The 72089-nt window shown below is 39.8% G+C and overlaps 2 protein-coding genes across 3 annotated transcripts; one reads left to right on the top strand and one right to left on the bottom strand.

Annotated features, from left to right (window-relative positions):
* The first annotated feature begins 19778 nt into the window (after positions 1 to 19778).
* LOC143536547 (F-box protein At5g07610-like) lies at positions 19779 to 20438 on the top strand. Its single transcript, XM_077030515.1, has one exon. It carries the CDS (start codon positions 19779 to 19781, stop codon positions 20436 to 20438), a length of 660 nt encoding a protein of 219 aa, XP_076886630.1.
* Positions 20439 to 39451: 19013 nt separating this feature from the next.
* Positions 39452 to 44756, bottom strand: LOC143536539 (heterogeneous nuclear ribonucleoprotein Q-like). 2 transcript variants are annotated; one of them, XM_077030508.1, is made up of 8 exons: positions 44351 to 44756; positions 44138 to 44254; positions 43673 to 43813; positions 43390 to 43566; positions 42143 to 42347; positions 41796 to 41974; positions 41641 to 41729; positions 39452 to 39852 (listed from the first exon to the last, which is right to left on the bottom strand). In XM_077030508.1, exons 1-8 carry the CDS (start codon positions 44732 to 44734, stop codon positions 39714 to 39716), a joined length of 1431 nt encoding a protein of 476 aa, XP_076886623.1. In that variant the 5' UTR covers positions 44735 to 44756; the 3' UTR covers positions 39452 to 39713. The 2 variants fall into 2 exon arrangements, with proteins under 2 accessions (XP_076886623.1, XP_076886624.1); XM_077030509.1 differs by having other exon boundaries at positions 41641 to 41726; positions 44351 to 44755.
* Positions 44757 to 72089: the final 27333 nt, after the last annotated feature.

Here is a 72089-nt window from a genome sequence, read left to right on the forward strand (position 1 = left end):
GGAACTGGTTTGGCTGAAAGCGGTTTTAGATATGAACCCGTCCGGTTTGGTTTCCTGTTAACCGGTTCCAGACCGGTTTTTTTACATGTCTATCGTTTACTAGTTGTAATTAAGAATTAATTTTATAGACATTTTTAGTTAGTTTTGTTTAATTTTTTACATCACATAATATAAATATATATTTTAAACATAAATAAAGATTCTATAAAGGATAGACTTGTGTAGAGGTTCTCTAGCTAGATCAAATTTGATAAGTGACGCTCATGTTCGAGCTCGCATATTAAGTAAGGACGTCTATATTATCTTAATTTGAGACAACCTTTTTGAAAGCCTTAGTGTTGTTTCCAGATCAAACATTGTATTCTCTTTAGTTTTTTTTTTTTATCAAAAACACGTGTATCTACTTGATCCAAATCTTGACCTATATATTTATTCTCCTAATCTTTCTCAATAGTATTCGCCGTTCTCCTATCCTTTCTCAAAAATTAGGGATCGATCTTCAATGTACACATCGGATCTTACTTTTGTTCCTTTGTAGTTCTGCTTTCATTAATTTCATTTTGATTCAAGTTGAACTCATTTATTCTTTGGTAAGTGACGCTACAACTCTCGCAATTATCGTGTTTGATTTGCTATGACAAGGTATGCTGCATTTAGAATGAAATGACTTTTTTTTAACAGCCAACAAACAAGAATTCATAAAAAATAGAAGCTGTTACAAACGAGATACTAGCAACAACAAAATACACTCAACACATCAAGGCAACCCCTTTTATATAATAAAATTATAAAGCCCATCCAACTCTCTCAGTTAACCGTGTGTTCTTTGATCTATTTTTCACCCATAAGAAACTCAACATTTTTATTTCACCAACGACGTAATTAATATCAACGACTTCTACAAACGCCAAATCGTTGTAAGGCACATTGCGTGAAACGCCTTTACTTTCTGAGGCGGTAGCGATGAGAAATTATGTAAGCCCAACAAATCTCTAGTCGAAAAGCATAAATAGAGGGTACCTTACACCATGTAGTAATAATGCTCCATATCAATTGCGCAAATTGACATGAACAACAAAATGCTTCACCGACTCAATCTCTTCTTCACAAATTGGGCACACGACTGAGACAACCAGTATGCTCTGGCTCCGCTTAGCTAAGGAAAAGAACACCGGAATCTGCTTTGTTGTTCCAATCCATTACATAACCCACCTCCATTGCCATGTTTTCTTAAATTCATTATACGTCTATCTTTTTCAACATTCAAAAAATGGTGAACACCAAATCCAAAACCAGGAAAACGAAGCAGGCTTCCATCGATAATCAATCTGGAGCACGAATCGGTTCCAGCAAAGATCTTTTAACCGAAATCCTTATCTGGCTTCCTGTTATCTCCATCCTTCGTTTCAAATCCGTATGTAAACACTGGCGGTTGCTTTTGACTCACAGACACTTCACCCACCGCTATGATAATAATAACCTTTCCAAATCTGTTGGTCTTTTTGGTTTAAATATATATGTTCCCTTTGATGTTGAAAACCGCAGCCCTCCTCCTTTCCGTAGTCTTGATTTCCACTTTAGCCGTTCCTGTGTCAAAATCATGCATTCTTGTAATGGTTTATTACTTTGTTATACTTTTCACAATGGTGCTAGTGAATATTATGTTTTCAATCCCACCACCAAGCAATTGGCATTCATCCCGTCGGTCCCCAAACGCATCTGTTCTATGGCTCTGGCGTTTCATCAAACACATTGTGTGCACTACAAAGTTGTTTGTATCTGTGCTTTACAGCCCAACGGGAACTTGATTCAGGTTCACGTCTACTCGTCTGATACAAGGACATGGAAGATTTGTATCAAATATTTCTTTGTGTATAAGCCCAAGTTCCGCAACCCAGTTTACTGGAACGGACCGTTCATTGGACTCCGTGTTATCAAAGTAGCAATTACTTGTACTTCAAATTAGATGTTGAACAGTTGCAAACGTTGCCCCTGCCAGAGGGATATATGGAAAATGTATTTTGGGGAATCGAGAGATCATTTACATTTAATATGTCACAAGGAACACAGAAAGAATATATTGCACCTGAGTGTGTACGAGATGTTAAGGGATCATTCTGGGTGGTTTCTCAAGTATCGACTACAACTTGATGAGATTCCATGCTTTTACCCGAAGATGAGCTTTCAATGAGTATATGGGCCTATATGTAGAAGTCATTGATGTGGTTAGAGGTAAAGAAGAAGAAGAAGATACATTTTTTGTGCTATCAACTCCCTGGAATATAATAAGGTACAATGTTCATGACAAGAGTTATAAGGAGGTATCTAGTTATAACGCCTTCTGGGAAGAAGTACCTAGTTTTCATCGTTACATTGAAACCTTGTCTTCTTTCTAGAAGACAATTAAGTTTGTTTATTTTTGTCGTTATTAAGGTGTTTGAATGTGTGTAAAAATATTAGTAATGTTTTGTGTTTGTTGAAAACTTTACTTAAAATATTATTAGGTTTTGTCCGGTTTTTTGTTCTAGAATTTAGACATTAAGGATGCCCATATGACGAGCAAGAAGCTAAAAGGCTTTATGGTTCTCTTACGTGTTTGACTCTTGGAAATCAAATAACAGATATGTGTTCTGGCATTATTTTGTTTGATTTGATAATTGTCGTGATAGAATAGGTATTTAGTATCTTGATTCAATTAGGTGAAACTGTTAAACACACAAAATCAACTTGAATAGTGAGAATAATGATCTATAAAAAGAACTTAGTAATTAACACAGCTATCACTCTAAATTAAAGATTTTCACCAACAATAAACTTTGAACAACCTAAAGAGAGTCATAACATGTTTGGCTAGTTGATTATGCACGGGACAACATTCTGAGATTTCGCTTTATTACATGAATTAAACCACTAGACCATTAAATGACCTAGTCGTCACAGTGTCAAATAATAAGAGCAAAGTGAGACAAGGCAATAATGTTGGTAAAATAAAGGCCGGTAGTGCTCTCACATGTTTGATAAGTTTGCTAAAAAAAACAATTCAACAATCTCAAGAGAAGTGTTATTGTTTATTTCACATAGACAACCTAAATCAAGTTGTTTGATAATGGTAATGAGGCGTGTTATACAGATGTAAAACGTGATGAGGGTGGGTAGTTTAAGATGTCACACCCTATAGTTATAGATAGAGCGCAAGACATATCACCCACAAGGTACCAATTTAGCTTGCTCATATTAAAATTAGATTGGATGGGACCTATTGGGTTGCCAAAAGTTTTTGTGTTTGTTGTATTAATTAACTGTTTGTGAAAATTCTTTTAAGTTAGTCGGCTTTATTCGTTAGCAATAGTTTACGTATTCTCAAAAGTGTTATTAGGTAATCAAAAGTAAGATTATAAACGGTAGGTGCCTTGATAACAATGAGATAACGGCAAACTGGCATTCAACAAGAGGAAAATAGTGAGCCATGTAGGGGTACTTTGGTAAAATGGGTTGTGCTCACACTCTGTTAGTTTAGAAGAATAAGGTAATGGATGTTTGATTGGTCAATAAAATGGAATCAACAATTATATACGCCATCTCATTCAATCAAAACCATTCATTCCATTTCTTATTCACCTTACTCTATTAACAACATATCTGACAACCACCACCAGTGCCACCACGTGACCACCACCACTGTTTTCTAGCCACCACCGCCATCGTCGCTGCTGCCACCACAACTGCCTGACCACCACCGCCATTGCCGCCGCCACCACCACCTGTCCACCTCTACCACCTCTAGCTAACCACCAACTAAGCACCACCACTTGCCTCCACCGTACCGCCACCATCGTCTGCCCATCGTCACCACCACCACCGCCTTCCAACCACAATCACCATCAACTGACCACCACCTAATCATCACCGCTGTCGGGGTATGGTACTAAGAACCCTAATTTATTTTGTTTTGGGCTTATTTTATTATATGGGCTAATACATTTGTTTTTGGGCTGAGGGGGTTTTGTGGAGGTAACCCTAACTGGGCTAGGCCCATTAGGGTACCATGATGGTGGCCATGAGGCTCCCTATATAAGGAGGTCTCCACCTCCTTATCAATGGTTGGTCATTCTCAGTAAGAGCCACCACCATATTTTTGTGTCTGTGAACAAGAGATCTTCAAGATCATCTTAGCGGTCACCTCCACACCCCCAAAATGCTATTGCAGGTCACAGCAGCCGGAGGAGAAGACCCAGATGTGGTTCGTTCATCTCGAAATCCGTGGAAACATCGTCATGGATCAGGTCAGATTCATTTCATGCTTCGACATTGGCGCCATCCGTGGGACGGCAATGAACCACACTTCGCTTCTCGTTTCGGTCCTCCGATCTGTCCATCAGCATCTCAGATCTACGGATCTGTTCATCAGATCTACGGATCTGTTCATCAAGATCTACAGATCTGTTCATCAAGATCTCAGATATACGGATCAATATTCCAGATCTGTTCATCAATATTCCAGATCTGTTCATCAATATCTCAGATCTGTTCATCAATATTCCAGATCTGTTCATCGATATCTTAGATCTACGATTTCTTCTCTCAGATATGTTCTTCCGTAGATCTAAAAAATATTTCCAGACCTGGAAATACTATCAGATCTGTTGGAAGAAATACACAGGAAGAAATACTATCGGATCTGAACAATGATCTGGAAATACACAGGAAGAAATACCCGATATTTTGGGAAAAACCCTCATATCTTTGCTGAATCAGATCTGGGTTCGCTCAAACATCAAGCATGCTCAAACATTTGCATGCTCACGCATCGATGCTCAAGCATCAAGCATGCTCAAGCATCAAGCACGCTCAAACATCTAAGTATGCTCACGCATCGATGCTCAAACATCAAGCATGCTCACGCAGCACACATGCTCACACATCACAGATGCTCACGCATTCAAAATCTCTAGATCATGCGCGCCACCGCGGATCAACTTCGGATTCCGCATGCGCGCTCCCGGCGATCACTCTTCGCCACAGCGGGTCGCATGCGCGCTCCAGGCGATTACGCTCAAGCATCACGCATGCTCACGCGTCACATGTGCTCACGCATCACGTGTGCTCACGCATCACGTATGCTTATGCATCAGATGCTCACGCATCTTATACGCTCACGCATCACATATTCTATCGGGCTTCACGTATACTCATACATATCAGATGCTCACGCAACATGTATGCTCGCGCGTCACATCTGCGCGCGAGCATGATGGTACTCATCAGACGAGACTAGTCTAATCCAAATCAACGAATGAGTCAAACTTAAAGGTTGGGAATCCTCATAATATCCCATATGGCTTCGCGCCATACTTAAAGGTTGGGAATCCTCATAATATCCCACATGGCTTCGCGCCACGCTTAAAGGTTGGGAATCCTCATAATATCCCACATGGCTTCGCGCCACACTTAAAGGTTGGGAATCCTCATAATATCCCACATGGCTTCGCGCCACGCGCCAAGGTTGGAAATCCTCATAATATCCCATATGGCTACGCGCCAAGGTTGGGAATCCTCATAATATCCCATATGGCTACGCGCCAAGGTTGGGAATCCTCCTAATATCCCATATGGCTACGCGCCAAGGTTGGGAATCCTCATAATATCCCATATGGCTACGCGCCAAACTTCAAGGTTGGGAATCCTCCTAACATCCCATATGGCTACGCGCCAAACCTCAAGGTTGGGAATCCTCCTAATATCCCATATGGCTACGCGCCAAACTTCAAGGTTGGGAATCCTCCTAACATCCCATATGGCTACGCGCCAGACTTCAAGGTTGGGAATCCTCCTAATATCCCATATGGCTACGCGCCAAGGTTGGGAATCCTCCTAATATCCCATATGGCTACGCGCCAAACTTCAAGGTTGGGAATCCTTATAATATCCCATATGGCTACGTGCCAAACTTAAGGGTTGGGAATCCTCATACCATATGCTCACGCATCGCATATGCTCACGCATATTACACACGCTTATGCATCACACGCCCAACATATGTTATTATTATGACAGCTCATAAGACGCCTCGCGCGCAGGCTGTTATTATTATGACAGCTCATAAGACGCCTCGCGCGCAGGCTGTTATTATTATGACAGCTCATAAGACGCCTCGCGCGCAAGCTGTTACTATTCTTTTAGCCCGTAAGTCGCCTCACGCACAGGCTTTATTATTCACACAGCTCATAAGACGCCTCGCGCGCAGGCTGTTATTATTCTTATAGCTCGTAAGACGCCTCGCGCGCAAGCTTTTTATTATTATGACAGCTCATAAGACGCCTCGCGCGCAAGCTGTTACTATTCTTTTAGCCCGTAAGTCGCCTCACGCGCAGGCTTTATTATTCACACAGCTCATAAGACGCCTCGCGCGCAGGCTGTTATTATTCTTATAGCTCGTAAGACGCCTCGCGCGCAAGCTTTTTATTATTATGACAGCTCATAAGACGCCTCGCGCGCAAGCTGTTACTATTCTTTTAGCCCGTAAGTCGCCTCACGCGCAGGCTTTATTATTCACACAGCTCATAAGACGCCTCGCGCGCAGGCTGTTATTATTCTTATAGCTCGTAAGTCGCCTCACGCGCCAGCTTTATTATTTTACAGCTCGTAAGCCACCTCACGCGCCAGCTTCATTATTCTACAAGCTCGTAAGTCGCCTTGCGCGCCAGCTTCATTATTCTACAAGCTCGTAAGTCGCCTCGCGCGCCAGCTTCTTTATTATTACAGCTCGTAAGTCGCCTTGCGCGCCAGCTTCATTATTCTACAAGCTCGTAAGTCGCCTCGCGCGCCAGCTTCTTTATTATTACAGCTCGTAAGTCGCCTCGCGCGCCAGCTTCTTTATTATTACAGCTCGTAAGTCGCCATGCGCGCAGGCTCTCATTATTCTACAAGCTCGTAAGTCGCCTCACGCGCCAGCTTTATTATTTTACAGCTCGTAAGCCGCCTCACGCGCCAGCTTCATTATTCTACAAGCTCGTAAGTCGCCTTGCGCGCCAGCTTCATTATTCTACAAGCTCGTAAGTCGCCTCGCGCGCCAGCTTCTTTATTATTACAGCTCGTAAGTCGCCTCGCGCGCCAGCTTCTTTATTATTACAGCTCGTAAGTCGCCATGCGCGCAGGCTCTCATTATTCTACAAGCTCGTAAGTCGCCTCACGCGCCAGCTTTATTATTTTACAGCTCGTAAGCCGCCTTGCGCGCCAGCTTCATTATTCTACAAGCTCGTAAGTCGCCTCGCGCGCCAGCTTCTTTTTTATTATAGCTCGTAAGTCGCCATGCGCGCAGGCTCTCATTATTCTACAGGCTCGTAAGTCGCCGCACGCACCAGCTTTATTACTCTCAGCTCGTAAGTCGCCTCGCGCGCAGGCTTTTATTATTCTCAGCTCGTAAGTCGCTTCGCGCGCAGGCTTTTGTTATTACTATAGCTCATAAGTCGCCTCGCGCGCAAGCTTTATTATCAGGACCCGCGCCACTATTATTATGATGCGTGCTATATCTTATTCATACTAGTGCACCATCATCATCATAAGGATCACAACATGTCACCATCATGGAGAAAACCTCCCAAAACTCAAAGACAAGGCCGAAGAAAAGGGAAGAAACCGCCTCACGATCTAGCACACCTTATAAAGTCCAGTGCTCCACCTAAACGCTTGCACGCCTAGGAGCAACACTGGACTTGGGGGGCTTGTCGGGGTATGGTACTAAGAACCCTAATTTATTGTGTTTTGGGCTTATTTTATTATATGGGCTAATACATTTGTTTTTGGGCTGAGGGGGTTTTGTGGAGGTAACCCTAACTGGGCTAGGCCCATTAGGGTACCATGATGGTGGCCATGAGGCTCCCTATATAAGGAGGTCTCCACCTCCTTATCAATGGTTGGTCATTCTCAGTAAGAGCCACCACCATATTTTTGTGTCTGTGAACAAGAGATCTTCAAGATCATCTTAGCGGTCACCTCCACACCCCCAAAATGCTATTGCAGGTCACAGCAGCCGGAGGAGAAGACCCAGATGTGGTTCGTTCATCTCGAAATCCGTGGAAACATCGTCATGGATCAGGTCAGATTCATTTCATGCTTCGACAACCGCCTCCACCACCACCACCTGACTGCCCCTACCACCACCTTCCAACCACAATCACCATCAACTGACCACCACCTAATCATCGCCACCTCCGCCACCACCACCTGACTGCCACCAACATTGCCAACTAACAACCACAGCCACCATCGCCATTGTCATATTTAATTTTAGTAAATTTTCTTTATTTTAAGGTAGGTATTTTTGTTATTTGAATCTCATTCTTGCATTTTATCATTGTTTTAATTTTATTATAGAGGATTTTGAGTTAAAGTTGATTCGTCTATGCTAGCTTAACCATGGCGTGGTGGGTTGTGTTCTTAGACACAGTTTTTTAGTCGGAGTGGTGAATTTGTATCTTCGGTTAAAGACCGACTTTTTGTTTCAGTGATGATATGTATATGAAACGAGCCATTGATCTATCCGTTTTATATTCGAATCAAAATTCTATCCGGTGGTGTTTGAATATCATTAGGCAATAGGCAAAAACTGTAGACTCGTTGATTTTTTTTGTAACTTAAAATTCTCGTAGCATATTTTGAACAAGAACGTTTTTTTAAGCTGGTATTTAAGTCCTTGTTATATAAATTAACAATTTAATCAAATAAATTTCAGTTGCGTAACAAGCTATTTTTGATACATTGAAACAACCGGTAACAACTGTTGATCATACATCCCTGACCCCTGAGATAGTGTGTGACATACTTCATAGAAACAAGGCCGTGTGTGACAGGACTCATAGAAACAGACTATTGAAAGGCCATGAAAATCTTTTATTAGATGTGACAACGCAACTTTTCCATAATTTTCATAATTATAAGAATAAATAAAATTGAAAAATACGGGGGTCTCACCGGAAGCAGCCTCTCTATTCTTACGGGGTAGAGATAATTCAGTGGTGGCCCAATCAATTTGGTGGCCTAAAGCAAAAGAAAATTTTTAGGCCCTTACCAAGAGTTAAAGAAACTAAATTGTAGAATTTATAATTTTTATTTTAAAATTTACCAAGGGGTTATCGTGTTTCATACATGAAACTATAATACTTTGGATTTTCAATTAGAAAATAGTGTGATGTCGTGATGCTTATAATACTATTTCAAGGTAGATAGCTAGGGAAAAATGAAAACAAAATAAATAAAAATGATATGGAGTATCACCAAAAATAAAAAATACAACTTAAATGAGTGGGAGTCGAACTTGGGTGGGAGTTGGAAAAGCATTAATTTTAGAAGTTTAAAAACACGCAGGAAACCACTAGGGCAGCGTGTAATATTGTCCCATCTATCAATTACACATTATTAGTAGACATTTCTCTATAAATAAAAATAGTTAATTTTAAATGGGGGCCTTATTTTCTCGGGGGCCTCAAGCCCTAGCTTGGCCCAACAATATTGTTGGGCCGGCCCTGAGGTAAGGCTGTTTGCATCTTACCCACCTCTGACCCTACCATAACTTTGCTATTTGTAGGATATACTGAGTACGATGATGATGATAAGAATAAATAAAATTTAAAAATACTGTTAAAAGTATTAGGCTTGTTTAAATAAAGGGTTTTATAACAAGATGTAAACTAGTTTATAGACTTTTATATATAACACCATAATAACATATACGATTGACTATTGAGACTCAACAACGACTAACTCTAACGATGACTTTTAACCGAAAACTTATTTGCCTTCCTGTTACCTCTATCTTTCGTTTCAAATCCATATGTAAGCACTGGCGATTGCTTTTAACTCTCAAACACTTTACCCACCAGTATGATAACCTTTTAAAATCCCCTAGTCTTTTTGGTCCTACTCATCTAACCCTCCCGTACCAAACCCCCTTAAAACCTATATATGTCCGGTTTGACGTTGAAAGCCGAAGCCGTCCTCCTTTCGCTAGTCTAGATATCTACTTTAATCATTCCAACATTAGAATAATCCTGCAATCTTGTAACGGTTTATTACTTTGTTGCACCGAACACAATGGTGCTCTGGACAATTATGTATAATGTATTCAATCCCACCACCAAGCAGTTGGCAATCATCCCATCACCATTGGTCCCCGAAGGGCAGAGTGCTGGTGAAACCATCTGTCTATGGCTCTTGCATTTCATCAAAATCATTGTGTGCACTACAAAGTTGTTTGTATTCTTTCTTTAGAGAATGATAGGAGATTGATTCAGGTTCAAGTCTACTCATCTGATACAAGGACATGGAAGATTTGTATAGAATCTTTCTCCGTGCGTCAAACCGATTTTCGTGACCCGGTGTACTGGAATGGAGCCGTTCGTTGGGTTCCCTATTATCATGATAGCAATAGTAGTTTCTTGTACTACAAATTAGATGTTGAACAGTTACAAATGTTTCCTGTTCCAGAGGGGTTGGTGTATGATGAATATTTAATGTATTTTGGGGAATCAAGAGGTCATTTACTTTAATATCAAAAACCAATCGCAAAGAATATATTTTGTGCGTGAATGTGTACGAGATGTGTAGGGATCATTCCAGGTGGCTTGTCAAGTATCGATTACAACTTGATGCACTTGTGGGTGATTTCCCAGAAATGATATTTCAGTATCAGACTCCGGATGAATTCGGGAACTATGTCTATCCTTGCCAATGTGCTTTTCTTGTTGTTGATGTAGTTTTGAGGTAAAGAAGAAGAAGAAACATTCTTGGTGTTGGTAATTCCTTTGAAGATTATAAGGTACAATGTTCACAACAAGAGTTTTAAGGAGTTATACAAGTACAAAGAGTACTCTTATGAATCCACAAGTGTTCATCGTTACATCCAAACCTTGTCTTCTTTCTAGAAGACAGTCCAGTTTGTTTATGTTTTTCTGTTATAAAATATTAGTTTATATCTGGTACTAAGTTGATCAACTGGAAGGTTTAGTAAAGTTTTGTGTTTGTTGAAAACTTTATTTATGGAGAAATGGATGTTTATTAACTTGCAAGTTTATATTTTGGCTTAATTGGAATGTGGCTCCTGTTAGTTTGTTTGTATGCCTCTGCGCCTCTGTTTATTAGAACCTGTTCATCTTATTATTTTTTGTTCTGGAATTCCATGGCCATTAAGGATGCCCATATGACGACTGATGAGCAAGAGGCGGAAAGGCTTCATGGTTCTCTTTAGAGGTGCGCAAACCGGGTATTTCTTAGGAACTGGTTCCGGGTATGGTCAACAAAAGTCATAACAGGGTCGGGTATAGTCGGGCATTTGACTGGGTTTTCGGGGTTTTTTTTGGGTTTTGGGTAGGGTTGGATCGGGTTTTGAAATGGTAAAGGTAGAATTGGTTCCAGCGGGTCCGGTCAGGTCCAGTTCCGGGTACAGGTAGGAACTGGTTCCGGACGGTTCATAACTGGGTATTTTGTGCACCTCTAGTGCTCTTACATGTTTGACCCTTGAAAGTCAAAAGGTCAAACAAAATATAAAAGTCAAACAACAGATCTGTGTGTTCAGGCATTATTTAGCTTGATTTGACAATGGTTGTGGTAGAATAGGTATTTACTATCTTATATCTTGATGATGGTGCCACAAATAACTTGATTCAATTAGGTTAACGCTGTGTTAACAAACAAAATTAACTTGAATTGGATAGTGAGAATAATATTATAGAAAAAAGGACTTGGTAATTGATATAGCAAAGAGTAGAAATTATAGATTTTCACAGTGAGAATCTTTATTATCTAAAATTATAGATTTTAACAAATGAGAATGCATATTATCTAAATCTGGCTCATTCAAAAAACTTTAAACAAGTTAAAGAAAGTCTTATAACATGTTTAGCTAGTTGATAATATATCATGGGACATCATTGTATTACATGAGTAATTAAACCACTAGACTAATGAACGTAGAATATTGTGGCACGGCGACATTTGAATGACCTAATCTTTAAGGGAAAATACTCAAATAATAAAGAGCAAAATGAGAAAAAAACGAGGCAATGGTGTTGGTAAATAAAGGTCACTAGTGCTAAACCACATGTTTGATAAGTTTTTGATAATAGTAGAGGGGACGTTGTAAATATGTAAAACGTGATATGAAGGGTTTGGTGGTTTAAGACGCCCACCTTGAAGAAACATTCTTGGTGTTGGTAACTCCTTTGAAGATTATAAGGTACAATGTTTAGAAGAAGAGTTAGAACGAGTTATACAGGTACTGAGGGTACTCTTATGAATCCACAAGTGTTCATCGTTACATCCAAACCCGAAACCTTTTCTTCTTTCTAGAAGACAATCTGGTCTGTTTATGTTTTTCTATTAAGGTGTTTGAATGTGTTCTAAGATATCTTACTATTCTAATAAATAACTATCCCTATGTGTCACTTGTCAACCTCTTGTCAACTCATACAATTTTTATCTCATTTTAAAAAAATGGTATATCTTTCGGGTCAACCCGCCCCTATAATACTAACCGGATACTTTTTTATTATTCTTTCTTTCTTTTCATTCAACACCAAAAGATATAACAAACCCTAATTCCCGTTCATCCCAACCGTCGTTCCTCTTCCATTGCCACCTCCGTCATCGCCACCTACGATACCGCCATCGCCACCTCCGTCTCCTACTTTCAGTTGTTGAATCCATGAATTTTCTCCAACTACGAGACCATCGTTGCCACCGCCATCTACTACTGTCATCGCCATCGTCACCGCCATCAATTTGCAAGTTTGATTAGAGTAGTAACATTATTTTGATGGTTGAACAATTTTACATTGTTCCTTATTTATTATTATTATTTTGAATTTACTCTAAAATGTTCAAGTTTTGAATTTAATCTACTATTTTTTTATTATAATACATTAATACATGATTTCAGGTTGTTGCATCTATGAAAAAGGATGTGGATGCTCAAGTTCCAAGCTATCCAAATCTTCAGCCAAAATTGTTGTGCATCCTTCATAATGTCACGTTGCATGTACGCCGCGTCACTTATTAATCGTTTTTTGTTGTTTTAAATAGTGTTGTAGAACTCGCTTATTATTCGGATTGGAATTCTTATATGTAACTTTTCAAAATTATATATATAATTTTGATAACTTAACATAAAGGTTCACATAAATACTTCAGTGTTCACATAAAAAGTTAAACGTAAATATAACAAATCAGTGAGAAAACTGATAATTGGGCTTAACGTGTTAAAACCAAGGTCCAATTGTCTTTAAAAAATCATATTTGGGCCAACTAGCGATTACTCTATTAGGTGCACCGATTAGATAAAAATTAATCAATAACCCACCGATTAGCGATTAATCACAGATCAATCCTGATTTTTACAACACTGGTTTTAAATACAAGTTACTTTTAGAACTTTGTTACAAAAAATGTTGTTTTTTCAGGCTAATACAAAAACAAGTGAAGTGTATGCTCAGATGACACTCCAACCCGTTCCTTCGGTATGGACTTTTGTAATTCATCGGGCTTAAATTTAGGTTACTAACTATAATTCATAATTGTTTATCACTAGCAATTTGATAGAGAAACACTATTGAGGTCAGATTTGTCAATGAAAGCACACAAGCCACACATCGTTGTTTTTTTTTTTTTTTTTTTTTTGCAAAACTTTGATAGTAAGTGATACTAGCACTCATGGAGGCTTTTCTGGTCCTCGTCGAGCAGCCAAAAAAATCTTTCCGCCTCTTGTGAGTTCAACTTCTTTTTAGTAGGCGTTGGTTGACTTTTGACTCGGTCAACTCATTTGGCCCATTTCCTTCTAATTTTGTTAATTCAATCAGTTTGACCCGTTAGAGAAAAACCTCAACCTGAATCAACCCAATCATAAAGTTGGAAAATTTGTGTTTTATGTGATAACAAACATTTTTTTAATAGGATTTTTCCATACAACCATCTGCACAAGAGCTTGTGGCCCGAGATTTACATGACAATGCATGGACATTTCGTCATATTTATCGCGGAAAGTAATAAAAACATTAAAAAAATATTTTTCCTATTGAAACAAACAAATCATTTTTCAACTTTCAGGTCAATCAAAGTGTCACCTGCTCACAACCGGTTGGAGTCTGTTTGTTAGCATTAACGGGAAGAGGCTTTTTGCAGGAAACTCAGCTGCTATTGGGAATTAGGCACGCTAACAGACAACCAGCAAATATACCATCATCATTTTTGTCAAGTGATAGTATGCATATTGGTTTGTTTTGTAATTCATGTAATTTTAATGAAAGTCGTAATTGTATTAATAATATATAATAATTGTGTTATTGATTGCATTTTGTTTAACGTTTAAAAATTGTAATTTTTATTAATTTCCAGTGTAATACACGGGTCTCAAACTAGTTAGTTTATATATATGGTACAAAGTTGATCAAACCGGAAGGTTTAGTAAAGTTTTGTGTTTTTTGAAAACTTTGTTTACGGAGAAATGGATGTTTACTTACTTGCAAGTTTATATTTTGGCTTAATTGGAATGTGGCTCCTGTAGTTTGTATGCATGTGCGCCTCTGTTTATTAGAACATGTTCATCTTATTATTTTTTGTTCTAGAATTCTTAGACCATTAAGGATGCCCAGATGATAATGTTTCGTTTTATTTATTTATTTATATTTATGTTGTTTTATTATTATTATTATTATTAAGTTAGGGATTGGGGTGGCTATTTTGGTTAGTTTGGGGGTGTCTATTATAATTTAGATTTCTATTTAATTATGTACGTGACTAATAAAAGATCAACCAGTTTGAGATAATATTATTTCCCCTTGTTCAAGTTTCTTCTTCTTAATTGGTTCTAACCTTATCAAGGGTATCAGATCCGTTCCGATCTCCGGTTAGAATTACTCCCTTTATCATGACGAAAACACGCAACCAAGATGTTGACAACACTATCAAGAATCACGAGAAAGCAATCACAGAGATCCACGCCGCGCTATCGGCACTAATGAAACAACAAGAACAATCAGCCAAATAACAAAAGGAGATCTTGAAGGCGGTGCGGGATAAATCGATCCAGGTTAGTGGGGGTGGGTTTGGCCCGAGTTCATCATTTTCTCTCAGCGATGCAGACTCGAAGGGTATCCGACCCATGCGAATTGGGAAGGTTGAATTTCTCAAGTTCTCGGGTGAAGATGTAGAAGGTTGGCTTTACCGTTGCGAACACTTTTTCGTGATTGATGCGACCCCCGTGGAGATGTAACTCAAGGCGTTGTTGTTCATTTAGAGAGAGATGCAATCCAATGGCACAGGGCTTTCATGCGCATACGCGGGGCTACCGTTTGATGTCTCATGGGAAGAATATGTGCGACCTATATCAGCCCGTTTTTCTAATTCGGTGTTTGAGGATCCCTCAGAGGGGATGGATTCCCTCAACCAGACAGGTTCACTTCATGATCTCAATACGGCTTTTGATTCACTATTGAATAAGGTAACACTTAGTGAAACCCAAGCTGTTAGCCTCTATCTTATGGCCCTTAAACCGGACATTAGGGGTCTGTCAAGATGTTTAAACCTCAAACACTACATGAGGCGTATGGGTTAGCAAGAATGCAAAATATCAATAACACTAGCTTGATGAATTAACTCAATAATGTCAATAATGTGGAGGATGGGGTGCAAGATGAAGATGCCAAAATAACACCTCTGGTTAATGCTTCAAATCTTCCCTTATTGTCAAGTCCAACAACCATGTCATCGACTTCTAAACCTCGTACTCTTAGCTCGAGGCGTTTGAAGAGTGATGAACTTGAGTTAAAAATGGCTAAAGGGGAATGCTTTTGGTGCCGGGGCACAAGTGTATGAAAAAACAACTTTATATACTCGAGATGGAGGATGAAAAACAAGCAACAGAAGAGGATGAAGACAATATTACTTAAATCCCTTTTTGAGGGCAAAAAGGGGATACCGAGGGGGGGTATTGTTACGTTTTATTTATTTATATTTTATTATTATTAAGTTAGGGATTGAGGGTGGCTATTTTGGGTTAGTTTAGGGGTGTCTATTGTAATTTTGATTTCTATTTAATTATGTACGTGATTAATGAAAGACCAACCAGTTTGAGATAATATTCTTTCCCATTGTTCAAGTTTTTTCTTCTTAATTGGTTCTAACCCTATCAAAGAAGGAAGCTGAAAGGCTTCATGGTTCGTTTTATAGGTGCACAAACGGGGTATTTTATAGAGTTGGTTCCGGGTATGGTCAACAAAAGTCATAACCGGGTTGGGTAGGAACCGGTTTCGGATATAGTCGGGTATTTGACCGGGTTTTCCATGTTTCTTTTTTGTGTTTTGGGTAGGATTAGTTGGGGTTTTGAACGGGTAAAAGTAGAACCACTTCCAGCGGGTCCGGTTCCAGGAACAGATAGGAACTGGTTTCTGGTTGGGTCCAGAACCATTTATTTTATGCACCTCTAGTGCTCTTACATGTTTGACCCTTGAAAGTCAAAAGGTCAAACAAAATATAAAAGTCAAACAACATATCTATGTGTTCAGGCATTATTTAGCCGTGTTCAACGGGTCATGCATAGTAATGTTATGATTCCAAGATCCGCAAATGTAGTTTTTAAAAGATTAGATTTTGCAATCCAAAAAGGGGTAACGGCGTAGTTTGTTGTCCGCTTGCCTTATGTTTCGATGTAATAAAAACTTTTAAGATTTAAAAATAAAATATTTAGCTTGATTTGACAATGGTTGTGGTAGAATAGGTATTTACTATCTTATATCTCGATGAAGGTGCAACAAATAACTTGATTCAATTAGGTTAACTGTAGTGTTAGTACACAAAATTAACTTGGATCGTGATCGAGAATAATATTCTAGAAAAAAGGACTTAGTAATTGACAGCAAAGAGTAGAAATTATAGATTTTCACATGAGAATCTTTATTATCTAAAATTATAGATTTTCACAAATAATAATGCATATTATCTAAATTTTACACATTCAAAATAAAGAAAGTCTTTTAACATGTTTAGCTAGTTGAGAATATATCATGGTACAACATTGTATTACATGAGTAATTAAACCACTAGACTAATGAACGTAGAATGTGGCATGTGGCGAAGCCAGGAATCTTTTTCTATGGGTTCGGGATTTTTAGGTGCTCGATATTTTTTCGGCGTCAACAGTTTTCGGCCCCAACTGGGTCGGGTCGGGTCGGGTCGCTCATTCAGTAAGATAAATAAAATGCAATACCATTATATATAGTAAGATAAATAAAATGTAATACCATTATTATAATAAAAGTACATCGTCAACATTCAATAAATTACAAAGTCCTATTAAATAAAAAAGAAAGAGTCAGCCGACTGTCGTCCGATTGAAGTCTGATAGGTGAGGGTTGAGGCCGTGAGGCGTTTTTTGAAGCCTTTAGGTGAACTGGCAAAGGCGATGAGATGAGGCGAGGGTCGTACTCATCTGTTCGATAGAAACATAAACTGATCCATCATTTTTGTATTTTTTTTTTGTTTAAATTTTAGTCATGTATTATCTTTATTATTTAAGAATCTTAATTGGGTCGGGCTTATTGACTCGTTCTATGAATAAGTTTGGGCTTTTTTTATATAATCTATATATGTGTTATTGGCCCGTTTATAATGATAGTAATTTTAATAGTTTTTTTAAAACTTTTTATATGTTATAAAATAAATATTCATTACTATAATATTTTTTAACTAAATTTATAACAATCAATGGGTTAGAATATATATTTTTGAAAAGATATTGGGTTCATTCGCATAAAAAGAATAAGTTCGCTTGTTAATTCAATACTATAAGTGATATATAAAATCGAAAAAAGACCGGGTTCGGCCGAACCCGGTTGACTATATGTGGCTCTGCCACTGGGACGGCAGCATTGGAATGACCTAAGCATTGGAATGACCTAATCTTTACCGGAAAATTATCAAATAATAAAGAGCAAAATGAGACAAGACGAGGCAGTGGTGTTGGTAGATAAAGGTCGCTAGTGCTACCACATGTTTGATAAGTTTTTAATAATGGTAGAGGGGACGTTGTAAATATGTAAAACGTGATATGAAGGGTTTGGCGGTTTAAGACTCCCACCATGAAGACCTACCACCCACAAGGCCACAAGGTACCAATGTAACATTACATGGACCAGGCTCCGGTCATGAATTGATAATCCCGGTTTGATACTCCATTAAAGTCGCATCTCATTCCCAGTCTAATACCCATTGGGCATTTGTCGACTAAATTATAAGTCAGGTACCGGGCATACCTACGGGTATTGGATATATACATTAGTAAATTGAAGAAGTGTTTGCATGATCCATAAGGTAAATTAGAAAAGATGAAGTAGAAATATTTCTAAGGATAAATACAAATTCAAAAGAATATTAAATGTTTTCAGAAGAAACATCTAAGTCAAACTTTAAAACCATAGTCTAGTTACGGTGAACTAAAAAACAACAACAAAAAGAAAATAAAAGGGAAAGTCGTTATTCTAAAAATAAGTACAATAGAAACTCTATAAAATAATACACTTGGGACCACCAAAATTTATTAATTAAAAGAGTTATTAATTAATCGATAAATTAATAATTATTAATTTATATATTAATTAATATTTTATTAATTTATAGTAGAATGTTCTGACTCACCCAGAAGAAAATATAGTTGCACAGTTGTTGACTGATGAATAAATTATTGAAAGCGTTATTGGAATTAATAAAGATGATATCAATGAAGAAGATGATGAAAGTTCTACAATGGAGCCCCCTTCGCGAAACGAAGCTATTAAAGCGGCAATCACATTGAACAATTTCTTGTTGAGCTATGAGAAAACAACGCCAGAAGTTCTTACCATGCTAAGGAAAATTAGAGACGAGATTCAAAGGGAAATTGATTTCAACAAAAAACAAAAGACAATTAAGTCATTTTTCAAGAAACCTTCATAAATCATTCATGTAATGTGCTATATATAAGGAATTATTAATTTATATTTTATATGGGGTCTAAAGAAATTATTAAAAATGTATTATCTTATAATTTTAGCGAATTATTAATTTAGCACCCTATCCCCGAGTCAGGACCAGCAAAAAATATTATCCTAAAGAGTTTATTAAATAATCGAGTATTAATTTATCGAGTTTCTACTGTATTACTTATTTAAATAAAGGTTGAAAAAGTAATAGACTTTTATATTTAGCACCATGTATACAGCTGAAAGTTCGTGATCTGGGTGAACTTTTATATTTTATATAATAACAAACTAGGACGATTTGGAAACCCTAAAAATCAAACAAACCCAAATCCACTTCTCACAGGCTTCCATGGAGGAAGATACCGATCATCAATCTGTAGCATTCCCATCGATGACCTTTTAACCGAAATCCTTATCCGGCTCCCTGTCACCTCCATCCTTCGTTTCAAATCCGTATGTAAACACTGGCAATTGCTTTTGTCTCACACACACTTCACCCACCGCTATGATAATAATAATAATAATAACCTTTCTAAATCTGTTGGCCTATTTAGTCGTGATGGTATATATTTTCCATTTGATGTTGAAAACCGAAGCCCTCCTCCTTTCCATAGTCTCAATTTCTACTTTAATCGTTCCCATGTTAAAATTGCGCAATCTTGTAACGGCTTATTACTTTGTTATGCCGTTCACAATGGTGCTTATGAATATTATGTTTTCAATCCCACCACCAAACAACTGACAATCGTCCCACCGCTCCCAAAACAAGTCTGGAATATGGCTCTGGCATTTCATCCAACACTTTGTGTGCACTACAAAGTTGTTGGTATCCGTCTTTTAAAGCCTGAAGACTTGTTTCAGATTCATATCTACTCGTCTGATACCGGGCAATGGAAGATTTGTGGTGAATCTTTCTCAATTCAGAACCCGCCCTTCTGCCAACCAGTTTACTGGAATGGGGCTGTTCATTGGACTCCCGATTCTCGCGATCTCTTGTACTTCAAATTAGATGTTGAACAGTTGCAAACGTTGTCTGTGCAGGAGGGGTTGATGTCTAATGAAAGATCGACAATGTATTTTGGGGAATCGAGAGGTCATCTGCATTTAATATCAGAAACCAAGCCTGAAGAAACTAGTTTAATTGTTTACGAGATGCTGATGGATCATTCGGGGTGGTTTGTCAAGTACCGAGTACAGCTTGATGAGCTTTTGAGTGGTTTTCCGGAGATGGTCGATCACTACGGCTATAGGTTTCAAGTGGTTGATGTGGTTAGAGGTAAAGAAGAAGAAGATACATTCTTGGTGCTGGAAACTCCTTTGAAGATGATAAGGTACAATGTTCACGACATGAGTTTTAAGGAGTTATATAATTATGAAGAGTACTCCTTTGGTTTCGAAGGTGCTCATCGTTACATCGAAACCTTGTCTGCTTTATAGAAGACAATCAGGTTTGTTTGTTTGTGTTTTTCTAGTAAGGTGTTTGAATTTGTTTCAAAATATCAGTTTATATCTGGTACTAAGTTGATGATTGAAGAAACACTAATCGACCCCGGGCAGATTACGGATAATCTGGGGGTTAAATAGATGTTTCCCACGAGGGGTTAGATCAGGCGAATATGGTTCTTCTGATGACCTGCAAAACAGACACCGTGAGCTCGTCACTGAGAAGGGGGTACCTCCTTGTGACCACCCTCCGGCGTGAGAATCAGACTAGATTGCTCTTGAATATAAGTGTATATTAAGAGAATGACTAGAGCAGATATCAGGTAATATATCAAGATATAAGATATGAGATAAGATGATAATAAGATATGATACCGTTCCAAGGTGTTGGAGTATTTATAGCCGAAGGTAGGTTTCCAAGCAGGTACAGCCGGCTGAATAGTGTTCATGTTCTGCCAACTGTGGGCTACGCACATGCCATGCTGGTGGTTGGTGGGTAGGCAGCGGCTGATAGTAACCAGGCCGGCTGTGTACTATTCCTGTTCCACCAACTGCAGGCTATGCACGTCCTCCGACAGGTTGGTGAGTAGGCAGCGGCTAACAGTGACATACAGTACAAGAGCGTGCTGCTCGTCATACTGTTGTCAGTGAGCTGTCGTATCTTTGGTCAGATCTTTTGTCCATACCTCGTCAGGTACAGTACAAAAGATCCTCCAGTATCGTACGGACTGGCTCATTTGGGCGGGAGTATTCCCGGCTTTGTGCGGGAGTGTTCCCGGCTTGCTCATTCCTTCTTCAGGTGACATTACTTAATTATTATGAAAGTTAAGTGCCTTGTGCGTGTAGCCTTGCTGCGCGGGTAGCCTTCCCTGATGGCTAGTATCCGCTACTGCGGGAACAGGCGGAGTACGTCGTCCATTGGGAGGCGTTTCCTGCGGGAACAGCTTGCGTAATGCGCGTAAGGACGTCACGTCTCTGAGCATGGTGGGTCCTGCGGATCCAGTTGGTCTCTGCGCAGACGTCCCTTTAAGTTAAGTCTTGCGGGTGCAACCGCGCAGACGTCCGTTAAGGAGTCTTGCGGGTCCAACTGCGCAGACGTCCCTTTTCAATGTGAGTCTTGCGGGTCCAACTGGGCTCTGCTGGGACCTACCTCTTCAAGTCCCCCCAGTCCAATGTTCTTCTCATGAATTGTTAATAAGTGAGGTGAACTTTTGGACTTAAGCAAGGGGTTTTGAAAAGGGTTTAGTTTTAAGGTTTTCCATGGGGATTCATCCCGAGGAAGTCCTAATGTCACGTGCAGAATTTCCCACTGTTCTGCTTGATCTTTGGGTATGATGCGGGTAGGTCTGTAACCTCCTCGCAAGTCAGGAGCGTTGAGTTCCACTTGTGTTGATTCTCCATGAGGTTTTGGTAGTTTTGAACATAGTGATCAATTATGTTAAACAACCAATTCCATCTTGGAGCTTCAAACAATCTAGTTCTCGACGTTCCCGCTATGCGGGGATGTTATTCCCGTTTCCGCAAGCATGGCCCAGAAGATCCTTCTTGGTTTCAATTCCCTGCGGAGTGCTAGGTATGTGAAGGGTTTTGCCTTGACAATGTACCCGCACTCGTCTTATAGTTACTTTACTTCCAAGGTATTCCTGGCTTCAATTCCCTGCGGGTGCTAAGTATGTGAAGGGTTTTGCCTTGACACTGTACCCGCACCCGTCTTATAGTTACCTGGTTGCCGAGGTATTCTTGGCTTCAATTCCTTGCAGGTGCTAGGTATGTGAAGGGTTTTGCCTTGACACTGTACCCGCACCTGTCTTATAGTTACTTGGTTGCCAAGGTAAGGGGTATAATCCCGCTTACTTTTGAATCTTTGTGACTTGCGTTATAAACGTTACATGACTTGCGCATGCATATTTTAGTTTATTTTAGCAATTTTCCCAGTGTTTTGAATAAGTTAACCGTTCGACGCGCGGCTGTCAATAGGTTAGTGTTCGGTTTCCTCTATCATGATAGTGCGGGTAGGACCGTCACTTTCATTTAGTGGGATGACCAATCTTCACCTATAACTAACCTGCGTGAAGGTTTGCCGTTTTTTGTGTTTATGCGGGTTTTGCCGCCGTCCACACGCAACGACTTCTTTCCATATTTATGCGGTGAATACCGGCATACCGTCCGGAAAGTTTATAAGTATAAATGTAAAGCGATCAACACAATGTGATAAAGGAGAATCATTTTCATTAGAAGTGGCTCCAGGCCGTTTCTTTATAAATTTGGAATTGATCTACATGTAACACTTGCGTAATTGAGCTCCATTCCATGTTCTTGGGATGGGGGTGCCATCGAGCCTTTCGAGCCGGTATGCGCCCTTTCCCAAAACTTCTTTGATAATATATGGCCCTTCCCAGACAGGGTCCAGCTTTCCTGGGCGTTCTTGGTTCGAAGCCTCGTTGTTACGCAGTATGTAGTCTCCGACATTGAAGTTGCAGAGTTTTACCCGCGTGTTGTAGTACTTTTGCATCTGTCGCTTGTAGTTCTCTTCACGTGCTGCGGCTAAGTCTCTGCGTTCCTCGGTTAGCATAAGGTCTAACCGTCTTTCCGCATCATTGTCCTCTGGTTGAATCAAGACCCTTGGTGAGGGTAGACCAATTTCGACTGGGACCATGGCTTCAGTGCCATAAGTGAGGCTGAACGGGGTTTCTTCCGTACTTGCCTTTTTCATCGTTCTGTGTGCCCAAAGGACGTGTGGAACTTCGTCCACCCAGCCGGATCTGTGTTCCAGTAGTCTTCTCTTTATGCCGTCGACGATGCTCCTATTTGCTCTTTCCACCTCACCATTACCCTGCGGGTGCGCCACTGAGGTAAAGGTGTGGGTGATTTGTAGTTCTTTCAGCCACTGTTGTAGCTTCTTGTCAGCAAAGTTGGTGCCGTTATCGCTCACCAAATTTTGTGGAAGCCCGAAACGACAAATAATAAATTTCCAAATGAACTTTTTGATATGTTTTGCGGTCGTTTGGGCTAAGGGTTTTGCTTCTATCCACTTGGTGAAGTAATCGATGGCGACCACTAGAAACTGGACGTTCCCTGCTGCTGTGGGAAATGGGCCTGTCACGTCGATGGCCCACTTCTGAAATGGCCATGAAGAGGTGACTGGAACAAGTTCGTTCTTCGGGCGATGCGTGTTAGGTGCGTAGAGTTGGCAAGACCTACATTTTCTGATGTATGCCAGTGCATCCGTATGCATCCCCGGCCAAAAGTATCCCGCGTTGTTTAGCTTAGCTACAACTGCGCGTGGACCTGCGTGTATCCCACAGATGCCCTCGTGTACTTCCCTTAGGAGGTAGTTGGCATCTTGGTCGTCAACGCATCTGAGGAGTGGGCCAAGAAAGTTACGTCTGTAAAGGATGTCATCGATGAGTTGATAGTTCAGTGCTTTACAGCGTAGTTTTCTTGCCTGTGTTTTCGACTCTGGTAGTATACCCGCCGCAAGGTAATTTATTATTGGTGTCATCCACGTTCCCGTGCCGGTTTGGATGACACAGACTTCCTTGTGTGGGACTGATGGTGCTCCAAGGAGTTCAATGCGGATGTCCTTTCCCAGGCGGGTGAAAGCCAATGACGAAAGCTTGCTTAACGCATCCGCAGATTTGTTTTCGCTACGCTTGACGTGTATGACTTTACAATCGTTAAAATCGCGCATGAGGGTTTTTGCTTGAGCGAGGTACAGGGCCATTGTGTCGTTCACGGCCGTGTATGTCCCGTTTATCTGATTAGCTACTAACATGGAATCCACATGGGCTTCCAAGTTTTTTACTCCCATCTTTCGCGCAATCCTCAACCCGGCCAAGAATGCTTCATACTCAGCTTCGTTATTCGTACTTGGAAAATCTAGTCGAATAGCGTAAGTGTATTCTTGGCCTGCTGGGCTGGTTAGTTTTAACCCTGCTCCTGAGCCCTCGTTGCTGGCTGCTCCATCAGTGTAAAGTCGCCAGACCTCATCGATGTCCTGTGCTGGAGAGGGTTGAGCCTCGTCCTGGCACTCTTTCTCCCGCGAGGCGGGGGCTTCGACAATAAAGTCGGCCAAGACCTGGCCTTTTATGGCTGGGCTTGGCTTGTACTTTATCGCGTATTCTCCCAATTCTATTGCCCATTTGGCTAGGCGTCCCGACAGTTCGGGTTTGCCTAAAACGTTTGCAAGTTTGAAGTTGGTGAGAATGGTGATTGGGTGACCTTGGAAATATCGTCTTAGCCTTCGTGAAGCCTGTACAAGTGCTAAGACTAATTTTTCCAGGGTAGAGTACCGGGTTTCGACGTCTGTTAGGAGACGGCTAACATAGTAGATTGGCATCTGGATGCCTTTTCGCTCGACTAACAGGACGGCCCCGGTTGCTCTATCTGTGGCGGAGAGGTATAGGATTAATTCCTCTCCCGCTTCTGGTGCTGTGAGCGTTGGGAGTTCGATCAAGCGTGACCGAATTTCCTGAAAAGCTGCTTCCGCTTCTGGTGTCCAGCGGAAGTGTGTTTTCTTTAAACAGTTTCTCAGCGTCGACACGAATGGGAACGACCTATCTGCATGATTTGCCAAGAAGCGGTTAAGTGCAACTAGGCGTCCATTCAGTGTCTGAGCTTGCTTGATGGTAGTAGGTGATTCCATTTTGATAATGGCTTCGACCTTTTCAGGATTCGCTCTGAAGCCATCTTTTGTAACAATGACTCCTAAGAACTTCCCTTCTTCCATCCCAAAGGAACACTTGCTCGGGTGGAGCTTCATGTTTATCCTTCTGAGTGTGTTGAATGTTTCTTCGATGTCTTTCAACATCGCTTCTGGGTCAAGGCTTTTGATGACCAGGTCATCCATGTATACTTCCAAGTTCCTCCCAATTTGGGCGTGAAACTCTTTGTCCATCAGGCGTTAGTATGTGGACCTGGCATTCTTAAGTCCGAATGGCATCATTTGATAACAGAATGTGCCATCGGGCGTCCGAAATGCGGTTTTGTCCTGATCATCAACGGCCATGTGGATTTGATGGTACCCTTTATACGCATCAAGGAAGCATTTAAGGCGAAACGGTGCTAACGAATCTACCTTAAGATCAATTTCGGGTAACGGGTAACAATCTTTGGGGCATGCTTTGTTCAAATCTTTGAAATCTATGCACATGCGCCATTGCTTGTTAGGCTTCGGTACCATAACGGGATTTGCAACTCAAGTTTGATATCTGCTAACGCGTACGATGCCCGCGTCAAGGAGTTCCTTGAATTGGGCTCTACACGCGTTAGCTTGTTCCGCCCCCATTACTCTACACTTTTGTATGAACGGCGTAAAAGCCGGGTCACACTTGAGCTTATGCTCTGCCTTACTTCGAGGTACCCCAGTCATGTCAGCTGGTTTCCATGCGAAGATGTCAGCGTTTTTCAGTAGTAAGCGTTTGAGTAAGGTGCGCGTAGGATCAGTGATTGTTGGGCCAATGGTAACAGCCTGGTCAGGGTATTTGCCATTGAAGGCCCATTCTTCTGGTTCGGTGATGGTTGGTTTAGCCATCTTTGGTTTGGGTTTAGATGAGACAGATGCGATGCATACCTGGGGAATGCCGGTGATCATCGCTACACCCTCAGCTGTTGGCCATCCCATCATGCCGTGGACTGAAGATACCACGGCGTTGAATCTTGCCATCCCGTCTCTCCCGAAGAGAATGTCGTACGTGTGGTGTGGCTTCCTCATCACGACAAAGTCCACATCCTCTGTGCGGGAGTGTTTTCCGTCTGTGAGAGTGACGGGGAAAGATAGGATACCCAGATGGGTGTTTGTGCTGCCGTCGAACCCTTCCATTGAGGCGTAGACCGTTTCCAGGTGTTCCTTGTCTTCGTCATCTAGCTTGTCGAAGAACTGCCTGTACATAACCGTTGAGGAGGCGCCGTTGTCAACAAGAGTGCGGGAAGTGATGTAGTGCCCCAGCTGGCTTTTGATGACGATAGGGCCTTCTTTGCTGGGTCCTCCTGGCACTCGCGGGAAGCGCACCTCAGCTTCCTTCCATGCGCATGGTTCTGTCGTCCGTCTTTTTCTTCCTCTGATGTTACTATGAACCATGTGGATGCTGATGTCAACGGGCTTTCGTCCGTTACTTTTGTATCGGTTGTCATTCTTCCCCCCATTCTTGATTGATGCCACCAGGTGTGTAAGTTTGCCCTCCTTGACGAATGTTTCAATAATATTCCTCACGGATGTACACTCCTCAGTGGTGTGACCCTTTGTCCCGTGGAAGTCACAGGATTTGCTCTGGTCCACATTAGGTCGCTGCCGGACTGTTGGAGCTTTTGGCCATGGGAGTTTTTCGGTGGCAAATATCTCCGTGACGCTTTTGGTGAGTGGCGTCCACCTGGGGTGTCGGCTTGATGGGTGCGTGTTATCCCTTCCGCCTACTAGGGAGCGAGAGCTGGATGAGGTGTCAAAGTTTACCCTTGACTGCCACATGCCTAGCTTCCTCTTTTTGTTTTGCCAGGCGGTCCGGACGTTGTGTTCTCTAGTCCTCTGCGTGTAGAGGTTTGTACTCTGGGGCAGATTCCCACCCAGCTGCTTCTCTGTTTCGGCAAAGCGCTTGGCCGCCGTCATGATGGCATCCCATGTGGATGGCATGCCGTCTTTACCCGTCAACGTGCGGATAAGCTCTGGGTATTCGGCGCCCTGAATGAAAGCAGCGCGAACAATATCTTCGCTTAAAGCGCCCACACTCAGCTTTTTCGAGTTGAAGCGAGTGATGAAGTCTAGTAAAGATTCATCCTCCTCTCTAACGCAGTTGAGGATCGTCCACTGCTCTTCAGTATATTTTCTCTGTTGACTGAAGTGTGGGCAGAACTTGTGTTGGAAGTCCGCCCAATCGTAGATGTGGTGGACCGGTAAACGGTCAAACCACGCTCTAACCGCTCCAACCAGCGTCATCTGGAACATATAACACCACGTGGGTTCCGTCCAGTTGCTGACGGTTGCCCCTGCTATGAATCTGTTCAGGTGATCATCTGGGTCGGATATGCCATCATAAGTGCCGATGTTGGGCATCTGCTTGGCACTTTTCGGGGCGATTGCTTCCGCAATGTCCCTTGCAAACTTGGATGTTCCCGCGTTTGCAGCAGTTGGTCTGAAGGTTTTGGAGAAGTCACGTGGGTTTCCCCCCGCGTTCTTTTGTTTGAAGGTTTCTCCGAAATTCCTTCTTGTTTGGAAGTCCGTTTTCTTACGCTTCCCTTTCGCCCTATGGCGATGGTTTGCATCGGTGTCGGATTCCTCCCGATCATCGTCCGAGTATTCGCACTCACTGCTCATGTTGAGCTGTTGTCGAGTGCTTCCAAATTCGTCAGCCTGTTGGACGGAACGCAAGCGTTCGTCCAACTCAGCTTGAAATTCCTTCTGACGTGCTTCTGCCCACGCTTTAACTTGTTCAAGTGTTTGGCGGGGGAGCCTCGTCTGTTGTCTTTCCGCCTGGGTATTAATGAATCCCAGGGGATGGTTGTTTACTGCACTTGCCCCGGCTTGGGTAACCGGGGTAGTGTTCGTAAATATTGTGTAGTCGCCGGTATTCCCCCCAGTAGCTGGGGTTGTGGTTACCGGGGTTTCTTGGTCACTCGTTGGTTTTGGGACCGGAGTAACTTTAACCATCTTTCCAGAAGTTTTGAAAAAACTGGAGAAAAATTAGTTCTAGCTTTTATGCACGGATGGCGCCAATGAAGAAACATTAATCGACCCCGGGCAGATTACGGATAATCTGGGGGTTAAATAGATGTTTCCCACGAGGGGTTAGATCCGGCGAATATGGTTCTTCTGATGACCTGCAAAACAGACACCGTGAGCTCGTCACTGAGAAGGGGGGGTACCTCCTTGTGACCACCCTCCGGCGTGAGAATCAGACTAGATTGCTCTTGAATATAAGTGTATATTAAGAGAATGACTAGAGCAGATATCAGGTAATATATCAAGATATAAGATATGAGATAAGATGATAATAAGATATGATACCGTTCCAAGGTGTTGGAGTATTTATAGCCGAAGGTAGGTTTCCAAGCAGGTACAGCCGGCTGAATAGTGTTCCTGTTCTGCCAACTGTGGGCTACGCACATGCCATGCTGGTGGTTGGTGGGTAGGCAGCGGCTGATAGTAACCAGGCCGGCTGTGTACTATTCCTGTTCCACCAACTGCAGGCTATGCACGTCCTCCGACAGGTTGGTGAGTAGGCAGCGGCTAACAGTGACATACAGTACAAGAGCGTGCTGCTCGTCATACTGTTGTCAGTGAGCTGTCGTATCTTTGGTCAGATCTTTTGTCCATACCTCGTCAGGTACAGTACAAAAGATCCTCCAGTATCGTACGGACTGGCTCATTTGGGCGGGAGTTTTTCCCGGCTTTGTGCGGGAGTATTCCCGGCTTTGTGCGGGAGTGTTCCCGGCTTGCTCATTCCTTCTTCAGGTGACATTACTGAATTATTATGAGAGTTAAGTGCCTTGTGCGTGTAGCCTTGCTGCGCGGGTAGCCTTCCCTGATGGCTAGTATCCGCTACTGCGGGAACAGGCGGAGTACGTCGTCCATTGGGAGGCGTTTCCTGCGGGAACAGCTTGCGTACTGCGCGTAAGGACGTCACGTCTCTGAGCATGGTGGGTCCTGCGGATCCAGTTGGTCTCTGCGCAGACGTCCCTTTAAGTTAAGTCTTGCGGGTGCAACCGCGCAGACGTCCGTTAAGGAGTCTTGCGGGTCCAACTGCGCAGACGTCCCTTTTCAAGGTGAGTCTTGCGGGTCCAACTGGGCTCTACTGGGACCTACCTCTTCAATGATCAAACTGGAAGGTTTACTAAAGTTTGTGTTTGTTGAAAACTTTGTGTTAAGGATAATTGGAGATTTAATTACTTGCAAGTTTATATTTTTGTTTAATTGAAATGTGGCTCCTGTATGTGTTCCAGCATCATTTGGTTTGATTTGACAATGGTTGTGGTAGAAAAGCTATTTACTATTTAATGTCAACTCTCCGGTGGTTCCAACGTGTCCCCGAAAAAGCCGTACCCCGGCCTGGTGTCCAGCTTGCACCACCCTAGAGCCGGCCATGCCCATGCCCAACCCGCTAACCATAAGGTATGTGTCGGGTACCGGGCATACCCGCAGTATATCCATTAATAAATTAAAGAAGTGTTTGCATGATGTAAAAAGTAAATTATAAAAGATGAAGTAGAAGTGTTTTTATTTAGTTCAGGAAGTGATTTTTATCCCGTGTTGGTCAATAGATAATTGTCAAACATTGAGCTTTTATTTAGATTTTAGATTACATATATTATGTTATACTAAGCCATTAAAAATCTCCTGGAAGACAGATGAGATTCAGGAAATTAGCACTCTTATGAAAATTTTAAATGAGAATTGTTGAATATTGAGCACTAAAATGAAGCAATAATAAAGAAGTGCTAAGAGAAAATAATTTTTTTTTTTGGGTAAATGAGTAAATCGATGTGTTGTGTCCAGTAATCAGGTCAGGTTTACCCCAAGCCCATGTCCGTATCATACCCGCAAAAGTTTTAAAACAAATTCCATACTCGTTGGGTTCTGGTAATACTCACCGAAATTGTTTCTTTTCTTTTTCTTTCTTTCTTTTTTTTTTTTTTGCCATCCCTGGCTCTCATTAGAATTAGATTATGTATGAAGCATGTTCGACTTGACACCAATGCCTAGAAAGATCCACTTCAAGGGTGGATTATAAAAGGAGAGCCGTTGTCACGTAAAAACGGCATAGATTATATGTTACATATGTATCTGCTGACAGCTTTTATTCAGAAAATGCCATCTATGAAGCAGTGTAGAATTTTAACATTGGAAGATTGTTACATAGTCATTACCTAAGCCCAAAAATAATTGTGAACAAGCCCAATTAGAGAGAGAGATTTCTTTTTATCAATTTTCCGGACAATGCATTTTATTATCCAAAATAAGGTTTTCTCTTATTTACTTGTTTTTTCGTTATTTGTCGCTTTGCATTCAAATAATTAAACCAACTAGATGTTTACTCACCCACCTCTAATAATTATCTGAATGAGCGTGTCTTCTTGAAATGTAGTATTGGCTTTAACCAATCTATCTTTGCTTTCCAAAATATAAAACTGAAAGCAAAATATAAAACTCAACTATCCAAGGCTCCAAGCGACTTAGGACCAGCTCCGAGAAAGCAAAAAAAAAAATTTGGGGCCGAAGGCAATACTATTTTTGGTTCTTAAGTAAAAGGAGTATTTTATTGGGTTTAAATAATTAATTTGATATTGGCTTACTTGGTTATAATTTATGTTGTGTATAAAACTTTTGTATAAAAATAAAATTAAACATGTCTAAAATGAGACTAGAACCCATAACCTTTTTGTTAGTTGGGAGTAATACATCTTTGCCACTAGACCAAGCTAGCAGTTATGCAATTGAGTTTATGCACTAAATATACATATTGTTTTAATAAAAATACACATAATTTGAAAAAAAAAATTCGGACCTAACGGAGTGTCGGGCCTGTGGCCGTCGACCACCCAGCCCCCCCCCCCCCTCCCCTAGGGCCGGCCCTGAAGCGACTTCAACAATCAAATCCATTCGAATTGTAATTCAGTTAGATTAGTTTTACGGTTGTTCTTGACCTAACGTGAAACATCAAATGAAAATTAGTTTATATTTAACATTTGCATTGATTTTACTTTTGCTCAAGATGTGTAGATGCTCAATGGACACGCCCTAGACTTTAAAAATTTTTAGAGCGTACAAACACTAATTATACATGATAATTAATATATAATTATTATACAGCTTGTTGTAATTCAGCTTGTTGCCCGCTTGTCTTTTGTTACGATGTAATCTAAACATTGACTAATTATTATATATGATACTAGGTAAAATCCAGTGTTACACACGGGTGGAAATATATAAAACTTCATATATATATATATATATATATATATATATATATATATATATATGTGTGTGTGTTATACATTTTAATGAATTGTAAACGACAGATAATCTAACATTATTAATATAAGGTATCACATTGTTGTTTTAATTAAAAAAATCCAACATACAAAGAAAAACATAGATAAATAACAATTTAAAACATATTTCAAACTTATACCATTAAATAAAAAAAGACATATTAATTAAAACTTTATCATGTACTGAAATCATATGTTGTAAGCTATAAATCGTAAACATATAGATGTTGTAATATAAGTTGTGTGCTATAAAAACTATTTTTATTGAAATTATAGAACATATAAGTACACAACATAAAGAATGCTACAGATATGAACATAACAATGAGATATAACAATTATAATTTTTATTAAACCGTTAATAAAGCAACAATAAAATCCAAACTTCTTGACTTAAACCATCATTTCAATCTAAACGTCCATACATCCAGTCCAAACATTCTTAAATAATTTCTCAAAATTCTAAAAGATAAAATTACAAAGTCTCAAAATTTTGGAAAATAATAATGAAGACAATTAATAGCCTTTGTTACTCAATAAATGGTGTTTATAACCATTTATTTTGAAACATTCTCCAACTTAGGAGTTAATGTTTAAAATTAAATTTTTTATTAGATGGACTAGGTTATTGACCCGTATACGACACGGGTGGAAATATAGAAGTTGTCAAGTACACATATAATTTCAAACGACAAGATATTTTTTAATATGTTTTTTGAGATGCCACTATGATATAAAACTGCAATTGATATTTATACAAAAAGAAAGTACTGCAAAACATGAGCTCACAAAAAATGAAGTTACATAGTAGAATGTTTACAAACAAAATTTAAAACTTTATAACATAAACTTCATAAACCACCAAATATTTCCTTATAGACAATGTTGATGCATCCATGTCTTGCTTGACCTAAAACATATAGTTGATGCATCAATTTAGCAGTACCTTAGGATGACATAGCCTTAAAATGAAGAGCGATGCTCTTATAAAATTTGTTCAACTGTAAAAGAATATATTTTATTAATAAATAATATATACATATATATATATATATATATAAAGAGAGAGAGGGAGGGAGAGAATCATAAATTAAAATACTTTTTTATTATGAAAGATCATATATAGTTATATTTGTACGTCTCTAATTGTTGTATCATTCATTCCTTTATAAAAATGTTTCACATAAACTTCATAAATCACCAAATATTTTCTTATAGACAATGTTGATGCATCCATGTCTTGCTTGACCTAAACGTAACATCACAAAAATTTTGGTCCAAATTTGACAAATTAATAAAACTTAAGGACTAAAAATATTCAAGGCAAAAGTAAAGAGAAAAATAAGACAAAGAAAGGAAGTAGCTTATGTTAAGGAATGGAGTAAGGAGACTCCATTCCACATCGGAGAAAGAAAGAAAAATAAAGCACTTTATAAGGAGAGAACATTCCATGGAAATGTTCTTAAGTGGCCAACCACTCTCCCTAATCCTAGCAGAGGGTGCGACGCACCCGAAGCGCACGCGCATGGGCACGGGCTCGGGCTCGGGTGAAGGGCGATGGGCGCAATGTGGCGCTTTGAAGGCGCACTTTGCACTTCGCACGCTCGCATCACCGCTTAAGAGCCGCCTTTGTATTTTTGGATGATGAGACAAAATCAAGAAAAGACAGGTTACCAAAAGACCAGGGACTAAAAATGAACAGATTCAAAGTTTTGCATCTTCGCGATACGCGAAGATGCAGGACACGTGGCGAGACCGCAACGACACGTGGCAGGCCTAGGTGACACGTGGCAGGTCTACGCGGTGACTCAGCGAAGCTAGTGCAGCTTCGCGATACGCGAAGTGGCACGAAAAATTCTATAAATAGATCGGCCATGGGGGTGATCCCCATTCATTCCACACACTTCAATATATACACACATTGCCTCGATATACGTGCCACGATTTCCGATATGTCATCCCACCAAGCCTTACCTCGAAATGCGTGCCATAACCCTACCTAAATACTTTCTCGACCTTCCTCCAAGTAGAAGTTTCGTCCAAGTAGAAGTGGGGTTCAAGTAAAAACATAGGCGTTTCGAGTATAAGCCATTCAAGGTAGGGGTTCTGCCTGATTATCATAATATAAATGACTTTGACCCTAGTCAGGGATATAGCATGTACCTTGATTTTATAAATTGAAAATATTCCATAAAGTTGAGATTATAAATAAAATTATACTTCTTTATTATATATAAAGATTTTAATTAGTACTACTTATAATTTAAATATATGTTCCTTCACGAAGAGGAAACAAAGCTTTTATAAGTGATTAACAAGAAAGGACTAGAGGTCCATATATTTATAAAGGACTAGAGGTCCTTATGTCAAGGTAAAGGTTATGCAATTAGACTAAAGGTCTGAAGTTAGGTCGTTGACCTAGTACTTATAAAATGTTATTCTCGTACTATAGGTCCGAGGTAACAAGGCTATACAAATTGGTGAGAACACCAACCAAGAAGAAGGTGAATACGTCCAACTTTTTATAAAACAAAGTCTTGAATGTTTGCATGGGATTATATCCCTAAAACTTTATAAACAAAAGTAATGCTGGCCCTCAGGCTATTGTATACGTTTGTCTGGATCCTTACATATGTGGGTAGACGGTGGGCACACCGCACCACACTTGCTAATGCCTCCGCCACGTTGGGCCGGACCTAAGAAATGTCCGAGAGGGGATTATCTCGTGTATATTGAATAGTTGCTAAGACCTCGATGCTGCGGTATCGCCGAGAGGTTTCAAGTATAACTGGAGGTTTATAATAGTATATTTAACTTGGTTGTTTCCTAAGCCACGATGGGCCGGGTCATAAGATACCCGAGGGGATAACTAAGTAACTTAAATATTTTGTGTCAGCGTGTTCACCAGCATGTGTAGCTGACGTATTTTTATAACTGTTTTACAGGTAATGAAGAATAGGGGTTTGGAGACACAGGAAAGCCATTAGAGGATCTGATGGCTCAATGGATGTTTTAATATTAAAATAATGTAAATCATGGTTTTAATATCCAAACATTTTTGTATAACTTAAAGGGTGTTTTTAAAACCCATGTTTCAATTATAATAATATAATAATTAAAGTCTTCCGCGTTACAACCATAAACTCTGACATATTTACAAAACAGGTACCAACGTTGGGTGTCACGCCCAGGCCCTGAGCCGGGGTGTGACACTAAAACAAATAGTTGATGCATCAATTTAGCAGTACCTCAGGATGACATAGCCTTAAAATGAAGAGCAATACTCTTATAAAATTTGTTCAACTGTAAAATAATATATTTGATTAATAATATATATATATATATATATATATATATATATGTATGTATGTATATATAGAGAGAGAGAGGGAGAGAGAATCATAAATTAAAATGCTTTTTTATTATGAAAGATCATATATAGTTATATTTGTACGTCTTTAATTGTTGTATCATTCTTTCCTTTATAAAAATGTTTCACAATCACAACAGAGCATGGTAAAATCAACACCACAAGAAACGCTAGAATATTATATTCGTTTAAAGAATAGGTTTGGCGGACCCGCTAACCTTAATTTGACTTTTGGCCATTCTTCATAATAACAAGTGTGTTAGGTTGATAATGCATAAATGGTATTCAAATCATGCTATAAACAACTTATAGTGAGGGTAGCTTAAAAAGTAATAAAATATGAAATTACAAACCTTGATGTAAAGAGGATAAAGACTTGGAATACATAGATACTTTGGGATGGACGGAATGGTGAGAAAAATATAAAATATATGATAACATACATTATTGTTAAGACTATGTTAAAATCAAATAAACAAATACACTCAAAAATAAAATAAAAAATTATTACTTATTTGATCAATAATAGGTTAATATGAAATGTGTTGGATATGGCATAATGTTATCCATTTTGATTTCGATACCTTTCATTGTTTGATAATATCTAGATTTGCAAAATTGGCCAGAATATGAATTTTGAAAGTGAATCAAATTGACCCGTGACCGTCACGGGTGGAAATATAGAAATCATCCAATAAACATATAAAATTTAAAACAACAAAGGTATAAGTATGACTATCTCTTGAATATAATTAGGGTTACAAAACATACTTTAATGTATTCAATGTATGTATAAAAACATGTAATTAAAGCATTACTAAAAATGCATTAAATTTAATGTTAAACATTTATTTTATTATTGAATTATTTTATTGATAAGAAAATTCTATAATGGTTTGTTATTTATGGAAACAGAAAAATGAATCAATAGGAAGAGGCTAGAATGTATTTTTTTAATATATATATATATATATATATATATATATATATAGATAATTTATTTATAAAAATTGTATACATGACATCCTATGTGGATAACCTAGTTAAATGACATGTGAAAAAGATATGTTGATTTAATAGTAAAGTAAGATTATATGGAAACACACTACTATATGAGTCTGAAGCTGTATGAGCTATAGACTTGTACCCAAAATCATAAATGAAAACAAAAAGAAAGGTAGGTTATCCTTATAAAAATATAAAATGAATGACTTTCATTATATTGTTGGGAATTCCGGATCTAAAAAAAGCCCACTGTGTATAGTAGTAGTTTTCTTTAGTTGATTTTTCTTTGGTGGGTAAGACTTAAGAGAGCCTTATGTGATCTAGGTTGACTTTGTAACCGATACAGCTCTTGACTACTTATTTTGTTTATTTACTAGACACAACTTTAAGTATTCGCATAAAAACTTATATAATATCAAATCTTTTATCAATAAAACCCGTAATATCATATAGCTAGGTACATGAAGAACACTTAAAAATTCATATTTACTAATTTATTTGAACACGGTATTTATAATATGATTATTATACTAGTCGCATTCTCTCCGAATCAACCCGTAAACGTCAGAATTTGAAAATGATTAGATTCAAAGTATATGTTTGATATTATATTTTTTTTATTAAATTAATATAATATTGTAACATTTGTATAAACGTATCCCTATCTAACGAAAAGCCTTATTGTCACACAATGAAACCATACGTGGAGATTTATCTAAAATCCAGTGGATCACCGAGGGAGGCTTCAACTAGGTAATATCCATATATGCACTAGTGAAGGTTTGATTCCCTGCATGAAGCATTTAAAACATATACTTATATAAATAGAGTAAACTATGGTTTTTGTCTCTGCGGTTTTTCCAAATATACGGTTTTAGTGCAATAATTTTAAATTTGTGATTTTCGTCCCTATGATTTCATTTCACTTACAATTAAACCCGAGTTCACTAATCCCGTTAAGTTTGGTCGTTAAACCCATCAGCGTGTCCTTCACGTTAGGGGCAGTTTTGTCCTTTTTCTCCCCAAATGAACCCCAGGCCTAATTCGCAAGCACCCTCACGTGAGGGGCTGGGGTGCATTTGGTGGGGTGGGGGGGTGGGGGACAAAACCACCTACACGTGAAGGACACGATGATGGGTTTAACGACCAGACTTAACGGGATTAGTTAATTCGTATTTAATTTCAAGTGAAATGAAAGACGAAAATCGTAAATTTGAAACTATTTGACAAAAACCGTAGATTTGGACAGCCCACATGAACGAAAACCGCAGTTTACTCATATAAATATACATACCAAATGTTTTCATTTCAAAAATAAAACATATGTTAAGAAATAAGACAATTCCAAAATACCAATACCAACTTAAATATATAAAGTGAAAGATTTTAAATTTTTTTTTTTATTTTGTAATCTTGTCGTGTATTTTGAACATCACATAGATCATCATAGATTCATAGATGTCACCGGAAACTTGATTTTAACGATGTTTCTCACTAACAAAACCGACATCAAAATTCAAAATCTACATGTTGGGAAGCTGCCCTTGTTGTGAAGGTGTCGGAGATGAAGGCGGCAAGACCAGCTAAAACCGGTGTTAGGAACATAATGAGGCCAAAAGGAACCATCCATAACTGGCTGTTACTAGGATGATACTTTATTTCCCATAAAAGCAAAACCAAACCTCCCACCATAGTTATCAAGAATGATCCAATACATAACATCAATACCTTCATCGTCTTCACTTTTGCTTCTCTCTCCGTGTTGTGAGATGATCCCATACCAAATCAATCGTGCCCTTCGAATCTTCACTCAGTAGGTGTTAATTGGGAGAGTGATATATATATATATATATGAAGAAGGTAGAATCAAAGAGAATCAAGGAGGTATATATATAAGCCGCATGCCTAGTGACATAATATTGATTTAGATATTCAATTAAGATATTAGTAAGATAGTTAACGTGCCATTTTAACAAAGCTATCAAGCTGTTGCTTGTTCATATCTAGACACATATATAATATACTGATATTATATATTATTATTACTGATTTAACAATAAGGTTGTTTGAGGGGTTCTCACTTTTAATATGCTATACTTTTGTTTTTTACTGTGTTGACAGGTAGATTAATTGGTTCTTATTGGAGCTTTTGAACCACTTTCACCCAAGACAAGAAAAGGGTGATTTAAAGAGCTATTTAGCAATTAAAGGTATATTATAAAAAGTAAAAAAGATTCAGTTTTGTCATTTATCTCTATGTAAGCCTCACAAGTCACAAAACATGAAAATTGGTAAAACATGCATTTAAAATATTTTAATTTGCATTTTGTTGTGTCATCTATTTTAGTTTTATACAATTATTTCATTTTTTTATATCTATTTTGATAATCATCATTACACAAAATCGAGTCACCACCCTGAGGGAAGGTGAACTATTCTTATTTGTATATACTATACTACAATTCACGACCAAGATTAATTACTTAAGTAACCTTCAAGTTAGAAAGAGACAAGGGGTTTTTATTTGGTAATATATTTAAAATTAAATTATTAATATTTGTAATATAATAAAATTACAATATAATATAAGTATAATTAATAATAATGATAACAAAATAATAAGCGTTGCTCGCTTTTTTTGTTAGCGGTAGCTAACAATTGGTATCAAAGCCCTACTATATCTTTTGACATCTTATTACAAATGATTAAGAACACACCTAGATAGAGGATGCACTAGAAAACGAGGTGTTTCCTCTCATTTCGTTGTATACGAATAGCTTAGTTTCAAATGTGCTAATACATAGCCATCCCAAGAATAGTTACCTGTTGTGTTTTTCTTTGTACTCCAAGTTTACTGTTGTGAAAGTTATTTTTATTAAGTTTCTACGAAAAAGAATTTAGGTACGCTGAGGGAGGAGAAAGAAAGGAGACAGATCGGAGATGAGAGCAAGAGACCATGCGGCTAGTGACTGAGGCATCCGGATTTGTGGTGCTTTCGGTTGTATCATTTCTAAGCCCAACCCGATGTGGCTAAAACATGTTACACTTAAAATATATGTTGCAAATGATGCATATCATGAATTGAATTCATGATGTTAACCATATTTACCTAAAATAAAAGCATCCCCATCCGGTACCCACATGGAGGAATCATGATCAAGCAATTGCCGTTCAAAAACTTAGGAAGTAATAAGAAGTATAATAGTCGACAAAGATTAATTTAAAATGTGAAATGAGACGTTCATACTTTCGATATCAAAGAACTAAACCGAGCTACATAGCATTATACAAAAATCCCAAATCGACCAAATTTATTTACTAATTACAGAAATTACTTCTACGCAATTCAATACAGCCTCTATCCATAGGGATAGGTAAAACTTGCCCATATACCACCTACATAGCACCCTTCCCGAGCCCTAGCAAATGCCATCTATTGATGAGATTTACTGGGTATGTTAGTCCATCAAACTAGAACACCTTTTCTTTTTCTCCTAAATAATAATAAACTACCCTTTATTTTACATTGTTTTTACAAAGCTCAAGTTGAACCTTATAAGTTCGAATTCAGCACATTATAAGTTTCAAGCTCGTCTTTTAACTCGAGCTTAATTAAAGCTTGACTCGTTTGCAAACCTTAGCTTAAAGACAATTAGCAAATCAGAAACATGTTCTTCACTATAATCAACTACATAAATAAAACACGACAAGCAACAAAAAAAAGAGCTCTCGAACTTCACTCTAAACTAAGGACGCCGTTCTCCCTTTCTATTTTTTTCCTTTTTTCAGTTTTCTTTTAACAATAAAGAGAGTGAGGGTAGACTGACGTCGGGGTAGGGATGTCTTTCATAGCTAACACATCTAGCTAAATCCATGAACCACGGGCTCACATGAACCCATTGCGCGTCCCATAATTAGTAAGGCCGATACCTTCCACGGTTCGCATCATCACCGCTGCCACCTCCCCGCACTCGTCCTCCTGACCCGTTGCTGCTGCCCCGCTCATTCCTCCGAGGGGGCCTTGCAGCTGGCAGTGGTGTTCCTGGCTGTTGCCTGCACCCGACAAATTTTTTTTAAAAACAATAGCATATATTTCATGTATAATACCAATAGTTATATTTAGAGTTTGTTCAATAGACTCTGTGTACTTCAACTATAAGTCAGCTTGCATGTTGTGTCCTATAACTTAAACAACTACAATCTGTCCTTTATACATTATGCCCCTATATTACAAATTTTGCCCTTAGGTTGTAGCAGTAAAATTGTCATTTCAAAAAAAGTTAAACAGAAAATCAAGCTTCTGTTAAAGTTGTAACACATTAGTCATTTCCACTAACAAGAGTTAAATTTCCTGTTAAGTTATTTTTAAATGACAAATTTATCCCTACATGCCAAATACCATAAAAAACCAATCTATTTTCTATTCTCTCATAAAAGTCCCACCACTTTCTTTTGCATGTTAAAAGTCCCCATATTTGGTATTTTTGAACATAAACATGAAATAACCTACAATAGCCTGTTAAGATGGGCCCAACAACTTATTTATTATATAATAAACCAATTAAAGCGCGTTCATGTTTTATGGTCATCGTTTCCTCCTACTCCAATCACCTCCGCCGCCATGAATCCACCATCACCACTATACCTCCGGTCACTAACCTCATCCGCGTTCGACGACCCATTCATTCTCTCTCTAAGTTATGAATCTTAAGCGGCTTTTACCCGGTAATTAGCAACCACAGTTGGAAACTTTTTAGCCCAGCCATAAAAAAAAGAGAAAACAGCTTTCTTCTGAAATCCCTTCTCTGTTTTAGTATCTAATTAAGTGTTAGTATGCAATTCGGGTCAGTCTTCGTAAGCGCAATCTTGGGTTGAACACCGCTTTCCACAAATTGAACCTCTTGGGATTTTGGCGTTTGCCGATGTGAGGACCGAGAACAATGTTGGGAACCGGTTAATACCATGTCAGTGACTTCAGGGGCCTGGTGGAATGAAGAGGATGGTTTGAGCGAATTCACGGCGTCGGAGAGAAATTGTGAGGGTTTTGGTGGCGGCGGAGTAAGATGTGAAGGCCTGAAAACTGAGTGAACACGGGTGGGGTGAGAAAGAAGATGGTGGGAGAAGTGAGGAGAAGCGGTGGGTGAATTGACGGAACCTCACCGCCGGCATATGCTTGTGTCTGGATGACAAACCAAGATCATATTCCAATGTCCCCTTCTCTGTATTTTATGGCTGGCCCAACAAGTTTTTAACTTTTCATACTTTGGTTGCTAATTCGTCGGTGACGGTGGTGACGTGGATGTGTGGTGGTGATGGTGAGTTCATGGTAGCGTAGGTCACTGGTTTAGAAGGATATTATGCTCTTGAAAACATAAATGAGTTTTAATTGATTTATCATACAATAAATTAGTTGTGGGCACATCTTAACAGGCTATAGTAGGTTATTTCATGTTTATGTTCAAAAATACCAAGTATAGAGACTTTTACATGCAAAAAAAAGTAGAGGGACTTTTGTGAAAAAAAATAAAAAGTACATTGGTTTTTTATGGTATTTGCCATTACAAATTATGTCCTGTAATTGCAAGGTTAATAACTGTCATTTTAAAACAAGTTAACAGAAAATCTAACTTCTGTTAGTGAAAAGGATGTAGCGTGTTATAACTTTTCAAATACAGGACACTTATTCTAATTATTGAAGTTATAGAACACAAACTGCAAGCTGTCCTATAGTTGAAGGAGTAGAGGACACAAAGTAACTATTATATTTATGAAACTGATAAGTTAACTGTCCCACCATATAATCATATATGATATAACTATAATAAAAAAAGGGCTACTTACAGAACATATCCAATTTGGCCATCAGGTAAAACCATCGGAACCATCTGCATGCCACCCGGCACTGGTCCTCTTCCATATATCATTGGCTGTTACATAATTTAATACACATTTTTAAGAATCAGCTATTTTACAATAATATTTAAAAATAATAATACCTGCTGAAACGAAGGGCTAACCCCATATCTAGGGGCAGCATATGGACTAGCAGCAGAAAAGCCACCATAAGCAGTATGAGGGATGTAATTTGGGTGGGACCCGGAATGATGTGGATTATTACTATTATCAGATTTTCTGTCATTCTGTGGCTTTGCTAGTACCACTTCCAAAACCTGACCTGCAGATCATTTTTGACACTAATTGTTTACTTAAAAAATTATATAAAAAATTATATAAGATGGGCTGTCAGGAATGTGGAGGAGGTAGGATGGGCAGTCGGTCAGACATTTGACACACTAATTATTTACTTGAAAAATTAAATATTTAAAAAAAGGGGAAAATATACCATCAATTTCATATCTTTCACCGTCTTTGACAGCTTTTAAAGCACTTGATCTTTCTGCAAAATGAACAAAGCCAAAGTCTCGTTTGCAGCCTATTTTTGCAGGCGGTGTTACAACTCGGGTGACTTCCCCGTGGCGTTGAAATAGTTCCTTCAACTGTTCTGTTGGTGTGTTCTCAGGTATGTTCTTCACGTACAGTGCTTTTACCTATAAATTTGATTCCATCAAACTTTAACTCTATTAAAATTAGATCTAACAAATAGCTTTCAATATCAATATTGTCAGATCGAGCTGAAGTCATTGGCATGTGCTAATTTGGACAAAAAAACATCGCCTAACTCGTTCATAAAGCTATGAGACCCATATTGTGAAACATTATTTCTCTTAACTAATTATACTAACTACAAAAGTAGTGCTAAAAACAATTGAATTTTTTAAAAGAGGTCTGTATGTGATACTACAGGCTAAAAGCTTACAGTCCAAACAGATTAACGGCTTCAATGTTCAAAAACTTGATGGTATGCTACCAAATAAAATATATAAACCATGATAAACAGTTTTGGTTGCTTTGTTGAAGCTTGGAGTATGTCTATTGAACAGATTGCGGTCAACTCTTGGCAAATTATCTAAAGATATACAAAACGTACAATACGGTGTTATTTTTAAGGTAATTTTATAATACATGACGATTTGTTCAACAGGCATCCTTCAACAAAAAATGCTATTGAAAAATTTTTATATTATATTTAGCAGCATACCGCAGCATAAGACAGAATATGAGGCTTCAAAATTAAGTGCAAAGAACCAATGAACACATTATAATTTATATCCATTGAAAAACTTAACAAATGTCCTTCTTAGCTACAAAATGCCATAGCTCACATGCTTAAAGTGAAGTACAAAGAGTTGCACCTCGCCACCGAATCACCGATACCAACTATGTTTATAAATATTAAAAATAAAAGCTAATATCTAGCTCAGTCTTACATCTGAAAGCAACCTAATATGATGTTACAAGAATTATTTCCATTGAATATAATCAAATGGTTTGCTAGTAAATGCAGTGTATGCTAGATCATGCAACGAGTCTTAATAATAATCAGTTCCTAAGTCACCTTATTAGCTAGTTAATGCACTACTACATGTTAGTCCATGCAACGAGTATCATTAATAATCAGTAACTAAGTCACTGCTAAAACTTAACACTAACTATAAAACTTGGTGGAAAAAGTTCAAACTCAAGTTTAACCTGGGCAGAAGCAGAGTGATCAGGAGTGATTTTGGGATCAGCCCAAGTGACCGTTGGGGTGTTTCCATCAAGTTTAAAATTTGGACTAGCTAGTTTCTGTCTTGAGTAATCCGCACACGCATTGTTGTAATACTCAACAAAAGCAAACCCACGATTACGTGACGGGTTCTGAGGATCCTGAGGTTACAAATGACCATATAATATAAGTTCAAGCATAAAACTAAAACACTGTTACACTGATGACACACATGGTTCATAAAATACGTCCATCCCAAAAAATCACCTTTATGAGCTCAATGACTTCTGAACCCGGGCCCGTATCCTCGATTATTTTCCTGAACTCATCTTCAGTCAAAGTCTTTGGCACGTTACCAATAAATAGCCTGTATTTTGATTCAGAAAGTGAACACCTCAATGTCCTACCCTGCAAAACACATCATAAAAATGAGTATCAAATCCATAATATTTCTAACAAATAAGCATAAGTTTATAATTTTAAAATAAGGAGATGAAATCTGTACCGTACCGATACCAAATTTCAAGAAAAGTGGGTACCGAATCTATGATCAATCGGTACAGTACCGTTACAAATTTATTCATCTCTATATGGTATCGGTACCAGACCAGTACCAGGACAGAATTACAAGAAATGCAGTCACCAATTACTGTACCGAATCTATCAAACCAGTACGGTATGAGTACCGTACTCAGTACAACATGCTCATACCTAAATCTTTATACAATATACCTTAAAATCTTTGTCATGTAGCTCTTCAATCGCCTTTTGAGCAACATCTTTACTTTTAAAAGCCACAAATGCAAAACCTTTACTTTCATTGGTGTCCCTATTCCTCACCAATCTCACCTGAACAACCACACAGACACCGTCACACCGATTAACCCCAAAACAATAACAAAAAAAAATAAAAATTTCCACAAAACAACAAAAGTTAAATCTAACCTCAATAACATCACCAAATGGCTCACAAAGCTCACTCAAATCCTCCTCAACCACATCCCTAGGCAGTCCACCAATAAACACCTCGGAACCATGCGGCGGAAGCGCAAGCAGCTCAGCATGCTTCTTATTAATATTATTATCATTATCACCCAAGCCTGATGATTTCTCTTTACTATTATTATTATCATCTTCAGAAACCCTAACTTCCTCCTTTGCTCCACCATTTTCATCATCACTAGTATCATTATCATTATCATTATCATTATCATTATCATTATCATCATCATCTACCTGGTCCTCCACGTCATCATCCATATCCTCCTCATAGTTATCATTATCATCTTCAAAATCGACCTGGTCATCAATATCCCTAACATCTGCCATGGCACTTGTCGTTCCACAAAAACTGAAGACCTAGGGTTCCAATTAACCACCACCACCTCTGTAGGATACATGTCAGACGGATAATTAGCCAATTCAGAAGCAAACGGACCGGATAACGAAGCGATTGAGGCAATTAGGGTTACAAAATTGGGCAATTAGGGTTAAAATGTTTAGTGAATAATAATACAGTTAAAATTGGGGGTTTTTATATGTGAGTGAGTGAGTGAGCCAATTATGTATTTATTTACCTATCGGAATCGGAAAGCAGTAGAGAGAGAGAGAGAGCTTGTACCGTCGCCAGAGAGATTGATTGATTGATTGTTGCAGATCGAGAAAGTGACTTGAATCGCAACTCGTCAAATGACCTAATCGGGTAACTCATCCATCCGTACACATGGTTCGAACCTTCAAGAAGACTAGTGGGCTGGCTGACTTTGGGCCTCCCTCATTCATACGGCCCGGTTTTCACAAACTTAATATGGTTTAGAAGAGTGTGTTCACTGTTCCTAGAGGTGCGTAAACCAGGTATTTTCAAGAATCGATTCTGGGTATAGTTGGCTATTTGACCAGGTTTTTCTGGGTTCGGGTAGGGTCGGGTTTTGACCGGGTATTTCCGGTTCCGGTTCTGGCCGGTCCGGGTCGGTTCCAATTCCGGGTACGGCTCCGAGGAGAAATCATGTATCAAGGTCGAACCCGCGGGTCAGGTAGGAACCGGTTCCGGGTCGGATCCGGAACCGGGTATTTTGTTTAGATGTGATACGGTGGAGCTATTAAAGATAAATACAAATTTTCGAGTTAGGTTACGGAAGAGTTTAACGTCTTCGAAAGTTTTTTTAGAAGTAAAGTTTTTTATGTAACACATGTTAATGTGTTATAGCAAAGTCATTGATAATATTTGAAAGCTTATGTGAAAGAGTAAGGCATGTTGTGGCGTGTTTTCTCGTAATTCAATTGGTTTTGAATTAACAATAATAGCAACATCAGCATCAGTATCAGCACAACCACCACCACCAACAACAATAATAATAAAAAAAATGTAATCTTTAAATAAAATTCATAAAATATATGGTTTATTAAAATTAAAAGTAAACCATAAGGGTTATTTTGTACTTTACTAATGCTCTAAAGGAAAAAATAAAAATTATAAGATATGCAATAAAAGTTTGTACATTGAGCTTACCTAAAAATATATGAAAGAAATAAATTGAACCAATAAAATATCATCTTTATCCACTAACCACTAGAAGATGCACGGAATGATATGACATAGAGCAAAAAGAATAAGGAAAATTCTCAAAATAGTCCTTCTAGAGAGAGAGTTCCCAAAATAACTCTTTTTTCCTTAAAATCTTGTAGAATTTGGACTGGTAAGACGCTTTGGGAAAAGATAAAAATAAACAGGCCAAATTTCGAAAGAAAGTCAGGTAGGAGACGAGATTTTGGGAAATAATGAAGGTAAAGTCCAAATTATTTTGTAACATGGAGCAAAAGTTCAAATTTTTCCAAATCTTTTTTATTCAAAAAACCGTCTTGAGAGACTGTTTTTTTATGTTTCCTACATTTCCCGTCCATATTTTCAAATTCTTGGAAAAAGAGGTTTTGAAATCTCGTCTTGAGAGACGTATTTAGCTTGAATTTGTTCTTAACAGACGAGATTCTTTTTTTTCTTCCCACCTTCATGCTACACACACACGCTTATACATACATATATACATATACATACATACATATATAAACATATATATATATATATGCATATATAAATTTCGTATATATATATGTATGTATGTGTGTATACATAAACACACACACACACACACACACATATATATATATATATATATGTAGGCTTGAGTTCAATGGAGAAAGAAAATTAGAGTGAGAAGTTGGAGAAATCCATTGAACCAATCAGATTTTTTCCTTTTATTTTTATAATATAATTAATTATAGGGGCATATTAGTAATCCTAACATTAGTCTTAAATATGGTAAATATTAATGTTATTAAACAAATATGAATCATTTAACCGGTGTAACAACAATCAAAAACATCATCGCCGGTTAACCACAGTTCCTAAACCTAACCATCAGGAGACTAATAGGTATCATAGTTCATAAACTCCTCCTTCAACCTTCATCCCTCTTCTTCTACAGGTCAACAAACCTTCTTGCAATCCATAGCGCCTATCAATCTCGAATCAATTTAAAAGGAGATCAAGATTTATGATGTGGATTCATGGAGCGTATCAATCTTGTATCAATCCCGTAACAATCTGCCATGCCTTCACCTCCGTATGATAAGGCATGTTTTGTGAACATCAAATCTTATTTTGCTTACCCAATAGTCTCTTTATTTCAAAGATTGATGTTTTCATAAGTAGCTGCACTTTCTTCTAATCCTTTAATGAGTTTGTATTTTTTTTAAATATCCCTACCAGTAAACCAGATGTCCAATTTTGTTAATCATTTAATAAGTGTGTATTTTTTTTTAAATATTCCTTAATTGTTAGTTGATATTCTTTGAATGTAGATTATTTGTCATTATTATTATTATCAAGATTTTCTTTTATTTAGAAAGTATCATTTCTATTGTTAGTTGGTATTTCTCTTATTTAGGTGTATATTCTTTGTTTTAGAGGATTCAATGCTCATATTATATATACCACCCCCTACATCCTATTGTTCAAACATCAGTATCATAGTTCCTCATTTGTTTAGATGGATAATCAATCGACTTCAATCCAAGCAAGGTCTAGTGGGCAACCAACATCTAATTATGAAGGTTCATGTCAAATGTTTATTATTTTTTTAATAATTTAACGAGGTGTAGTTACACTGTCCACCTCGTTAACGAGGTGTAATTAGGAAGTTACACTGTCCACCTCGTTTGCCTAACGAGGTGGACAGTGTAACTACACATCGTTAAGTTGCTCGGCGTTTGTTCCCTCTTGTTCACCAAACAACTTCCTAATTATCCCTTTGCCAAACCCTCCAATCTCCATCTCCTTTTTCTCACGTCCTTTCAGTTTATCAAAACTCCATTCTTCCAACGCCATCTTCGTACGTACACTTTGTTCGGATTCCCAAGTAGTTGAGTCTACGTAAAATAACTACAATGGAAGAAACATAATAATACGTCATAAAAAAATACATTTGGCATATTGAAAGACTTATATCCTACATAAGATTAATTTATGAACTAACCGTTAGAATTGTAAGAGGACCGAGAAAATAATTATCAGGATCGTCCCTACTCCATTTTTCCTTACAATCTTTCAAACTCCTGAAAATTAAATCGCACCAATCTAGACTTCTCACATCCGTTTCCTCCTTGAAGAACGTAAGGTACGACATCAGACACTTACCATTCCCTTGACATTCAACCATGCTTGTGATGAACAACATCACAAAATCTAAAACATCCAATTTACATCATTGTACTTCTCCAGTTTGTCAGCTATAATTGCTGCACTAATCTCTTTTACGTTATTATGAAATTCTCTCCACTGTTTGCTAAGATTCCTATTACCTTTTCTTTCTTCATTTCTTTCAATCCTAACACCTCCCATCGGTAAACCAGTTAACTTATGAATCCTCTCCTTCGTTATCTCAATATTACCACTATCGACCTTTATGCTCATCACATCACTATCAAACCTGTCAACAACATAGTAACCAAAAATTAAGGGGATCCCTGCTACATTCAACTTTAGTATTTTATCAAATCCCCATTCCTTCACAGCTTCCTTTTTGTAGTTTAGACAGATGTTGCAAACCACTCCATAGAGAACGTGGTGACGAACGCGTTTGTAGGCTTGGAAATCGAGCATTTTCCTTCCTTTGAATCCTTTTTTTCTTAACATCCTTTCCAACATTTTCATCATGTGTCACATTCACAACAAAATCATCATCTCCTCCGTCATTATTTTTTGATGTCCCTTCACCTCCTCTCTTGTCACCACCTATTTTTTTCCATAGAACACAAGCACACAAAGTTAGCCACACTAAGTAACCTTATTCAATCAATAATTACAAACTTACCTTTATTGGACATCACTTCCACGTCATGTTCAGATAGGTTATCAACTGCATTATAGAATAAATACACTATCATACCATGAATCAACAACAACTAACAAGTTTTAAACACTAAACGATCTACATCCATTACATCTACTTCTCTTTTTTCCACGGGTACACTTCCATCCTTAGTCTTATTTGTAACCATTTCTCGTTCTACACATGCGTTATGTTCTACACCTGCGTGATTGCATCGATAAGTTCGGTTTTGAAAACACAAAACACGTGTCTACAAAGGTAACCGATTCTAGTGAACAGCCTACACGAACATGTAAATGACTTTTCCTCTGGGTTGTTAGTTACCTACATCATACAAAATACGATAGTCAGACATCAAATGCGTTTAAGAATGACCAAAAAACAAAAAAAATATGTTACTAATAACTAACCTTGAACGTGCCAACTAATCGTTTTTTCTTATCATTATGAGTAACAAAGTGGATCTTTGATCCGTTGTCTGATTCGAATTGGTCACGGGAACAATGATATAGCCCCTCGTACATTTCTTTCTGGACCTCTTTAAAAATCGATATTGTGTATACTTGGGAAGCATGGAGTTCAATAGGCAAACGAGTCAGCATAGGTGGAGCAGTAGTAGTGGTATCATTTTGTAGTTTTCGTTGCACGAATCGTTGAGAGTTCAGAGCTTGTTCGAAGCAAAGCATAAACTGAACTAGCGTGTTTCCTGCGCTAGAATATACCTTGAATTGTGAATTTGAACTCTCACATCGTGATGTTGTTTTCATCAAACAGCACATGGGTAACTCTCTGAAGTAAGCAGGAACCCATTGTTGACGAATACAAAACATGTATGTTAACCACTTGTTAGTGGACAAGTTGAAGTCCTCGATCATTTCATGCCATCGGTTTTCAAAAGTCTCGGGTTTGATGAAAACGTTCCACACAAGTTTATGAATAGCCCTCTTTAGTGCTCTGTTGCGCTGTATGTCTCCTTTAAGCTGTTAATTACAAAGGATGTTAAAGTAGAAGGTTAATGCGTAAACAATCCAATAATTCTAGTTATTATACGTACAGCTAAATTACAAACAAATAAGATGTATAAAACTATGTAGATGATTCATTAACTAGACAATAAAACTACATGAATGTGTGAATGTGGATACAAATCATGCAGTGTTAATTACATTAGATGGAAGGGGAGGGGGGTTGGGGGGTACAAGTACGTAAGATCTGGTATATGAATTTATCATCAATCAGTTTCAAACAGTCTACGCATACCTACATAAACTGGAGACAGGGAACAAAGAAGTCAGTTTTTATGGAAATCAAGAATTGACATGTTTTAAGTAAAAAAAATTAGAATTACTAAAAGTAACAAAAGAGAAATAAAAAAAAGCAAAATCCTACATGTTAAGTGTTTCGTTAAGTGTATGGTATGTAAGAAAATCTTGCCTTCGAAGGGATCTTGTCAGTAACATGCCACATGCATAGCCTGTGTGTCGCGTCTGTCAAAACAGTTGAAGCTGCTTGTTTCATAGCCGGATCCTGGTCAGTCAAAACCAACTTAGGCTGCGTGACATGTGCCCTAAGGAAGGACTCTAATAACCGTGTGTAAGACTCAATCGTCTCATTCTTGATTAACCCAGCACCAAATGTGACACATTTTTTGTGGCAGTCGACCCCCGTGAAGGGAACAAAAATCATTGAGTACCTAAATTATAAAGAATAAAATATTAGTTACAAAAGTAACATAACGTATTAATGATTTGTAAATGACGATGATTACCAGCTAGTTTGGCACGTAGCATCAAAAGCTAAGACATCACCAAACAACTTGTAGTTGCGTCGGGATATATCGTCAGCCCAAAACATTGCTTGTAGTTCACCATTCTCAGCAAAGTGCTCAAAAAAATAGTTATTAAAATGGAGGGTGTTACTTGTGAGCTTATTGATAACCATTTGAGCATCTCTATCTGCAATATAACACCTGACATCTCGAGCATGGTTATTCCAGTCATCCTTAGTTCCTGTTACATTGTGTTGACCACCCTTCAGGGAGCTTTGAATACGATGAGCCTTTGTGGCGCTGAACCCCATGGTCTGGAGGCCTTGAATGAATTCCTTGTCTGAAAAATCTAACTGTCTTTTGCCTCTAGTTAGATCCATGTTATGCTCGTTCACGAGACCGTGACTGTGGGGCTCACTGAAGTGATATATGCTGTATGTTTCTGATCCTTGTAAACCAGTAACAACACTGAGTCGTATACATGCACCACATCCGGTACGCTTACTCCTTGTGTTGCGTTGCTTGGACGAGGAGGATGTAGGGTTCATAGTGTCAACGGATTTGAAACGCGGGTTGCCATTTTTTGCGCACACAATATACCTATGCGTCAGAACACCGTTTGTGTACAACTTGGTTGAACATCTTATTTCAAATCCAGCTTTGTCTGCATATGACTTGTACATGTCGACAACGTCTTCCCATTTGTTGAATCGAGCATCTTTCTTGGGTTTCAAGTTCGCAGGAACATTTGGTATCCAGTATTTTGTTCCGTTAGGGGAGAAGTAAAAATTAGGATGAAGTATCTCTACACATGGAAGAGAAAAATCATATATTTTTAAATGGGAATTAGGATATAATAGAAGACAGTTCGTACGTAATGAGTGCTTGGTTCTTACGTTCGTTAATTGTATTGTCTTGATAATTTGATTCGTCGATTGATGCATTGTTAATGATTGGAGAGCTTTCTATCGTGTTGGCTTCATCCCCATGTACTAAACAATCTAATTAACATAGCATTAAAAGATAATAAAGAATATAGTTAATACATAGACAACAATAAAATGAAGACATACGAACAACCTACATACTAATCATTGTATAATGAATGGTTAATATAAATCCTACACGAACCTACATTAGGTCCGTACAGAAAACAAAGTGCAGCTACTTAAGAAAACATGTATAGTCAATGTTTGATATACAACCTACACTAACCTGCATTTTTAATATAAAACCTACACGAACCTACAATAACTTTCTCACAGCAAACAAAGTGCAGCTACTTGTGAAAACATCAATCTTTGATATACAACCTACACGAGCCTGCATTAGCTAAAAAGATAAAAAAACTTCAGCTATTTATGGAAAAAAAGGAAATTTATAACTTCCTAAAAACACATAGGTTAAACTAACATTGATACGATAATATTCACATTTAAAGTAAAGTAACGGTTTGAATGACACCTACATAATCATACGAATTGATAACAGATACCTATAAAGTCAATGTAAGTAAATTATTAAAAAAATAATAAACATTTGACATGAACCTTCATAATTAGATGTTGGTTGCCCACTAGACCTTGCTTGGATTGAAGTCGATTGATTATCCATCTAAACAAATGAGGAACTATGATACTGATGTTTGAACAATAGGATGTAGGGGGTGGTATATATAATATGAGCATTGAATCCTCTAAAACAAAGAATATACACCTAAATAAGAGAAATACCAACTAACAATAGAAATGATACTTTCTAAATAAAAGAAAATCTTGATAATAATAATAATGACAAATAATCTACATTCAAAGAATATCAACTAACAATTAAGGAATATTTAAAAAAAAATACACACTTATTAAATGATTAACAAAATTGGACATCTGGTTTACTGGTAGGGATATTTAAAAAAAATACAAACTCATTAAAGGATTAGAAGAAAGTGCAGCTACTTATGAAAACATCAATCTTTGAAATAAAGAGACTATTGGGTAAGCAAAATAAGATTTGATGTTCACAAAACATGCCTTATCATACGGAGGTGAAGGCATGGCAGATTGTTACGGGATTGATACAAGATTGATACGCTCCATGAATCCACATCATAAATCTTGATCTCCTTTTAAATTGATTCGAGATTGATAGGCGCTATGGATTGCAAGAAGGTTTGTTGACCTGTAGAAGAAGAGGGATGAAGGTTGAAGGAGGAGTTTATGAACTATGATACCTATTAGTCTCCTGATGGTTAGGTTTAGGAACTGTGGTTAACCGGCGATGATGTTTTTGATTGTTGTTACACCGGTTAAATGATTCATATTTGTTTAATAACATTAATATTTACCATATTTAAGACTAATGTTAGGATTACTAATATGCCCCTATAATTAATTATATTATAAAAATAAAAGGAAAAAATCTGATTGGTTCAATGGATTTCTCCAACTTCTCACTCTAATTTTATTTCTCCATTGAACTCAAGCCTACATATATATATGTGTGTGTGTGTGTGTGTGTGTATGTATATACATGTATGTATATATATATGTATAAGTGTGTGTGTATATGTATATATACATGTATGTGTGTAAGTGTGTGTGTGTGTGTTTATATATATATACTTATATACACACACACATGTATATACATATATATACATGTGTGTGTATATATACACGTATATATATGTATGTATGTATAAGTGTGTGTGTGTGTGTGTAGCATGAAGGTGGGAAGAAAAAAAGAATCTCGTCTGTTAAGAACAAATTCATCTTAAATGCGTCTCTTAAGACGAGATTTCAAAATCTCTTTTCCCAAAAATTTGAAAATATAGACGGAAAAGGTAGGAAACATAAAAAAAGTCTCTTAAGACAGTTTTTTGAATAAAAAAGATTTGGAAAAATTTGAACTTTTGCTCCAAGATTACAAAATAATTTGGACTTTACCTTCATTATTTCCCGAAATCTCGTCTCCTACCTAACTTTCTTTTGAAATTTGGCATGCTCCCTCTTTATTTTTATCTTTTCTCAAAGCGTCTTGCCAGTCCAAATTCAAAAAGATTTTGAAAAAAAAGGGGCTATTTTGGGGACTCTTTCTCTAAAATGAGCTATTTTGGGAATTTTCCCAAACGAATCCGAGTAGAAATCCAACCAATAAAAAAAAAGAAAGATGTCATTATCAATCCGTTAGAAAAGGGTCCACCGAATATTCATTGTACTAGGCTATAAAAATCCCATGACTCGTGAGAAGAAGTAGAGCACAATAGTATGAGAAAATTATGTAGTTGAAAATAGATGTGAGCCCATTTTATAAATCACATGCTTTTGATACAAAAAGATCTTTCTATTCATACTATTGATATCTATTGAGTTGGAAGAATTTATTTCAAAACATAAGGCATTTAATATCAACATTTGAACACAACAAATCCATAAAAGTAATACTTTCTTGATTATCTTCTTGAACTTGAAAATAGTCAAATTTCATCCATGAACTATATATTAACTGAAGAGGTAGGTCCCAGCAGAGACCAGTTGGTCCCGCAAGACTCACCTTGAACATGGACGTCGGCGCAAAGGCCATCTGCTCCCGCAGGACCCACCATGCTCATAGAATCTTACGCGCAGTACGCAAGCTGTACACGCAGGGAAAGCCTCCCAATGGTGAAGTACCCCGCCTGTTCCCGCAGTTGCGGACACAAGCCATCAGGGAAGGCTACCCGCAGACAGCAGGGCTACACGCACAAGACACTAGCTACTTCAGCAGTCACGTGAAGGCATGAGCAAGGCGGGAACAATCCCGCCCAAATGAGCCAGTCTGATTCTGAAAGATCTTTTGTACCATACCTACCAAGGTATGGATAGGACAGACGATCTGACCAGAACAGCCCATGAGCCAATCACAGGGTGACAGCTCACCGACAACAGTGCGAGGAGGAGCACCCTCTAGTACTGTTTGTCACTATTAGCCGCTGCCTACTCACCAACCCTCACTGTGGAGCATGCGCAGCCTACAGTTGGTGGAATAGTATTACTGTTGGCCGTAACCTATTCACCAACCAGCATGGCCTGCGTACAATCCACAGTCAGTGGGACGTGCATAGTCTACAGTTGGTGGAATAGTGCAGCCGACTTTATTACTGTTGGCTGTAACCTACCCACCAACCAGTATGGCCTGTGCGTAATCCACTGTTGGTTGAACAGGAATACTATTCAGCCGGCTGTACCTTCTAGAAAACCTACCTTCGGCTATAAATACTCCAATATCTTGGAATGGTAAGATCATCTACTATCTCGTATAACTTACTGGATAACTGCTCTAATAGTATTCATATACTTTTATATTCAAAGAGCGATATAGACTGATTCTCACGCCGGAGGGTGGTCACAAGGAGGAACCCCCCCCTTCTCAGTGACGAGCTTACGGTGTCTGTTTTGCAGGTTCCCTGAAGTACAACTTACTCTGCTGGACCTAACCTTCGTGGGAAACATTACCTAGCCCCCAGATTACCCATAATCTGCCCGGGGTCACTTAGTGTTTCTTCATTGGCGCCATCCGTGCATAAAGCTAGAACTACATCTTTCTCCAGTTTTTCAAAACTTCCAAGATGACTAGAGAAATTCCGGTAACCACAACCCCAGCCACTGGGGTAAACACCGGCAACACAATGTTTACAAACACTACCCCAGCCACCCAAGCTGGGGCAAGTGAAATACATTTTACGAACACTACCCCAGTCACTCATGTAGGGGCAAGTGGAGTAAATATTCCACTGGGATTCACTGATGCCCAGCTGGAAAAAACGAACTCGAGCCCCTCGCCAAACACTTGATCAAGTGAAGGCATGGGCCGAGGCACGTCAAAGAGAATTTCAGGCTGAGTTGGACGAACGCTTGCGTTCAGTCCAACAAGCTGAGGAATTCGGTAGTACTCGCCAGCACCTCAACATGAGTAGTGAGTACGAGTACTCAGACGGCGAGGGGGAAGACTCCGACACCGACGCGAACCCTCGCCATAGGGCGAAAGGGAAGCGTAAGGAAACGGATCCCCAGCCAAAAAGGAATTTTGGGGAAGCATTCCAACCAGTCACGGAAAAAAGCGAGCGTGACTTCTCCAAGGCCTTTAGACCTACTGCTACAAACGCAGGAAGGTCAAAATTTGCAAGGGACATTGCAGAGGCAATCGCCCCGAGGAGTGCCAAACAAATGTCCAACATTGGCACATACGATGGTCTATCCGACCCAGATGACCATCTGAACAGGTTCATTGCGGGGGCAACCGTCAGTAACTGGACGGAACCCACGTGGTGCTACATGTTCCAGATGACTCTGGTAGGAGCAGCCAGAGCATGGTTCGACCGTTTACCGGTCCACCACATTTATGACTGGGCAGACTTCCAGAACAAGTTCAGTCAACAGTTTAGTCAACAGAGGAAGCACACTGAGGAGCAGTGGACGATCCTCAACTGTGTCAGAGAAGAGGATGAATCCTTACTGGACTTCATCACCCGCTTCAACTCCAAAAAGGTGAGTCTGGGCAACATCAGTGAAGACCTCGTTCGCGCCGCTTTCATTCAGGGCGCTGAATACCCAGAACTCATCCGCACTCTGACGGGTAAAGACGGCATGCCATCCACGTGGAATGCCATAATGACGGCAGCCAAGCGCTTTGCCGAAACAGAGAAACAGCTGGGAAGAGATCTCCCCCAGAATACAAACCTCTACACGCAGAGGACAAGGGAGAACAATGTGAGAACCGCCCGGCTAAACAAAAAGAGGCGGCAAGGTATTTGGCAGTCAAGGATAAACTTTGACGCCCCCTCAAGCTCTCGCCCTCTGGTTGGCGGAAGGGACAAAACGCACCCTTTGAACCGGAAAAAACCGTTGGACGCCACTCACCAAGAGCGTCACGGAGATATTTGCCACGGAAAAACTGCCATGGCCAAAAGCCCCAGTGATCCGACAGAAACCCAATGCGGATCAAAGCAAGTCTTGTGACTTCCATGGGACAAAGGGCCATAGCACTGAGGAGTGCACATCCTTGAGGGACATCGTCGAGACATTCGTCAAGGATGGGAGGCTCGCACACCTCGTGGCATCTATCAAGAAGGGAGGAAGGAACGACAACAGGTACAGGGGTAACGGACGGAAACCCGTCGACATTAGCATCAACATGGTCCATGGTAAGGTCAGAGGAAGAAAGAGACCAATGACCGAACCATGCGCATGGAAGGAAGCAGAAGTGCGCTTCCCGCGAGTGCCGGGAGGCCCAAACAAAGAAGGCCCCATTGTCATTAAAAGCCAGCTGGGGCACTACATCACCTCCCGCACCCTCGTTGACAATGGCGCATCGTCGACAGTGATGTACAGGCAGTTCTTCGACAAGCTCGATGATGAAGACAAGGAACGCCTGGAGACGGTCTACGCTTCAATGGAAGGGTTTGACGGCAGCATGAACACTCCCTTGGGCATCCTATCTTTCCCCGTCACTCTCACCGATGGGAATTATTCACGCACGGAGGATGTGGATTTTGTTGTGATGAAAAAACCACATCATACGTATGACATCCTATTCGGGAGAGACGGGATGGCAAGATTCAACGCCGTGGTATCCTCAGTCCACGGCATGATGGGATGGCCAACAACTGAAGGCGTAGCGATGATCACGGGCATTCCCCAGGTATGCATCGCATCTGTCTCCTCTAAACCCAAACCGAAGATGGCCAAACAAACCATCACTGAACCTGAACAGTGGGCATTCAATGGGAAATATCCCGATCAGGCCGTTACCATTGGCCCGACAATTGTTGATCCAACACGCACCTTACTCAAGCGCTTACTGCAGCGAAACGCAGACATCTTCGCGTGGACACCAGCCGACATGACTGGTGTACCCCGGGGAAAGGCAGAGCATAAGCTCAAATGCGATCCGGCCGTTACGCCGATCGTACAAAAGCGCAGAGTAATGGGGCTCCGAGCAAACCAACGCGTGCAGAACCCAAGTCAAGGAACTCCTTGATGCGGGCATCGTGCGCGTTAGCAAATATCAAACATGGGTTGCAAATCCCGTAATGGTACCGAAGAATAACAAACAATGGCGCATGTGCATAGATTTCAAAGATTTGAATAAAGCATGCCCCAAAGATTGTTATCCGTTGCCAGAAATTGATCTCAAGGTGGATTCGGTGGCACCATTTCGCCTTAAATGCTTCTTGGATGCGTATAAGGGGTACCATCAAATCCACATGGCTGTGGATGACCAGGACAAAACCGCCTTTCGGACGCCCGATGGCACATTTTGTTATAAAATGATGCCGTTCGGACTTAAGAACGCGGGGTCCACGTACCAACGACTAATGGACAAAGAGTTTCACGCCCAAATTGGGAGAAACTTGGAAGTCTATATGGATGATTTGGTCATCAAAAGCCCCGAGCCAGAGACGATGTTGAAAGACATTGAGGAAACTTTCAACACGCTCAGAAAGATAAACATGAAGCTCAACCCGAGCAAGTGTTCATTTGGGGTGGAAGAAGGGAAGTTCTTAGGGGTCATTATTACTAAAGATGGCTTCAGAGCGAACCCTGAAAACGTCGAAGCCATTGTCAAAATGGAATCACCTACCACCATAAAACAGGCTCAAACACTTAATGGACGACTAGTCGCGCTTAACCGCTTTTTGGCAAACCATGCGGATAGGTCGTTCCCTTTTGTGTCAACGCTAAGAAATTGTTTAAAGAAAACGCACTTCCGCTGGACACCAGAAGCGGAAGCAGCTTTTCAGGAGATTCGATCACGCCTGATCGAACTCCCAACACTCACAGCACCACAAGCGGGGGAGGAGTTAATCCTATACCTCTCCGCAACAGATAGAGCAACCGGGGCAGTCCTGCTTGTAGAACGAAAAGGCATCCAGATGCCAATCTATTATGTTAGCCGCGTGCTGGCAGACGCGGAAACCCGGTACTCTACCCTGGAAAAACTGGTCTTGGCACTTATACACGCTTCACGCAGGTTGAGACGATATTTCCAGGGTCACCCAATCACTATTCTCACCAACTTCAAACTCTCAAATGTTCTAGGCAAACCCGAGTTATCGGGACGTCTAGCCAAATGGGCAATTGAATTGGGAGAATATGCGATTCAATACAAGCCGAGACCAGCCATTAAAGGTCAGGTCCTGGCTGATTTTATTGCAGAAGTCCCCGCTTCACGGGAGAAAGAGTGCCAGGAGGAGGTTCAACCCTCCCCAGCACACGAAATCGACGAAGTCTGGCGACTCTACACTGATGGAGCAGCTAGTAACGAGGGATCAGGCGCAGGGTTAAAATTAACAAATCCAGCAGGCCAGGAATATACTTATGCTATTCGGCTGGATTTTCCAAGTACGAATAACGAAGCTGAATATGAAGCATTCCTGGCCGGATTGAGGATTGCGCGAAAGATGGGTGTAAAAAATTTGGAAGCCCACGTAGATTCCATGCTAGTGGCAAACCAAATAAACGGGACGTACACGGCTGTGAACGACACAATGGCCCTGTACCTTGCCCAAGCCAAAGCCATCATGCGCGATTTTAATGATTGTAAAGTGATACACGTCAAGCGCAGCGAAAACAAATCTGCGGATGCGTTAAGCAAGCTTGCATCACTGGCCTTCACCCACTTGGGAAAGGACATCCGCGTGGAACTCCTCGAAACACCATCAGTCCCGCACAAGGAAATTTGTGTCATCCAAACTGGTACAGAAACATGGATGACCCCAATAATAAAATACCTTGAAGCAGGAACGTTACCAGAGTCGAAGTCACAGGCAAGAAAACTACGCTGTAAAGCACTGAATTATCAGCTGGTCAATGACACCCTTTACAGACGTAACTTTCTTGGCCCATTGTTAAGATGCGTGGACAACCAAGATGCTGACTACCTCTTAAGGGAGGTTCACGAAGGCATCTGTGGAGTACACGCAGGCCCCCGCGCTGTGGTAGCCAAGCTAAACAACGCGGGATACTTTTGGCCGGGGATGCATATGGACGCGTTGGCATACATCAGAAAATGCAGATCTTGCCAGCTTTACGCACCCAACACGCATCGCCCGAAAAATGAACTTGTTCCTGTCACTTCCTCGTGGCCATTTCAGAAGTGGGCCATCGACGTGACAGGCCCATTTCCAACAGCAGCTGGGAATGTTCAGTTCCTAGTGGTAGCCATTGACTACTTCACCAAATGGATAGAAGCGAAACCTTTAGCCCAAACAACCGCAAAGCATATCAAAAAATTTATTTGGGAATTTATTATTTGTCGTTTTGGACTTCCACAGAATTTGGTAAGCGACAATGGCACCAACTTTGCTGACAAGAAGCTACAGCAGTGGCTGAAAGAACTTCAAATCACCCACACCTTTACCTCAGTGGCACACCCGCAAGGTAACGGTGAGGTGGAAAGAGCAAATAAGAGCATCGTCGAAGGCATAAAGAAAAGACTCTTGGAACATAGATCCGGTTGGGTGGACGAGCTTCCACACGTCCTTTGGGCAAACAGAACGCTGAAGAAGACCAGTACGGGAGAAACCCCGTTCAGTCTCACTTATGGCACTGAAGCCATGATCCCAGTCGAAATCGGTTTACCCTCACCAAGGGTCTTAATCCAACCAGAAGACAATGATGCGGAAAGACGGTTAGACCTTATGCTAACCGAAGAGCGCAGAGACTTAGCCGCCGTGCGTGAAGAAAACTACAAACGACAAATGCAAAAATACTACAACACGCGGGTAAAACTCTGCAACTTCAACGAAGGAGACTACATACTGCGTAACAACGAGGCTTCGAACCAACAACGCCCAGGAAAGTTGGCCCCGATTTGGGAAGGGCCATACATTATCAAAGAAGTTCTGGGAAAGGGCGCGTACCGGCTCGAAAGGCTCGATGGCACTCCCATCCCTAGAACATGGAATGGAGCTCAATTACGCAAATGTTATATGTAGATCAATTCCAACTTGTAAAGAAAAGGCCTAGAGCCACTTCTAATGGAAATGATTCTCCTTTCATGATGTATTGATAGCTTGTAACCTATGAACTTCCCTTACGGGAAGAAGTAGTTGCGTGTGGAAGGCGGCAATACCCGCATAAACACAACGCCAAAATTTTAAAAAAAAGTTCTAAGGAAAACCTACACGCAGGTCAGATGTAGGTAAAGTTTAGCCATCCTTGTAAGTGCAAACGACGGTCTTACCCGCACAATCACATACAAGGAAGCCAAACTTAACTTACCATCTACCACGTTAAAAGGTTAACTTATGAACACTTAAAAAAGGATAAGAAAAACCTACACGCAGGTCAGATATAGGTCTAAAGTTAAAGCCATCCTACTAAGTGCAAGTGACGGTTACACCCGCACAATCACGAAAGAGGAAGCGAAAACTTTAGTCCATTATCAACCACGTTCAAAGGTTTAACTTAATGCCTTAGAAATTTCGAAAAGGAAAACCTACACGCAGGTCAGATAGAGGGTAAAGATTAGCCATCCTACCAAGTGCAAGTGACGGTTTTACCCGCACAATCACGAAGGAGGAGGCAAAACTTTAACCCATCATCAACCACGTTCAAAGGTTCCTATTCTAAACACTTGGAAAATTGCTAATTCAAACTAAGTATGCAAGTCATAAGTTTATAAAGCAAGGAACCCAAGGAAAGGAATAACAATCTTATACGCAAAAAGATTAATATTTCACAATCTATTACAAGAACGGCTGGGTAACTACCCGCCTAAAAGAAATCTATAAAGCTAAGTCTATCCTAGCAGTAGGAAGGGATCTTCAGGATCAGGCTTCAGGGCCACCTCCGCTTGGACCAGCACCGTCAGAGTGCGGCCGCCCAAGGAAAGCCTTAAGGATGTTGAGCCCATCATCAGCAGCAGCAGCTTCATTCACCTTCTCCACCACTGGATGCGGGAAGGCAGCATACTGGTTCACAGCTTGGTCATACGCAGCTTCTGTATTAACATTGAATAAAGGGAAGTTGGAGGGCGGAAAGCCTCTCTCAGCAAACCCTAGACCAAGCAGGAAGCCAGTCTTCTCCCCATCCTCATGAGAAGCGTTGAGGGCTGCGCTCATCGCATCGTCATAAGAGGTCTCTGAAAGGACCCGACGCACAACCTACAAAAGAAAATTACAAGTTAGAACATTTTCTAATTACAAGCAGAAAGAGTAAAAAAAAAAAAAAAAAAAAAAAAAAAAAAAAAAAAAAAGGGGATACCTGAGGCAACGCTTCTCGAAGCAGCCATTGGAGGGTAGCTTGACTTTCTTTGTAAGCACGTTCGGCTCCGCTTTTATCAAGGTTGGCAAGTTGAACTTCCTTGGCGGCAGCTTCTTCGACGCTTTTGAGTTTCCTTTCAGTACGGTCAAGCACCCCCCTCTGGTCAAGGATCTCCTGCAGCTTCTTGGCATCTTCCATTGCCAAGGCGTCATGAGCATGCTGAAGAGCCTTTAATTTGCATTTAAGCTGCTCATTCTCTTCGCGAAGTGGCTCAGCAACAGCTTCAGCCTTGGCAGCCCTCTCAGTTGAGTTTCGCGCAGTCTCCTTGGCCAGCCGAAGCTGTTCATTCACAGCTTGGGCAGCCTTGGAGCGGGCCTCGAGTCGCGCCTGGACTTCAACCTCGAGGGCCTTGAATGCCTTCTCCTTCTCGGCTGCGGCAGCGGCCAACTGCCGGTTCTCCTCCCGAAGAGCCCGCGCTTCAGATATATCTTTGGCGCGAGCTGCTTTTAACTTGTCGTTTTCACGACAAAGCAGCTCGACGCGGGGCTGCGTTCGGGCCTGGAGAACCCGAAGCTCATTGGTTAGCCTACCCTCTTGGTAGCTAGCCATGGCTTCCCCCAACGCACCATGAGGAGCAGCGTGGCGAGCCCAGTCCACGCACTCCACAGGGGTGCGAAGGGTTGTTCCTCGGCGTATGTTCCATCTTGGAACATACACTTCATTGGAATCCGACACTGCAAAAGAAACAAAGGCAGTTAGGAAAAGATGATAAAAATATGTAAGGGAAAAAGAACCCTACGTACCTGTAGGGTCAATAACAGGCCGATAGCCGCCAAACCCATCACCTGAACCTAAAGGAAATCCATCCAACAGGTCAGGCAGACGGGAAGGTGGCATAGATCGGCGGGAAGCCTGGCTCATACCTGATGGTCCGGCCGTCGGTGCCGGTGGCGCAGGTATAGTAGCAGCCGCTGTGGTAGCCATGGTTGGCGCCACCTCCTCAGCAACAGTAACCGCCGGCTCCGTGAAAGATGCTGTAAAAATTGCACTCACGGCCGGCGGAGACACCTTCTCAGCTGGAACAGCCTCAGGAAGGCTGGAACCAGCGGAAGCAGGCGTAGACGCCTGGGTCGACGCCTCGGGAAGGCTGACCGAGCCTACCGTCATTGGCGGGGGAATACTTGCTCCAACTCCACCCTGGAATGCGTCAACATCCACACCTGCACAAGCAAAAGTGTTAGAAAAATTTATTTGAAACAACGAATCTAGACAAGAATTATGGGGGTACTCACGGGGTTTCTTGAGCTTGAACGCACGGACGAGCGGGGGTGAACCCGATGGAGCCGGCCTCTTGACACCGGTAACCGTCGTCGTCACTGCCTCCCCGGAGGTAACACCTGCAGCCTCCGGAGCGGTGGTCTCCTCACCACCGGGCTTCCCCGCCACCTCTGCATTATCTGACTCCGAGTCAGATAGGACTACCGGGTCGGCCGAAGAGGCCACTTTCTCCTTGCCTTTCCCGACGGCAGCCTTTTTCTTCCGCACCAGTGGAGGACCTTCTGCGGATTCCTCAGAAGAAGAAATGTCATGAACTCCAGCAGCAGGCACAGCATTGAGAGGTTCAGGGTAGAAGATAGGCTTACCTGGCCGTCGGTGGCTCAGGATCTCTTGGCCTGGCGGGTAAACCTCCACGAACCGACCCGCGGTCTGCTCTAAGATGGGCAACTCGTTCTCGTCCAGAGCACGAGTACCCATCCGCGCAGGACCACCTTCCTCCCGCGGATTCAGGAGCGACTGAAGATCGTTACCCTCTGAAATCAACAAGAAAGTTAGATAAAATCGTAGTCAGCAAAAAAGAAACAAGACATACCATAAGGGGCAGAGTTCGAACCATATTCAAGGACGATCGGAACCTTATCCGCATTCGCCGCCTTCCACACCCGGCTCATCCCCAGCATCACCATCGCCGACTCCGGAAAACGGAAAACCGGGGACTGGACCCGGGATATCTTCGAAAACCATTCCGCCTCCTCGTAGTTGAGGGCGGGAAGGTTCGGAAGCGCCTGGCCATTCTTGAACTTCATGGCGATGGGGACGGCGCGAGCGGATATGAAGAAGAACTCTCTTCTCCATGAGCGAAGACTCCGCTCGGTGGTACAAATCTTTAAACCCTTGATACGGGTTGTAAGAGTGTACCACCCCTGGATGCACCTCCAAGTGTAGAAGGTCATCAGACGGTCAACGAGGGGCTCAAGGCCCAGTATCCGGCACACCCACTCAAAGTGCCGGACCTTGGCAATGGCCATGGGGTGCACCTCTGTCAGGTGCACACCGTGCCTCTCCAGGACACGGTACACAAACTTTGTCAACGGAAACCTAAGGTTTCCGTAGACAAAGAATGCAGCATAAACCCCGATCTTGCCACTAGGGGCATCGTACACAGTATGGTGGGGTTCAGGAAACTCAGGCTCGAGAGACTCGAGCATGAACTTCCTGACGATATACTGGTACAGATCGACAGGAAGAGAACACTGGCATTCGCCAGCAGTCTTCTGATCATCAGTATCATGAGAAGACATGGTGGAAAAAAGAAAAGATTTCAGAGTAATGCTTTACTGAACAGAAAAATTCGCCGGAAATTACTTGAGAAGAAGAAGAAAGGTGAAAGTGTGAATTACAAATAACTCTCTTCCCCTTTATATAGTAATCGCAATTAATGCGGTGAATTTAATGCGGAGGAGAGAGAAATCAAAGGTGCAATGAAACTATGACACGTGGCAAAAAGCAGGCTGGCAACAGCTGTTGAAAGGACGTGTGCCAGTAATTTCGCGGCCACGCGCCCGAAAAATCACGCCCACGCGCCTGAAAAAGCGACTGGAATGACCATGTTCTGTCACGTCACCATAACTTCCTGCACGTCCTGACACAGTCAGAAGAAACCGTCGCACGACGTTTCAGAGGTTTGGACTGTTCTTATCTTTCCACCAACTCTTCGAATTTCAAAATTCAAAATTTAAAAAATATTAAAAAGTAAGCGGGAAAATACCCCTTACCCCTTGGCAAACAAGTAACCGTTAGACGGATGCGGATACAGTGTAAAGGCAAAACCCTTCACATACCTAGCACCCGCAGGGAATTGAAGCCAAGTAAACCTTGGCAAACAAGTAACCGTTAGACGGATGCGGGTACAGTGTAAAGGCAAAACCCTTCACATACCTAGCACCCGCAGGGAATTGAAGCCAAGTAAACCTTGGCGAACAAGTAACCGTTAGACGGATGCGGGTACAGTGTAAAGGCAAAACCCTTCACGTACCTAGCACCCGCAGGGAATTGAAGCCAAATATTCCTCGGCAACCAAGTAACTATAAGACAGGCGCGGATACAGTGTAAAGGCAAAACCCTTCACGTACCTAGCACCTGCAGGGAATTGACGCTAGGAATACCTTGGAAGTAAAGTAACCGTAAGACGAGCGCTGGTACAGTGTTAAGGCAAAACCCTTCACATACCTAGCGCTCCGCTGGGAATTGAAACCAGGAAGGATCTTCTGGGCAATGCTTGCGGAAACGGAAATAACATCCCCGCATAGCGGGAACGTTGAGAACTACGTTGTTTGAAGCGCCAGGATGGAATTGGTGGTTTTAACATAATTGATCACTATGTTCAAAACTACCAAAACCTCATGGAGAATCCACACAACTGGGACTCAATGCTCCTGACTTGCGAGGAGGTTACAGACCTACCCGCATCATACCCAAAGACCAAGCAGGAAACTCGGGCATTTCTGCAAGTGACAAGGACTTCCCATGGAAAACCTTACAAAACCCTTTTCAAAACCCTTTGCTTAAGTCCAAAAGTTCACCTCACTTTATTAAACACGCATGAGAAGAACATTGGACTGGGGGGACTTGAAGAGGTAGGTCCCAGCAGAGACCAGTTGGTCCCGCAAGACTCACCTTGAACATGGACGTCGGCGCAAAGGCCATCTGCTCCCGCAGGACCCACCATGCTCATAGAATCTTACGCGCAGTACGCAAGCTGTACACGCAGGGAAAGCCTCCCAATGGTGAAGTACCCCGCCTGTTCCCGCAGTTGCGGATACAAGCCATCAGGGAAGGCTACCCGCAGACAGCAGGGCTACACGCACAAGACACTAGCTACTTCAGCAGTCACGTGAAGGCATGAGCAAGGCGGGAACAATCCCGCCCAAATGAGCCAGTCTGATTCTGAAAGATCTTTTGTACCATACCTACCAAGGTATGGATAGGACAGACGATCTGACCAGAACAGCCCATGAGCCAATCACAGGGTGACAGCTCACCGACAACAGTGCGAGGAGGAGCACCCTCTAGTACTGTTTGTCACTATTAGCCGCTGCCTACTCACCAACCCTCACTGTGGAGCATGCGCAGCCTACAGTTGGTGGAATAGTATTACTGTTGGCCGTAACCTATTCACCAACCAGCATGGCCTGCGTACAATCCACAGTCAGTGGGACGTGCATAGTCTACAGTTGGTGGAATAGTGCAGCCGACTTTATTACTGTTGGCTGTAACCTACCCACCAACCAGTATGGCCTGTGCGTAATCCACTGTTGGTTGAACAGGAATACTATTCAGCCGGCTGTACCTTCTAGAAAACCTACCTTCGGCTATAAATACTCCAATATCTTGGAATGGTAAGATCATCTACTATCTCGTATAACTTACTGGATAACTGCTCTAATAGTATTCATATACTTTTATATTCAAAGAGCGATATAGACTGATTCTCACGCCGGAGGGTGGTCACAAGGAGGAACCCCCCCCTTCTCAGTGACGAGCTTACGGTGTCTGTTTTGCAGGTTCCCTGAAGTACAACTTACTCTGCTGGACCTAACCTTCGTGGGAAACATTACCTAGCCCCCAGATTACCCATAATCTGCCCGGGGTCACTTAGTGTTTCTTCATTAACATAACGAAAATGATTGTTTGAATGCTTCATATCTTGCTAAGCATTTTAAAAAACGTCAAATGTAAACATATTCATTTACATATGAATCGTCACGTTACCCTTAAGTAAAGGGTTATTTAATAAGTGATTATAGATGCTTTTAGATGAGTAAAATGGGATGAGTTAACATTTCATGAAGTAGCCATAGGTCCTCAATGTGAATTAATCGATCAATTATCGTATTCTAGTTAACTATTACGCTATTAACTATCACGCTACCCTCGTTTCCTGGCTGGAGTAGCATTTGCGAACCAGTTCTCTCATTATCATGCTTTCAAATCATAATTAGTTTTAGTGTTTAGACGAAAGCATACTAACTACGATTAATGTTAAGTATAGCTTGTCCAAAACCAAGTATTCAAGGTGAAAATAGGAACAAGTTCTCTCATTATCACCTAGCAACTAGTCAACTACAACATCTTCATAAAGATAGGACCACCATCATTATGGCATATTTATTACACCAGACAATGGTCTTTTGCCAAGATAAGATCATAAATATTGGTACCGAATGTTTAATTAGATAGGTTATGTTATAAATCATGGTTTAGTATGATGATGTGCTTATTTTTGTTTCATTATGGATTTAATTATTGTCACTGCTCATAAAGTTTATCTTATCATGATGTACAATTCAATAATTGGGGTTTGTTGTTATTATGTGACTTTTATCTAAAGTAATATATAACCTATAAGAAAAACTTTAAAAAGCCTTTTTTTTAATCTTATACTACAACCTTCTTAAAAACTGATCTGCCAGCTGAGTGACAGTTAAAAACAATTAATGCGGTTGCTAACTGTTAACATCATTCAACCTCAAATCAAAGAAACATATTTCAACTTCAACTACAACCTCAATCTGTATTAATCTACTACTTGAAAATGCTATCAGCATTAACAATTAACAACTATTAATAAAACAGATAACCTTAATTCAATCATCTCTTGCTTTCTAGACACCATTTTGGCCACGTCACCACGGCCGACAGCGCCATGAGAGGGGGCCATCACCACACCATTTGGCGCCACCATTGCGTCATTTTCCCCTCTACGTTAACATGGTAACGCCCATGAGGGCTGTATGGTGGAGCCCATCCCATTTTAACCAATCATAATTTTTTTATTTTTAATTTGTTTGTTATTATTTAGTGATTTAATCAACCATAATTTTTTATTTTTAATTTGTTTGTTATTATTTAGTTAAATCACGACTTTTATTTCTATTTCTTATTATTTAGTTAAATCACTTATTATTTAGTAAAATCACGATGCACTTGTTAAATGTGAGTTGGGTTTTATCATGTATTTTTTTTTCTTTTTCTTTTTGTTTCTTATTATTTAGTTATTTAGTTAATACAACACGCTTGCTAAATATGGGTCAGCTAAATCCCTCTATATCTACTAAGCAGTGACATGACGTTCATGTGACGTTTTAACTAACTTTGCTATTTAAACCATAAGGATGTAATAGGGCGACAAGTCCCCTAGTTTGGGCCAATATGAGGCGGCAACACCGACCCCGCCTATGTGTGTTGTGTAGGTTGAAAATAATAATAATAATAAGGTGGCAACAAGCCTACAAAGAGCTGCAACACCATTACGTCCTTAAAATACAAAATCGTCCCTTTGCTGAAGTGAGGACACATGTCAAAAATCGTCTTATTTTATAGCACTCCACTACACATAGCCTAACAAATAGGCTAACTATCCCAAACCAACCATTAATTGCAATCAAAGCAAAAACAAACATAAAATTAGTCAAATTTATTAGCTGTAAATACCCAAAAAAAAAAAACCCACTCTCAAGATCACAATAATCCCGCAAAATTATCGTCAAACAGAACCAAACAAACCATAACAACTTACAGAAATATGTACAAGCTAATTACATCAACTCCATCTCAACTTTCTGTGTTACATAGCATACAATCCAAGAGCCTACGAAACGCATACCGAACCCGAGGATACACCCTATGAGTATACCCACTAGACTCCCTCCATAGATCCTCCATGGTAAGCACAAACAGATTCAAGCTTCGTATTTGTGGAACATACAAAGTCAACGGCACTGCCGAGAAAGCTACCGCAAAGAACATATGCAACATGTTTGGTTTGGTTTGGTTGGGTTTGGTTAAGGTTTTGATGTTTAAGGTTTATGTTGTTGATTTTTGAGGAATATAATTTGGGGGTTTTGGGTGCTGAAAGATTCTGGAGGTTTGTGGTCAGAGGTTATTTGTGAGTTTATATTTATTTATACTAGGTTAGGCACCCGTGTACTACACGGGTTAAATAATTTAAGTTATTTAAGTCGTAACTTAATAAATCAAACAATGATACATTAAAATTGCATATTACATTAAACAAATAAAGACAAAGCTAAGTTACAATTATTATAATTCATAAAGTTATAAACAAATCATAAATCTCTAAATATTTCCTTGTATACAACCATCCAAATTGACCCATTTCTATGTGTTCCTTCTTCTAAGCTTCAATCACTGAACGATAGTTCTTAGCTCCACGTTTTAAACTTCTTAATGCATGATTTATTTTCCAAAATGAAGCACAAATATATATAATTCGACCTGTCATTAAACCAGCTTAGAAAAAGTGAGACATAAATAACCTTTCACTCAAAGTGAGTAACAAATAATATGTAGGATGCATTCTTGTACTAAGTGCGTATAGAAATAAGTTATAGTGACCTTTTAGTTTCATTTGCAAAAAGGGGGGCTTCACGAATTCAAGAACTACTTATTATCAGGAATTTCATACTTGTGAGTAAAGCTATTATATTAATAATATGAAGATTGACCCACACAAATTGTAAAGACATAGTTGTTGAACTAACACGCGATCCAATTAAACTTAAAGCTCGATTGTGTTAAGGTGGGATGATACAATATTATTCAACGCATTTGTGGACCATGTGAATGCTTTAAAATGATTAAAGAGTTCAAGCAGTATGTATATCTTCAACTGCCATAAAATGAGAGGCAAAACAAACAATTTCGGTATTTCCTGTACACACACATACATGCCTACATCATCCATACCTATATTCATTAAATTTCAGAATAAATAATATGAATTTCATTAAATTTTGTACTATTAAGATCTTTATTTTTGAAAATAAAATATTGATAGCCTTTAACATGCGCCTCTTATACACATCTCGGGTTTTCAACATACTATAGGTTCCAAAAAGGAACATTGTCCTATATGTGTGTGTAAGTTGTTCAAAGTAACCACATGAACTACACAAGGAGCAAATTCCACGTTTACCCCTCACAACATTTATTAATATCCAATTACTTACCAAATTGTCTTTAAACTAACCATATGGAATAATCAAAAGAGGAGCACAATGTCCACCAGCACCGAGGCGAAGAAACATTGTTACAGCGAGATTGATGACATGAACATGATGACTTCTTCTTATCTGCGAATAAAAGCCATTATTAATGCAACTTATAATACTAAATAATATGTACCAAAACCAAGCCCCACAAAAGATTACAAACCTCTTCTATATCACCAAAAGGAATAATCACCTGAAAATGGAGAAAAGAAGACCGTATGATGAATCAATGCTTAAACAATATGATGTTAAAAGTCATTGAAAAAAAAATAGAATTTAAATGTCAACATAAGTAAAAAAATGTGAAAGGTGTTAGGAAACGGAATGTTGTTAATAAAATGAATACCATATTAGGTGATTTGAGGATCCTTAAGAACTTTGAATAAAGATTGATGCACTCTAAACAGATTGAAAAACAACTGCACTAATAACAAATATAAATATGAAAAGGTATAACATGTATATTATAAATCACATGAAAAAAAACCCGGATGAATGGAAAAAGAAAAAAGATAAAAACTGGATAAATGCATAAAGAAGGAAACACAATATATTCGCGTACAATCAGTATAACTTAATCTACTATAACTAACATACTTGTTGGTCATTAACATTTAGTTATTCATATAAGTAACATGTGTTATCAAGTACATAATAAACTGTATATATCTCATAATCTAAAGAACAAACCAAATGAACACTCAACTGAAAAGTAAATGTGAGCTAACCTTTGCTACATAGTCTTGTTCCCCTGCTGCAACTTCTGGTGGGGCGCCAGTAATCTCATCTTTGGCTGCAAAAATGTAGATTATAAGTCCTTAAATCGACACCGTCCAAAAAGATACTATATGCACTTGTACACAAATAATCAAAATCGCATATGAACTATCATTGTAAAAAGGGCTAAAGAAATAATTTGGTAACCCAATGAGATTCAACAGTTAATGTAGAACAAAAGTGAAGTAAACAGTGACCAAATTTTATTATGGTTAGGTTTCGTTTCATAATCCATCAACTGTTAATTAATGAATCGTACTGTCCTAATGCAATATGCGAAGTGAAATTACAGAATTAGAAACACACAGTAATTAAAATATGCTAAACATATAATGGTTGTTTCACAAACATTTAGATTAAATTAAAAAAAAATCTGAAATATGATGGTAATCGAATAACGGAATTTGAAACATACCGGCCGAAATAAAAGATTCCGATCAAATAGTCACCGACAGCGAGGAGCATGTAGTTCGACGGTGATAGAGATGAAACTGGAAGATTTGGTCGCCGGTGATTTTGAGGTTTGGGAATGAGGTTTAAGAGATCTGAGGAATGAGGTTTGAGAGGGATGAAACATTACGAATAGGGCACAATTGATTTAGGGGTTTCCAAATAATTTTGATGAATCTGAATCTAATTGCTTCCAAGTATTTGGGTTGGGCAGGGGATCCTAACGTTAAACAAGTGTTGTGGGAGGCGGGATTTCGGAGATTATGGATAGCCACCACGCGGCGGAAACAAACTTTTATTTATTAAATAGTATAGATATGCGGAAGTGAGGGGATGGGTGTAAGTTGTTTTTTCAAGAAGTGGCAAGAAGTTTGTGGGTTCATCTGGTTTTCTACTTACTTTATAACCCATGGTTTTGTGGATGAGAATGTAGTTTTGAAAATTGTAGGTTTGAAATTTATTAATCTGTTTAAATAATAAGTTTTTTAACAGCTAATTTTTTTACCCATATTTTTCATCTATGCCTCATATATAATAACTAGATACTAGGGGTGCAAACGAGCTGAGATGCTCGCGAGTTATTTGAAATCAGCTCATTAAAAAGCTTGACTGGTCCGAGCTTAATCGAGCCCGAGATAAGCTCATTAATAAACGAGCCGAGCCTGAGCTTCACTTATCGAGCTCGAGCCGGCTCGCGAGCCTAAA

Source organism: Bidens hawaiensis, unplaced genomic scaffold, assembly GCF_021521415.1.
Source record: "Bidens hawaiensis isolate Kalapana, Puna unplaced genomic scaffold, B.hawaiensis_p1.1 tig00010814_1, whole genome shotgun sequence".
Taxonomy (NCBI): Eukaryota; Viridiplantae; Streptophyta; class Magnoliopsida; order Asterales; family Asteraceae; genus Bidens; species Bidens hawaiensis.

What these genes read in the sequence shown, in the direction of transcription:
- LOC143536539 (XM_077030508.1), bottom strand. Translation starts at nt 44,734, where the DNA reads ATGGCAGATGTTAGGGATATTGATGACCAGGTCGATTTTGAAGATGAT. An exon ending in TACATGACAAAGATTTTAAG is followed by an intron (nt 43,814 to 44,137) that starts GTATATTGTATA and finishes TGTGTTTTGCAG; the next exon opens with GGTAGGACATTGAGGTGTTC. An exon ending in AAGTCATTGAGCTCATAAAG is followed by an intron (nt 43,567 to 43,672) that starts GTGATTTTTTGG and finishes TTGTAACCTCAG; the next exon opens with GATCCTCAGAACCCGTCACG.
- LOC143536547 (XM_077030515.1), top strand. Translation starts at nt 19,779, where the DNA reads ATGGCTCTGGCATTTCATCCAACACTTTGTGTGCACTACAAAGTTGTT.